Raw genomic sequence first — 54301 nt, 5'->3', positions numbered from 1 at the left:
TTAATTAGCGGAATCATTTTATTGACCAAATCTACCCACGCAGTCTTCCGGGGGGGTAGAGGGGCCATCCAATGCATGATTAGCACTTTTTTAGCATAATATAATAGTGATCTTGTCAAAATTCTGGCATAGTTAGTTGGGACGAGGTCATCCACAAGACCTAATAGGCATATTTCTGGCTGTAGTAGGGGAGGGAGGGCCAATGTATCTATCATATATCTAGTAATTTTCACCCAATACCTGCTGATGATGGGACATGCCCATACCATATGCCAGTATGATCCATCCACTCCTCCGCATCTTTTACAAATAGGGGCTGGTATTTGGCCCATGCGAAATAGTCTATTCGGGGTATAATAAGTTCTGAGTGTGAATTTGTGTTGGATCAATCTATCTCTGGTACAAATCAGAAACTTATATAGATTCTCAGTTATTTCTTCCCACTGGTCTGGCCTTAGGCTTGGTATGTCACCTTGCCATTTAGTATATGCTGATTGGAATGGAGCTGGACCGTTGGATATTATTTGTGTGTAGATATGGGAAATCATTTTGCTGGGATCTTCCCTTCTTAGTAATAAAAGTAGTGGTGGTTCCTTAAGGGTCAGGTCTGCTGCCCCAAATTGGGCTCTGACTGTATGTCTCAGCTGCAAGTATCTATACATAGGCAGTTGCGGCATGCTTATTTTTTCCCTAACTTAGAGTTCGGAAATATGTCTCCTAGGTATTTAACTTTCTTTGGTGCCCAGAACCATATAGCCTCCGATTGGTAAAAGTGTTGTAAATTTGAGTTTTTCCACAGTGGTAGGGAGGGAGATAGAATTGGGAACGTAATTTTTGCGAGCTTTGTTGCTGCTTGCCAGGCGGCAACTGGTGCTTTCATACAGGGAGGTAGGAGTGGATGGTCTTTAGGTTTCCTAAGTAAATAGTTGCCCAGTGCTTCCAAAGAACCTAGGGTGTTGGCCTGGAGTACCACATTACGATTTTCCAGGTCTTGAGAGAACCACCAATTTGTATAGCTGAGCTGGGCCGCTAGATAATAAAAGAAAAGGTTCGGGAGGCTCAGTCCTCCTTTATCATAGGGGGCTGTTAACGTAGCGAATGAGACCCTTGGTACCTTGATTCCCCAGAGAAAGGGGCGCATCTGCGCCTGAATCGCATCACAAATTCGTTTAGGTATTATAGTCGGTGCATTGTGGAAGGTATATAGGTATTTGGGGAGAAAAATCATTTTGATTACATTTATCCTTCCCCACAAGGTGAGGGGGAGAGATGCCCAGTGTGTTAGGGATATAGCCAGTTGTGTATTTATGGGGGTGATATTCAGGGGAATAAATTGTTCTGGGTCCAGGTGAATGTTTATTCCCAGATACTTAAATGTGCTGACCCATTGTAACCGGGGGTCTGCAGCTTGGTTTGGCGTCAATGTGGGTTCTAAGGGAAATATAACTGATTTGGCCCAGTTTATACAAAGACCCGAGAATTCAGTAAAGCGGGAAAAGATTTCCAATATACCTGTTAGAGAGGGCCCTGGATCTGCCAGGTAAAGCAATACATCATCAGCGTATAGGGATATTTTCTCTTCGATCTGGCCGTATCTTAGCCCTACTACCTGTTTAGAGTGCCTGATTTGTATCGCTAGTGGTTCTATTGCCAGTGCGAATAGTAGAGGGGATAGGGGGCACCCCTGCCTAGTCCCTCTCGTCAGAGAGAATCTTGGTGAAATAAAACTGTTTGCTTGTACACTGGCTGTGGGGTTGGTGTATAGTAGTTTGATCCATTTTATAAAGTTCCCCCCGAAACCAAATTTTTCTAAGATTCCCCATAAATATGGCCACTCAACTGAGTCAAAAGCTTTCTCAGAATCCAGGGATACTACTATCCTGGATCCTGAGTTGTCGTGTGGGACTTGCAGATTGTAATATAGTCTCCTTAGGTTCACATCTGTGGATCTATGGGGCATAAAGCCCGTTTGGTCTGGATGTATAACTTGGGTAATCACCGTTTTGAGTCTAGTTGTCAGAACTTTTGCCAATATTTTGGCGTCAACATTAATTAGTGAGATGGGTCTATATGACCCGCATTGTTCTGGCGGTTTCCCCTCTTTGTGTATTAAGACTATGAGGGCATTAGCAAATGAAGGTGGGAGGCTGTTTTGTTCTGCTGATTGTTCAAATGTTTCGCACAAGGTGCCCGCTATTTTGTTACCTAGGGCTCTATACCATTCTATTGGGAATCCGTCCGGCCCCGGGGCCTTGGAGGATGCCATTGCTGTTATTGCGTCTTGGATTTCCCCAGGTGTAATTGGTTTGGATTTTTACTATTTAATGCTATTCTTAAATCTACCACTAGGTGGGAGCATGTTTAGCAATACAGGTGTCAGGGTTCTGTCATCTTGTTTCCTACCTACTGTTCTGCTGATGACAAATCCAACTTACAGTGCAGCAGTAAAGACAGATTTAAGTTTATCAGGGCATATGGCTGAGGGCAGCTAGGATACTAAGGACATGTCAGATTTAAACCGATTTCAGTACAGGATTCTGCTGAAGCAGCTCTATTCATGGATTCATTTTAAAAAAAAAAACCAAAACATGTTTTCCCATGACAATATTCCATAAATAAATATTTGCGACCCAGTGCAAAATCCAGCAGGAGGAGCGGGAGTATAGCATTAGGAGGTGCAGCTGTCCCTAAGACAGGAAGTAATGACAGGGTCCTGATGTGGGCTGTGCTTCCTCACGCTCCCTAACTCCCTAACACCATCAGAACTGTATTCCAAAATATTGTACAGAGACCTGCAGCAATTCTTAAAAAGCACCACGCAGAGTGCAAAAAAATGCTTGATGCTTAATACAGATATAGGACCTGTTATCCGGAATGCTTGGGACATGGGGTTTTCTAGATAAGGAATCTTTCCGGAATTTTGATCTCCATAAAGGAGAAGGAAAGGTACAATCATTGGGGGGATCTTAAGGGGCATATTTATTATGCTATGTAAAAAATGGCGAGTAAATTCACCACACATCGCCAAGCTTCGCCGTGTAAAAATGGCGTAAAATCGGCGTAATTGTTTTACGCGTTTTTTCTTCCACCGGAACTTATGGAAAATAACGGCGTAATATCCGGTGTTCAGATGGCGATCTTTTCCATTTATTTTACACAGCTTTTTACAGTTTTTTCGGCGAATTAGTTTTACACAGCATAATATATACGCCCCTAAATGTTAGGCAGTACCCAGTGGTTGTAATGAGTTATCTGATACCCCCAGGCTGGTGCTTCTGTTAGCAGTAAACTGTAGCATCCTCCTGTAGCGGCAAGCAAGTGATCCTCTTCCTCCTTCCTTTGTGCGCTGTTGGTGCATGTACCTTTTTTTTAGAACAAAATAACATTTTAAATAAATACAACAATGTGATTGTCATTTTTTTCTATGTGCTCTATGGTATCTATGGAATGTCGGGTCCTTAGACTTATACCCAGTGACAGCAATGCATTGGGGAGGGGGAGGGGGGGCTAATATTTCATGCAGTCATCTGAGAATTTAATACCCTGCTATAAATTGAGGCAGGTTTGTTGAAGTGCTTGTGAATTCAAATATTCTCTGGTGAGTCTGAAAAATAAGTCTATTTATTCTTGCTGTAAGAAAAAACAACATGGTCTTCGCATGCAATTTTTTATAGTAAAAATCAAATTAGGGCAAGCATTTACAATAGCTACAAATTATATATATGATATAAATGAATCCGCCACAATGAACACAGTGCAGCAGTTGGTTTTCCTTTAAGGTCTGCCCTGTACCTGCTAAGCATGGGTCGTTTCCATCATTCACATTATGTTGTGGATATCTTTACTTAATCCAATGACAAGTTTTAACTTTTATAGTTGGTGACTATATTTGTCCTTGTAGGTTCTAGGCTTGCGGATGTTTATGGATGAAGTTTTTTTTTTTTTCTTTTTTGGTTCCAGGAGGATGAGAGAATGAGCTGCCTGTTCCTCTTCTCTCCTGGATCCTGTTTCAGTCTCCACGAACAAGGAGATTTTTGTATTTAAAAAAAAAAAAAAAAGGTGAAGTAAGAATTTTATTTATATCACAGTGGCAAATGAGAAGGAGGGAGCAGGAGCCAGGTCACTCCATGCAAAGGTAAGATATGCGGGACAATATATTTCACCATATTTTTAAGTTGTTTATGATGTGCCTGCCAGGTATCTAACTGCCATTTATATTTGGGATGAGTTTACTGAGCACTTAGTACTGCAGCTATAGCAGGGCGCTAGGACCCCTGTGTTAAACCTATATTGCAGAGGGCTTTTGAAATGAGGTAAATGCTGCAGCGTATCATAATGGGTATAACAGTAAGGTTTTAAAGGGTTGTTCACCTTGAAATTAACTTTTAGCATGATGTAGAGGGTGATATTCTGAGAGAATTTGCAGTTGGTCTTCATTTTGTATTATTTCTGGATTTTGAATTATTTAGATTTTAGAGTTTAGAATTTCACAGATGTCTGGTTGCTAGGGCCTAAATTACCGTTGCAACCAGACAGTGGTTTGAATAAGAGACTGGAATAGAAATAGGAAAGGGCCCGAAAAGATAGATAAGTTATTAAAAAAACAATACCAATGTTTTTTAACTGCCGGAATCAATGACCACCATTTGAACGCTGGAAAAAGGCAAACATTTTTTAAAAATACATTGAATAAAAAATGAAGACCAATGAAAAACTGCCCATTTTATAACATACATAAAGTTAACTTAAAGGTGAACTACCCTTTTAAAATCACACCATAAAGATTGATATCTATAGCCACATGCAGATATGTTCAAGGTAATGTTGCATGCTGCCATAAACCAACAGTACTCCTGGGGGTATTATAATAATAATCTTTATCTTTGGATATCTGTCTACTGATGCCAAAGGTTGGATAACACATCCATACAGTATATGACTTCAGAAAATAGAATATTCATGTTATATTTATATTATGAAAAATATATATTTATATTAAAGAAGAAAGAAAGGTAAAAACTAAGTAAGCTTTATCAGAAAGGTCTATGTAAATACAGCTATAAGCACTCACAGAAATGCTGCACTGGGTTCTCTGTCAAAAGATTTGTTGTGTCTAATTCCTGTGCCAGAGACACGCATCGCCAGGCCCGGATTTGTGGCGAGGCCACAAAGGCCCGGGCCTAGGGCGGCAAAAATGTAGGGGCAAGCCGCCCCGCCACAATGAAATTGTGAAATTTTGCTCCCGTACGGAGCAATGGGGATTCCTCCCCACTGCTCCGTATCGGAGTTTAAATGGGCACACATGCGCCCTGCGCGGCGGGGAGGGGGTGGTACGGGGGGAGAGAGAGATTTGCTTGCGCATGCGCATCGCTCTCCCCTCTCCTGCTCCCCCCTCCCACAAAAATGTGAAGAACTCACCCCGCCCCCTTAGGAATGTGGATCTGAGTCAATCAGCAGGAAGCTGACTCATAGGGGCCGATTCATTAAAACACGAGTTTGAATCCAGAATGGGAAAAATTCGGATTGGATACGATAATTTCTGATGATCGCAAATATCACAAAAATGCTTACGAAAAAATCATATTAGTCACGATAATATCGTATTGGTGATACGAAAGTCACAAAATTTTCATACCGAATGATTCGGCAGAACCTTTCCAAATTTTTCGTGCAAGCGTACGAAAAAATCGGCGAGCGTTCATGTCTTAATAAATCTCCCCCATAGTCTTAAAAACTGAGTGTGTACACTGGTCTGGGTCTTGGTACAGGAGTGAGGCATTATGGGAACTTTCTTATGGGAACACAGCTCAGTGTTTTTTCTTCCTGTTTGGCTTCTAATCATCGGAATAGGTGAAATATGGGGAGACTTAAGGGCACTATTGAGAGAACTGAAGGTATGCCTGCAGCTTGAGATTAACTCTTTATTAGCCTTTCCTTCTCCTAATGAAAAAAAAATCTGACAGCGTTTCAGTAGTGTCCTTGGATGTACAAAATCAGCCCTCCATGTCCCATACTCCCCTCTTCTTTCTTCCTTGTCACAGCAATTCACATTTGTGGTGTCACATGAGCACAGAGCACCCACACTGATCTGAAAAAGAGTAAGTCTGTTTCTCAGAACATCTGCATTGGGGAGATTATCTTGGTGTGTACAGAACTGAAGGCCATGTACATCTACCCTTTGCTCTGACAAACTCGTGCACAAAATCATTTATACTGTCATTTACTGTCTCTTTTTGTTAGATGTAATTCTACCCATTCCTTTGTATTGTAGGCGAATAATAAAGTCCACACGTAATGTGGGAAATTGTAATCCAATGTGGGAAAGTAACCAAGCTTTTACAGGTTTTGTTTCCTTCCTGTGAATGACGGTGCTGGGAAATTCAGGAAATCAGCAGAAATTAGACTGTTTTTATTGTGTTTTAATGAGTTCTTGGTTCAGCGATAACATTTTCCCTTCTGCCTGTTTCAGTTTAATGGCATCAACAGGGAAATGACCAAATCTTTGAATACTTCTCATATCGGGCTCTCAAAATTTGTCATTATTGGTCTCTGGGTGCAAGCCAGCATCTGCCCAATCTGCATGCAGAGCAGGCCAGACTTTAAGCACTATTGAGGCTATTGTTGGGCTGTTACCACGGAGCTGTGTGGAAAGTTGCCTTTGTGTCGCAGTGCGTTCCCATCTGCATGCTCCCTTGACATTTAGAAGACTATTGCTGTTAAGTGGCCTGTAATACATATGTTGGCATTCTATTACTTCTATCCTTTGCCAATAATGCAAGAATATCTTGAAAGTTTTTTATATACATAATGACTAGTAATAGACTGATAACAGGGAGACATGCAGGTTTATCAGTGCATAAACTGTATAAATCGGTATATGGCATTTCTACTCTTCCCTTGTCCTTAGATTATGAAGGGGAAACTATAGCTAAAGTATGTCCTGTGTGAGGGGGTTTAGGAGTACTTACAAGTAAATTTTTTGTTGGAAACCTTACGCATAGTGAGGGTTGGACTGGCCTGCCAGAGTATCAGAGGAAATTCTGGTGGCCTCAATTATGATTTTCATCTACATTTAACATTTTTGCAGTGCCTTCCAGTCTGCATACTCCTTTGGCATTTAAAATGGTAACATACACCTTTATGTAGCAAGAGACAGATAAATAGGCCTTGTTAATAACATGTTCTTTATATTATAAGTGAGCTGTAGGGGGGCCCAAGGGGCAGAGGCCCAGTAAGTGGCATATAGAGACCCCAAACTGAAAAAAATGCCTGTATATTTTTTTTTGCTAGTAAAATATTAAGTTGCAGATAAGAGAATGAAAATATATCATACAAAGCCATAAAGTAGGTATGGTGCATGTTTAAGTGAAAGTTTGGAAACTTTAATCACAGGAGCTTTGATATCACAATAGGTATTAGTATCATTAGACAATAGCTGTATCCTCCTTTCCCATGACAGATCTGACCTATATTCTATTTCATAAGCTTTGTAATGATAGGAAATGTGCCACCTGTGCACAGAATCCATTGAGAGTGGGGTTTGGTTTGCCACCTTACCATTATTTTATTGTTCCCTTTCAGTCTGTAGAAATATATGTGGAAGAAAAAAAAATAAAAGTTTAGACACTTGATCATTGAACATGTACCCCCACCCAGGAGGGTTGAGATTTATTATCAATATTTAAGTGATTTTTATTTTTACTTCTAGCCAGGGATATTATGCAGTACACTCTTAAATTATAATTTTTATTTTCCATTTTTTTTTTTTATTGTATTCAGTGATTTTGCTTCCTTAGGGCTCTGTGTATTGTTTCGTGTATTGATAATTTACCTTCTTATCAGTTTATCAGCTATTATTATCCATGTGTACTAGGTATTTGGCGCACAGGGCTAATCTCACAGTTATCATTGTGAATGGTTACAGGGATTGTAGGTATAAATATGGCAGTTACATGTTTTATGTGCTTTATATGGGTGTATGGTTTGTATTAACACTGTGTTAGCACTCATGATCAAGTGTGATGTCTCAATAGCTGCACTATATGGCACTACGTGGAGCTGTAATGGCAAAATAGTTTGCACAGTTTCAGTTGGCAAAGGTGCCAAGTAATATCTCTACTCATATAACCTTTTTACTTTTTGTCAACGTTCTTATTTATATAACTGCACCTGCCCCTCTCTAAAGGGTACAAAATGAACATACACGTTGCATGCTAACAAACTGAAATGATCTGAAATCCCATCTCTTTATATCATATTTCAACATCAAGTAGGTGTGGGGAGTTGTAGTTAAAAACTGAACAGTTCTACATAATATAAATAATGGTTCCATACAAAATTTGTTATGGGGGGCACTATTTGTAACAATTCAGGTAACAATATAACATTTTCTGTTCCCCTGATACAAAGTGAGATTGGGGTGAGGTGGGGGTATGTGGCAAAGTATGGCAGTGCTAGGGAGTATGCCCAGTGTCTAGATGTGGTGGCTGAAATTCACCAGGTTTCAAAGGCTTCCTTTGCTACTCTCTGGGTTAGGATTTCATAGAAAAATAGTTTTATGATCCTGCTACCATCATCAGAAGATACTGCTTGCAAATCTAGAATAACTTTGTCTTATTTACATTATATAGGCCTGTCTAATTGCCCCACCCCCTCTGGTGATCTCAGTAACGGGCTTGTCAGGCACGGCTACATAAATAATAAAAGTCTATAAAGATTCTCATTCATCCAGGTCATACAGTAGCTAGTAGAATTAAGTCTAAAACAACTGGACTTTTCTGATTTCTTTCCTTGAAAATGGTTCACCACTCATCTGAGTGGCTTCTTCAGTTCAAATGACTGGTAGGGAATTCCCCGGCATTTAAACCCTTGAGGGTAGTACAGTCACAAGCATCCAATCAAAGACAGAAGTATAGACGGAGCACTGGGACCATCTCCATTAAAATATCACTTTTATTTATAATGTTAAAAGCATGGCAATTCTTAATGCGTTTCATGGCTTCATGCCACTTCATCAGAAGCTGCTACAGTGTCTCCCACCCACCATTCTTAAATACACACATGTACCCGCGCCCAGGTGTATATTAACTTATTTATTGGGGGTGGGTACATGTGTGTATTTAAGAATGGTGGGTGGGAGACACCAGAGCAGCTTCTGATGAAGTGGCGTGAAGCCATGAAACGCGGTAAGCCTGTTACATAGAATTTCCATGCTTTTAGCGTTATTAATAAAAGTGATATTTTAATGGAGATGGTCCCAGTGCTCCATCTATACTTCTGTCTTTGACCATTGGATTGCGCCTGGATCGGGGGTGCGGAGACATGGTAGCACGGGAACCAGATACAGCTGGAGGCGTCCCGTGAGTGCTTCCCTTGATATATATTACTACAAGCATCCTGTCACAATGGTTCCATTGAACTTATTCAGTAAAGTGTTGGCTGAAACTGACAGGTGTAAGAAAGCATGATCCAGCCACAATGGTACCATGATGCTCATTGATGCAGGGGTTAATCCTTCAAAGTACATGACTGCAAGTGTGAACTGTTGTGAAATTGCCGGGGTAAAATGTCAAAACAAACAAACATCAACATACATTTGAACTGAAGAAGCCACTCGGATGAGTGGTGAAACATTTTCAAGGAAATAACTCAGAAAAGTCCAGTTGTTTTAGACTTAATTCTACTAGATACTGTATAAATAATAAAAGCTTACCAGTTGGGTGAGGGTGCCTTAAGGACAGGTGTGGGTCCACCCCAATCCTGCCATCACATTTCCTTTTTAACCTTACATCCTCCTGAATTTTCAGGGCACTACGTCAAGCCCCACCCAACTCATGACCCTGCCCTGTGATGTCATTGATCCATGCCCACTATTACCTCACCTGTTTAAAACTAAACATCTTATTGGTTGCTATGGGTTACTGCTCCTGGGCAAACTTAGTGCCTTTTGCTACATATGGGGGTCAGTACGTAAAAGAATGTCCTATTCCTAGCAACTTTGGTTTTTATCATTTATTTTTTTAATAGTCTTTGAATTACTTGGCTTCCCCAGCGCCGGATTTTTAATTCGGGTGCCCCAAGGCCACCCCCTTTCAGCACCCCCCTCCGCGCATGCGCAACACAACCACCGCCCACCCCCGCGAGCGCGCATGACCAAACGTTTAAACTCCCATACGGAGCAATGTGGAGAGGTCCCCATTACTCCGTATGGGAGCAAAATCTCGCTGTGGCTGGGTGGCATGCCGCCCCAGGCCTGGACCTTTGTGGCCTCGCCACAAATCTGATCAATGAGGGACATATGCTCATAAGTAAAGTGTTAAATCAGAATCTCACCCGTAGTATAGGTGGGCCCAGGTGCTCATGCCCCAGACCTTCAGCTTAAGGGAGCCATCTTGGGTAAATCAATCACCACAAATCTGGCCTCTTCTACCTCTTTGAAGCTTTCAAAAAAACTATTGCTTTGTGGGGCTACAAAGTTATTGTTACTTTTTATTCCTTATCCTTCTAATTAGTCCCTCTCCTGTTTATATTTCAATCTTATTCAAATCACTGCCTGGTAACGTAGTACCATAGTAAGTACGTCCATCACATTCAACCATAATGCCTATATATAACCTGCCTAACTTCTAGTTAATCCAGAGGAAGGAAAAAATCCCCATCTGAAGCCTCTCATCTTTGCCACAGAGGGGAAAAAATTCCTTCCTGACTCCAAGATGGCAATCGGACCAGTCCCTGGATCAACTTGTACTAAGAGCTATCTCCCATAACCCCGTATTCCCTCACTTGCTAAGAATCCATCCAGCCCCTTCTTACAGTTATATAATGTATCAGCCACCACGACTGATTCGGGGAGGGAATTCCACAACTTCACAGCTCTCACAGTAAAAAATCCTTTCAGAATATTTAAATGGAACCTCCCTTCTTTTAAACGGAGTGGGTGCCCTTGCGTCTGTTGGAAGGACCGACTGGTAAATAAAACATTAGAAAGGTTATTATATGATCCCTTTATATATTTATACATAGTTATAATATCACCTCTTAAGCGCCTCTTCTCCAGTGTAAACAAACCCAACTTGGCCAGTCTTTTTTCATAACTGAGACTTTCCATACCCTTTACCAGCTTAGGCTGATGCCACACGCGGCGTAGGGCTGATTTTTTCGGCAAGCGGAAAAACGCTTGCCGAAAAATCAGCCCTACGCCTGCTACTTGTGCCTGCACCCAAATGAATGGGATACGCTCGGGTGCAGGCACAAGTAGGAGGCGTAGGGCTGAATTTTTGCCAAGCGTTTATCCGCTTGCCGAAAATTTCAGCCCTACGCCTCGTGTGGCATTAGCCTTAGTTGCACTTCTTTGGACCCTCTCTAATTCAATAATGTAAAGATTTCCAGTTCAGTTGATTACAAAAAAAAATTACATACACCCCCTTGACAATAGACTCAATACAGTCACATACTAACGCAGGTCCCATGCAACTTACAGGAAACAAAACTCTAAACTTTTTTGGAAAACATAAACTGATGTACTCCTACACTTAGGGGCTGATTTACTAACCCACGAATCCGACCCGAATTGGAAAAGTTCCGACTTGAAAACGAACATTTTGCGATTACTTTGCGATTTTTTCGTATGTTTTGCGATTTTTTCGGATTCTGTACGAATTTTTCGTTACCAATACGATTTTTGCGTAAAAACGGGAGTTTTTCGTATCCATTACGAAAGTTGCGTAAAAAGTTGCGCATTTTTCGTAGCGTTAAAACTTACGCGAAAAGTTGCGCATTTTTCGTAGCGTTAAAACTTAACGCTACGAAAAATGCGTAACTTTTCGCGTAAGTTTTAACGCTACGCAAAATGCGCAACTTTTTACGCAACTTTCGTAATGGATAGGAAAACTCGCGTTTTTACGCAAAAATCGTATTGGATCCGAAAAATTCGTAAAGAATCCGAAAAAATCGCAAAACATACGAAAAAATCGCAAAGTACCGATCATTACGAAAAAAACGCAATCGGACTCCATTCGACCCGTTCGTGGGTAAGTAAATCAGCCCCTAAATGAAGCTAATCCCAGTAAATGTCTGTGGGAAGAACATCACAACTAGTCTGGCTCCTTGCAGTTAATATCCTGTGCCAGTGGGTATACACTAGTTAAAACATGTTAGTGAGTAAACAACACTAACTGCCCTGGTGTATTCATACATAATACAGAGTTGAAATTGATATATACTTTAAAGAAATAATGTAATAAAAGCTGCAGTAGGCCTTAGCAACCAATCAGACATTTGCTTTCAGACTGGTTTCCAAGAAATCAAGTTTCAAGTCTTATTGTCATATACAGTGGCTTGCAAAAGTATTCGGCCCCCTTGAACTTTTCCACATTTTGTCACATTACAGCCACAAACATGAATCAATTTTATTGGAATTCCACGTGAAAGACCAATACAAAGTGGTGTACAAATAAATAACTGCAAAGTGGGGTGTGCGTAATTATTCAGCCCCCTGAGTCAATACTTTGTAGAACCACCTTTTGCTGCAATTACAGCTGCCAGGCTTTTAGGGTATGTCTTTACCAGCTTTGCACATCTACAGACTGAAATCCTTGCCCATTCTTCTTTGCAAAACAGCTCCAGCTCAGTCAGATTAGATGGACAGCGTTTGTGAACAGCAGTTTTCAGATCTTGCCACAGATTCTCGATTGGATTTAGATCTGGACTTTGACTGGGCCATTCTAACACATGGATATGTTTTGTTTTAAACCATTCCATTGTTGCCATGGCTTTATGTTTAGGGTCGTTGTCCTGCTGGAAGGTGAACCTCCGCCCCAGTCTCAAGTCTTTTTCTTCCAAGATTGCCCTGTATTTGGCTCCATCCATCTTCCCATCAACTCTGACCAGCTTCCCTGTCCCTGCTGAAGAGAAGCACCCCCAGAGCATGATGCTGCCACCACCATATTTGACAGTGGGGATGGTGTGTTCAGAGTGATGTGCAGTGTTAGTTTTCCGCCACACATAGCGTTTTGCATTTTGGCCAAAAAGTTCCATTTTGGTCTCATCTGACCAGAGCACCTTCTTCCACATGTTTGCTGTGTCCCCCACATGGCTTGTGGCAAACTGCAAACGGGACTTCTTATGGTTTTCTGTTAACAATGGCTTTCTTCTTGCCACTCTTCCATAAAGGCCAACTTTGTGCAGTGTACGACTAATAGTTGTCCTATGGACAGATTCCCCCACCTGAGCTGTAGATCTCTGCAGCTCGTCCAGAGTCACCATGGGCCTCTTGGCTGCATTTCTGATCAGCGCTCTCCTTGTTTGGCCTGTGAGTTTAGGTGGACGGCCTTGGCTTGGTAGGTTTACAGTTGTGCCATACTCCTTCCATTTCTGAATGATCGCTTGAACAGTGCTCCGTGGGATGTTCAAGGCTTTGGAAATCTTTTTGTAGCCTAAGCCTGCTTTAAATTTCTCAATAACTTTATCCCTGACCTGTCTGGTGTATTCTTTGGACTTTGTGGTGTTGTTGCTCCCAATATTCTCTTAGACAACCTCTGAGGCCGTCACAAAGCAGCTGTATTTGTACTGACATTAGATTACACACAGGTGCACTCTATTTAGTCATTAGCACTCATCAGGCAATGTCTATGGGCAACTGACTGCACTCAGACCAAAGGGGGCTGAATAATTACGCACACCCCACTTTGCAGTTATTTATTTGTAAAAAATGTTTGGAATCATGTATGATTTTCGTTCCACTTCTCACGTGTACACCACTTTGTATTGGTCTTTCTCATGGAATTCCAATAAAACTGATTCATGTTTGTGGCTGTAATGTGACAAAATGTGGAAAAGTTCAAGTTTGCAAGCCACTGTACAAATAACAATGATGCATCATTACCGTAATGAAATTGTTTTGACCCGTGTTCCTCCTAACTTTACATCCTACCTGCTGGTTGGTTGCTATGGCTGGGTAGAATTGGTGCAAACTTTGTAAAATGTAGAAAAAGTCTGGGATATATACAATATAATAATAGCTGCTACCCATCCCTCTAGTAGGCAATCCACATTTTCTAGGCATTAAATTTTATCTGTTAACAAAACCTTTTAGGGACCCCTAAAATTGGTGGGAAGCCTCCAAGTACATTTAGGGGCGTATTTATTATGCTGTGTAAAACTAATTCGTCGAAAAAACGGAGTAAAAAGCTGTGTAAAATAAATGGAAAAGATCGCCGTCTGAACACTGGATATTACGCCGGATATTACGCCGTTATTTTCCATAAGTTCCAGTGGAAGAAAAAACACGTAAAAAATTACGCAGATTTTATGCTGTTTTTACGCCATTTTTACACAGCGAAGCCTGGCGATGTGTGGCGAATTTTCTTGCCGTTTTTTACACAGCATAATAAATATGCCCCAGAGTGTGCTTCCCTGAACACTTTTGTAATCTTAATTATCTGATTTTAAAGGGGATCCAGAGTCGGACTGGGCGTTGGGGTCACCTTGGGGAGGGTGCGGGTCCCTGTTGCTGCAGCCGCAGTGGGCCCAGCACCCCCCAGTCAGACCCTGAGGGAAATATAACCCTAATTCATGAGTTGATTTACTACTCTAAGCACCTTTTTGCAGGTCACTAGTAATCCTTGTTCCCATCAGTGCCCCTTTTCCCCCAAGCTCCCTTTATTTTGTGGCTTATGAGTTATTACCAATCTTAAGACAGTTTTGCACTATAACAGGATATTAGCTCAAGAGCTGTTTATTAAAAAAAATATTAATGAGTAATGAGAATGACTGTAGAGAAAATAAAGAACACACAGTGACCTGAGATGGCTGCCAACACATCAATATTAAAACTAAAGAAAAAATACATTTATTGGTACAAGAATAAAATTTGGTACAGGTATGGGATCCATTATCCGGAAACCCCTGATTCAGAAAGTTCCGAATTACAGAAAGGCCATCTCCCATAGACTCCATTATAAGCAAATAACTTTATTTTTTGATAATGATTTCCTTTTTCTCTGTAAATATAAAACAGTACCTTGTACTTGCTCCCAACTAAGGTATAATCAATCCTTATTGGAGGCAAACAATCCTACTGGCTTTATTAAATATTTAAATGATTTTTAGCAGACTTAAGGTGAGCGATCCAAATTACAGAAAGATCCCTTATCCGGAAAACCCCAGGTCCCGAGCATTTTGGATAACGGGTCCCATACCTGTACAATAAATGGTAGATGGTAAATGGTAGAATAAATGTTGAGTAATGTACAAGGTGTAATTTAGTAATAAAAACTACACCTTAAAAATCATGACAGAATCCCTTGAACTTTTAGTATGTTATAAAATGTCCCATTCTTTGCATTCCAAATGGTCTGTCTCTTTTGAATTTTTTTTTAACGGGACATTTGCCCCTTTTGTCCGCTTTTTTTCCCATTTTTCAAATCGGTTGCTAAAAAAACCAAACTGCTTTATGAGGTTACATCATACATACTTATTACTTTTTATAACTTATCTCTCAATCATTCGTTCTTGCCTCTCATTTGAACCACTGCCCTAGCAAAAAGATAGGTGCTTAACATCCAACCTAAAGAGCAACTGAACAAAAAACGAAATACATCACACTACAAGTGAATTTAACGGTGAAATATACCTTTAATAGCTCTTGAATAAAGGATTTTCTGTGAGCAGTATAGTAAAGGTTAAAATGTAACATTTAATATTAACTTTAGGAAGTAGATAAATCATTCTCGGTTACATGCCCAGGGGTCAATGGCCTTGTTCCTTTTGACACAGCCGCATTTTGCCAATATAATCATAAAAGCTGCATATTATGAGCCCTAATACACCCAATTGATAACTATCTACTTTCATATTCGCTATGCAGCCGATAAGAGAAACTGTGGAAAGAAAATCAGGTGTAATTGCCTCTGCATGACACCAAATAGCATAAAACGTATTGAGGAAAGGCTTTGATAAAGCTAAGCAAGGCAAAAAGGCTGTCAGTTTTCTAACTGTGGGGGGAGCAGACTCTGAGACTGTGAGTGGGCCCGGGGCGACAGGGGGGTCGCTGGGTGACTCACAAGTGTGGCCACATCAGGGTTGGGGGACCTTAAATTTTTATTGTTGGTAACTGCACTTGTACATTTTAGCATGTATGTTTATAAATTAGCCCTGGTATGCATAAACCTGATTTTCCTTTCTAGCCTGGGGCTTGCAGTTATGGGCTAAGCAGTTATTGCCATTAGTAAATGAACTACAGGATCATTAACCCAAATGCATTGCTGAAATTTCAACCCCAAAGGAAATTTTAGAGCAGTTATCAATACTGCTAGTCAATAGTACATAAACTGTAGCTTGTGTGTGTATGTGTGTGTAGATAGATAGATAGATTGATAATACATAGATATATAATCAGCATGTGATTATACAGGCCCAGATTTGTGGCGAGGCCACAAAGGCCCGGGCCTAGGGCGGCACAAACATAGGGTCGCATCACTGAAATAGGGATAATCCACATTAGCCTGGGGAGGGGAGAAGGAGCTTAGTTCTACATTTGGTTAAGGTTACCTTTAGCTTATAATAGGTTTACGGATATATGGATATAACTGGGTGCACCCTAAAACAGCTTTTTCCTTAACCTAAACAAGCATTTTTTTTAAATGCCCGAAGGTCTATCAACAATATGTAAACATATCTCTTGCAACTGTACCTTGTTTACGCACAGCAGTATTTAATTAGCTTCTTTTAGATGCTGTCAGGCAATGAATCTTCTGACTTAATCTGAGTGTAGTTGGCAAGAAAAAGCTCTTTTGAAATGAGTAGATCTTTGCCTGATCTGGCCAAATTTTAGTGGGCCAAATTGGGCTGATCCAAATATTTTGCCCCCAGGACAATAATCAGATCATAACAGTTGCCTACTCAGACCTACTGTATCAGAAGAGGAGCATGTTAAAGACACTATGCAGTCCTGGTATATTCAGACCTGCCCTGTAGAGATCTGTATGATCCATATATTGATGGTAGTCAGTATGGCATACAAAAGCCAATAAGCTACCAACTTGACAGCTAATAACATCCTGTGCCCAGCTTTAACGGTAGCTTTATTATAAATGAATGAATAATCTTTATTGTCATTGTCAATTAAACAATGAAATTGCAAATGCAATCAACTCAAAGCAAGGCAAAAAGCACAACACAAGAATAAATACAAAGTTACACTAACTATATAAATTACTGTAACGTACAGTTCTTTCTAATTGAATTCAGAGCCATGATTGCTTTAGGATAGAAACTTTTTACTTTTAAAGTGGTTTGTCCTTGTCTTTATTATCCTGAATCTCTTGCCTGATGGCAAAACCTGAAAAAGACCAGGATGCGATGACTCACGTATAATGTCCATAGCTTTTTTCCGGCATCGAGAAATGTAAATTTGCTCAAACCTAGGTAATGGGCAGCCCACAATTTTCTCTCCTGCCCCAACGATCCCATGGAATGCTTTCGTATCTGAGGAAGTACAGCTGCCATACCAAGCACAGAGTCTGTCTGTAAGTACGCTTGCGATGGAACAGTGGTAGAAGGCAAGAAGCAATTTTTAGGGAAACAGTACGCAAAAAATATAGTCTGTGCTGCACCTTCCTTAGCAAGCACCCTGGTATTAGCCCTCCAAGTCAGATCATTCTCCAGCTCAATACCCAGAAACCTGAACACTGACACCCTCTCCACACATGCCCCAGAAAATAGGAGTGGCTGAAAATCAGTTTTATTCCTCCTGAAATCAATAACCAACTCCTTTGTTTTTTGTAGTATTGAGGTGCAGGTTGTTGACTCTACACCATTCAGACAACCAATCTACCTCATCCCTGTATGCCAACTCGCTCTCCCTGCCCAAAATGAGTCCGATCACCGTTGTATCATCTGCAAACTTGATGATCTTATTACTGAGATGAGTAGGAACACAGTCATATGCGTAGAGTGTATAGAGGAGCAGGCTTAACACAAAGCCCTGTGGTGACCCAATGTTAAGCCTAAGAGCAGTGGAGGTATAAGAACCCAGGGTGACCCTTTGAGAGCGACCAGACAAAAAGTCCAATATCCAGCTACAGGTGGCTGATGGAAGTCCCAAAACTGCCAATTTGGACACCAGTCGTTGTGGGAGGATGGTATTGAATGCCGAACTGAAGTCCCAGAAAAGCAGTCAGGCATAACTCCCTCGCTGCTCCAGGTGGGTCAGGGCAGCGTGAAGAGCCATAGCCACAGCATCCTCTGTAGCTCTCTTTGCCTTGTAAGCAAATTGCAAATCATAGTAAGGACTCCAGCCAGTTGTTCCACACAGTGCAGTGTAAAAAACAAAGGCAAAATCTGCCACACATCACCAGGATTCATTGTATAAAAAAACAGCATATTTGTTTTTATGCACATTGTCTACTAATATCACTAAGTTATTTTCCACAATAGAAAGAACTTAACTAAAGTAAAAGTAGGGCAGAAATGTTGTTCTTTTATGTTTTGGGCTGAAGATCTGTGCCTCCAAAGATGCCCCAGTAGCTCCTCACCTCTTTTTCTATCTATTCCCTGCACACGCTCTGTGCTGTTGTCACTTACCTGAGCTTAGGGACCAACACACAATAGAAAATAGAAAATGACATATGAACCTCATTTTCTGACACTCCTCGAAGTCCGAGATGGAGCACATGTGACAACTTGGAGGCCTTGATCATTAATAATATAGAGATACTGAACCTTTTGGCTGGTTCAATAAGCTTAGTATACTGTATAAAATATTGCATTTTCAACCTTTTGTTTTTTAATTCAATTTGTAACCAGTGGTTTCCCTACTAGAATGCAAACAGGGCTCAAAACTAATATTGGAGTTTATATAAAAACACTGGTTGCTATAGGTTACTGCACTTAGGCAGTTTTGCACAATCAGAATTTACCTTTGATTCATCTGCTGCTGGCAGAGTACCGAAAGCAAATATCTGATTAGGTGCTTTGGATTGCTATGTATGGCACCCAATGCCAGGCCAGATGTGGGAAGCACTGGTGTAACTATTACTTTTTTTCACAATGTGGAAAAGCCCCGAGATATGTATGGATGTGGGTGGTGAGAGAAATCTAAAGTACATCTTTTCGCAACTGAGGTAAATGAGCTTTCAGGAAGTGCCTTGTTTCTTTCTTTCACAAGAAATTAATTGTTTTAAAATCTCAGCAGGCTTAGTGCTGGTGCTTTTGCCAGCAGGTTAGTAAAGAAAGAGATAGCACCCCAGTTTATTTCAACATGTTGATGCTAAAAGACACAATCATATTGTCATATCATGAACACGTAACTGCTCTTATTTTCTAATGCTTCAGGAGGATGTCAAATTGGAAACTCTGGCAAATGCAGAAGATGCTGCAGCTATAGGTTGCCATACACAAGGTGCCTTACATTGGGCCTGAGGGCAATTTGGGCTATAGTGTACTTGAAATACTAGAACCTGTTTTGAATCTAAGGTTGGCCATACACATAAAGATCCGCTTATTTGGCAAGGTCGCGAAATTAGTAAATCTTTTACTAACATGCCCACCTTGGGGCAAGATCAGGATGATCTGTTCATTTGTCCCAAGGGCCAAACAGTCATATCACAATGCAGTACAAGCAAACCGTCAGGACAAGGACCATATCAACAAGCCAATGTGTTCCTAGCCCAGATAAACCTGCCCAATTGTCATCTGCCCGATTTTCACCCAGATATCAATCAGGGAGGGCCCCACACACAGGCCAACAATGCCAGATTTCTAATTAAGGCACCCAGAGGCCATCCCCAGCCCCCTCCCCTAGCTTATGATTGTGCGCATGCACATCTATTTAGTTTACTTATGGGGCACTGGGGACAATAAACGCTGAAGTTTTATGCGCGTCCTGTCCCCAGTGCTCCGTATATGAGCAAAGTTCACGTGCGGCTGGGTGACATGCAGTCCCAGGCCCTGGCATATTTATTCTTGGATCACTGACAGTGTTATATCTGGAAATCATGTGACTGTACAGTACTTCCTGCAGATCAATAAATGGATAAATATAATAAATATAATAAAACAAACCAACATTATTTCCAAGGTTTCAGTGTAGTTTCGTGGAGGAGCTTATGGGCTGCATGTCTGCATCTCTTATGCATCTGCATCTCTATTGAAGAGGAAGAGAAAGTTTATAAAACCAGGCTACAGGATAAAGATGCTTGAACTCAAACACCTTGCTGAAGGCTCAGCTCCCTTTGTGCTCACCCACAGTGGATTTATTTTAAGCTAGATTTATATTATTTTTAACAGTATAATTAACTGAATTGTTCTTTGCCAAGAATAGACCAAACAGAAACTATGGCCCCTTTTAATAATATGTTCTGAATTTGTATACAGAATACATTTCAGTCATAACTATTAGCATCTTAAGGTGGCCATACACGGTAGATTTAAGCTTCCAATTTGGGCCCTTCAGGCCAATCGGTAGCTTAACTGCTTGTGTATGTGGCCCTCCGACAGATATCTAAGCGGAAATCAAGCAGATGTTGATTGGGTAGGTTTGATTTTCCCCAGCTGTATCCCCATCATTGTGATCTGAGGGCTAGAGCCAAACCATCAGATCAGCCCCATATCGCCCACATTATGTGGCCATTTGGGAAAGATCAACTCGTTTGGCAACATCACCAAATGAGTGGATCTTACCGTATATGGCCAACTTGATTGCAATGTCTTTTTAACCATCCTTTTTGTGATGTTCTCTTGAGCACAAAATGGATCCAGCAATTAGTTGGGCAGGGTTTAATAACCAAGTATATTTTGTGGGGTGCAATAAAAAGAAACACGGTGTAGGTTATGAGATACTTGACACCTCCTATTGTGTTCAGAGGAGTCGTGAAATCACCACCACTTTTTAGGCAACTTTTTCCTGAATATGCACACATGTACTTCTATTGGACACAATAGGAAACAACAGGAGATATCATTTGGGATATTATTAGACATGCCAAAACATGGCAAAATACCAGTGTGCTGTGTGGCATAGGCATAAATATCAAGGAACTTATCTCATTCAGCAGGGATTAATGGAAAACAGACCCCTTCCAAGATGCCATAAACCCAAAACAGACATTGCGGGGCTCCATTATTTATAGCAGTGATCCCCAACCAGTGGCTCCTGAGCAACATGTTGCTTCCATCCCCTTGGATGTTGCTCTCACTGCCCCCAAACCAGGTAGTTATTTTTGAATTTCTGACTTGGTGGCAAGTTTTGGTTGAATAAAAACAAGATTTACTACCAAATAAATGACAAGTATCCCCTTTGTCTTTTCTGGTACAGAAAGCAAAAATACCTCTGTAAACTAGATATACAGATTATTATGGTCTGAGAATTGAACACCCTGCACCCCTTGATGACTCAGTTATCAAACATTAGTATTTTATAGCCCTTTGTATGGGTGCACTAATTATAGGATTTTTGGGGAATCCTTTTAGCTCCAGAAGTTTAATGCAATAATTCTGCACCACAAGACTCAACAAGGGACTCCTGCAATTTACCAGCCATATAAAGCAATAGCTAATCACTTGGGTGTGGCTTTTGCCATGAGTTTGTAGCTGGGGCATAAGAAGCAGCATGGCACCCAGCAGGTCTGTGGAGGATGAGTGAGGATTCCCTGAGAGCCCAACCTGTGCAGACCCCAGCCCACAGGGGCAGCAGCATGAGGGAGGAGACTGCACATAAGGTGGGGTGAGTGCAGAAGATGGGGGAATGGGAGGTCTCGGCAAAATGGGGGTGTGGGTAAGGAGGAAAGTTGGAGGTTAGGAAGACAGAGGAGGAAGGGGGAGCTAGGTAAGGGGAGATAAAGGTGACGGATAGGGAACAGGAGGAGGAGAGGCTGCAGCAAGGCACAAGGTGAGGGGACAAAGAGAGAGAAGATGTGAGAAGGCGCCTGGTGCTCGAAGGAAAATCAGTAGAGGACAGAAGCCACCAAACGGTGAGGGCACCTTAGCGACACAGGGGCTGTTATGTGCTCCTTGAAGAGATATTAGTGCCCAGCATGCAAGTTGGACATTACCCTTGCTCCAGGCATGTTCGCGTTGCGCTTTCATTCTACCTCCATTTGCCCAGTAGCACTCACTCCTGCAAGCCCTGCGCTGTGACCCCTGTGCTGCGTCTCTGCAGTGAGTGTCGTGCCGGCAGCAGATGCTGCAGATGCGCCTGCGAGAAGCGATACTCCCGGCTCCTGCGATCTGCAGCATCAGCAGTATATAGGGCAGCAAGTTAGCCATCGTGTTCCGCCAGGCTCCCCGGTCGCACCCCCTCTTGTCTTCTCCTTAGGTTACATTTACACGTACTTTGGGGTTAGTAAATGTGCCCGCTAAAGGCGGGTGTATGGTCACTGGCAGAGGCTGACTGGTGTCAGCTTGGATAACTGTGTATATTTCTTGCTGCTGGGTTATTCTGAATCTAAAGAGCTCAGATAGGCATGGGACTCATTTATTAACACTGGGCGGATGTGCTCTTTGCTGCTATGGTTACTGCCCAGGTGTTAGTGAATGAGCCCCAGTCTGTCTCATCTATAGCAGAGTAAAGTGAGGGGCATCATCATTTTCCTGTCCTATAACATCCATGGGCATAAATAACATTCTACAATTCCTGTTACTCTACAATCAAAGCTGAAAAGAATAAGGTGAATAAAGAGGTCCCCTGTGTTTGAAAAGAAAGATCTTGTTTTCTGAGGAATGAAGGCGTATAAGTGTATCTTAACCTGATTATTTTAATTATTATCTGGGCTGCCAAACTTATGATATGGTGGATAATCAGCCAACTGTAGGAGACTGTCCGAAAACAATGCATTAGATTCTGTACAATGTGCTCTTTTTCCTTACTTTTTGGGGAAATACTGTTAAATATTTTACCTCATTTCAGAGGTACAAAGATTTGCCCTGGAAAGTGAATATCATAAGGGTGAGCACAGGTTATTACATGTGGGTATTGTCATGTATGCCCTTTACAATCATTAGGGACAGGGTGCAGCAGAAGCCCTCTACTTAATGCCTGCTCAAGAAGGGTGGTAAGAACAGGGCACTCTTGTGGTTGGGCATGCTGTGCCATGTACAGGAAGTCCTAATGTACGGTAAGTGCATTAAGTATGAAGGACATATGCTGAGGTGCAGGTATATACAGACTTTGCAAACATGCCTGAATTCAGAGGCAATGGTCAGAGAACACCTTGTATTAAAAGTTTTGTGTTTTACCCAAACAGGTTCCTAATGCTCCCTTTGATATAATGGAATTTATTCCCACAATACAAAATAGTAATCTAGATAACGTGAAAGACTATTTTAGGCCACAAACTGATTTCCACACATAATTTGAGTCTCCTGAGGGAACGTTTTTTTCTATTGCTGTTTGGGTGAAAATGTCTCCCCTATGATGCTTTTCAATAGTTCTAGCTTTGTATACCTATTAAATATAGAAGGAAAGTCCTGCATCACCAAGTGGCAGAGCAGCAAGACCTGAACTTGATTCAGTTTGTCTGTACTAGCATGGCCCATTGCGTGATTCACCCTAATATAAAGAGATTCATACAGGGAAAGGGAAATCTTAAGTGGGAGGAAAGGAGCAGTGAGGTGAGGCACTTCAATTAATACTGACATATATTTATGAAAATCCATAGGAATCTATAGTACTGCTGGCTTCAGTAGCATTCTGTTAGTGAACACTAAGCAACTGATGGCATGCAGGGGTTACTCAGGTCCAGAAGTGGAAGTCACTTTAAGAACACATGTTGCCTACCCCAAGACATCTGATCATATGTTTTACATACGTTCATTTGTTATAAGGAAACTTTACAGTTACAGACAAGTTTAACATTCATTTTATAATTGGTCACCAGCTTTTATGTCACACTAGAAATTAGTAGCTAATACTCATTCTTCCTTATGGGGAGCATTCTGGGGCTCATTTATAAACACTGGGCAAATTTGCACCTGGGCAGTAACTGATGGTAACCAATTACTTTTAATGGTTGCCATAGGTTACTGCCCAGGTGCATATTCACCTACTGTTTATTAATGAGCCCCATTGTCAGCAACAAGTAAAACCTATTTAACTCCTAGGCCAAAACATTATTCTGCATAGAGAGCATTATTTATCTGCATATTGGTGGGGTTGTTCACCTTTGAGTTAACTTTTAGTATGATTTAGAGAGTAATATTCTGAGACAATTTGCAATAGGACGTCATTTCAGTTCAGAAGCTCTGGTGTTTCCGCAGCTACCTGGTTGCAAGGGTCCAAATTACCTTAGCAACCATGGAGTGGTTTGAATAAGAAACTGTTATATAAATAGGAGAGGACCTGAATAGGAAAATAAGGTAATAAAAAGTAATAACTATAAAATTGTAGCCTCACAGAGGAATAATTTTGTGGCTGCTGTGGTCAGTGACCCCCATTTGAAAGATGGAAAGAGTTAGAAGATGGCAAATGATTTAAAAACTATTTTAAATAAATAATGATCACCAATTGAAAAGTTGCTTATAATTGGCCATTCAATAACATACTCAAAGCTAACTTAAAGGCTAGCCACCCCTTTAATGTGAGTGGGAGCAGCCATGACGGCTCTGTCAACATAGGCACATCCCAAACGTTAATGAAGCCATACTGACCAAAGTTTTATGAAAATGGTACAATGCTTGTTTTGTTTTACATGGGAACTCATTTAGTACTAAGCTTCTCTCAGACACAGGAGCACCATTGTTTTACTCCGGAAGAAAGTTCTTGCAGAACGTTTGGTTTCTAAATTGATAACTGGTCAGTACTGCTTTAATTTAAGGCAACACAATCAAACAAGACATTTGTTCGTTCCATAGATAGGCAAGTGAGTCACAGAAGTGCCACTTGGTAATGGATGCTACATAGCGCACACATAATAAGGAATCTTTCCATGCTGTCGCACTTTTAAACAGATGGCACTTAAAGTACACTGTGCTGCCATTTGTTCTGATTGTATCAGCCACAGGTACAGTGAGCTGGAATTCCTTGCATCTAACCTCTTATTAAAGCTCTTTGTTTCATTACCTTTTGATGGTTTTTCCTGGCTTTTTTTTTTTTTTAAAGGGCCAGTAACACAAAAATGTTTAAACACCATTGTAGATAAATAGAAATTATAGTTCACTGCTGTTTATCACTGTTTAATTACTGTTGTGTTCCAAATAGCTGCTCAGTTATCTGCTGTGCATAGGTAATCTCTGCAGCCCTGCTAAACAATGAATGGCAGCTCCCACAGCTAGTATCTTGTGTATAAAAACTCAAATACAGAAGTAATATCATCAAATTGCAGTACATTATACTTAAATACATACAAAATCTTTTCAGTTTATTTGTGTGTGTTACTGGTCCTTTGCACAGCACTTACACTTTCAGATTGTAGCATATAAATATAAAGTGTAAGATAATTGCAGAAGTGGGCCCAGAAACTAGATTTTTGCCTGATTACCAAATCTTTATTTGTTTGTTTTCTTTACTCTTTTTTCCTTCTAAAATCAGCACATAAAAAGAATAATCTGGATTTCTAAAGTTAATTTGACCTAATCGCTTGATAATAGCAGTAAATTGAAGGGATGCCTGCAGAATGACAGGCCTGTGCCTGACTGCTAATGTTAGGTTTGAGCGAGAGGCTGGCTCAGTGTCTGCAGTGCTGAGCTCTGTGAAAAGTTGCCTTTCTTTGTCTCATTCGCTTATGGCTTTTAGGTTTCGGGTCTGTGACTTCTAGTTCCGATTCACTGCATTCCGTAACTCCATCTCTACAAGTAGCTCTGTGTTTGTATGACAAGGTGAGCGAGTATAGATTGGCCTATTTAAAGGACATGAGGTTATTGCAGAAGAATGGAAGTGCATTCAGTATAAACACAAAATGTGATTATGACGCAGTGAGTAAAGTGCAACTTTTTGTCTTTTATTCCAATGGCCCTTACTTTGCTCTTAGCACTACTAACAAGTACAATTTACTTATGCCATTTTTACTTGAACTTACACAAGTTTCTCTTTATTTCAGATGCCTGGGAAGTTTCAGACTGGTCTGAGGGTGCTAGGCACTAGCCTCTTTGCTTTGCTGGTGTTGGGGGGCATCTTGGCTGCATATGTGACAGGGTATCAGTTTATACATACTGATCGACACCATCTCTCATTTGGGCTGTACGGAGCCATCCTGGGTCTCCATTTACTCTCTCAGAGCCTCTTTGCCTTTTTGGAGCACAGGAAGATGCGGGGAGGTGGACGGCGTCCTACAGGAAAGTCCACAGTGGCACTTTGCATTGCAGCATATCAAGAGGACCCAGAATATTTACGAAAATGTCTGCGGTCAGTACGCCGCCTCTCATATCCTCACCTTCGTGTGCTGATGGTGGTGGATGGGAACACAGAAGAGGACAGATATATGATGGACATATTCCGAGAGGTCATGGGGTCAGAGGGAACCTGCTGCTACATTTGGGACAAAAATTACCATGAATCAGAGGAGGGAGGACAAGAGGGTGAGAGGGGAGTAGAGGAGATGGTGAAGAACTTCCAGTATGTCTGTATCATGCAGAAGTGGGGTGGAAAAAGGGAGGTCATGTATACAGCATTTCGTGCACTTGGCGACAGTGTGGACTATGTCCAGGTCAGTGTATTTTACAGGAAGGTCCTCCTAAACGCTTGTCTTATCCTATAGCACCTGTTATGTACACTTATACTGCAATTGTGACCTGTTCAGTGGGAAAGTCATGAATGAAGTATTACCTGGTGGATAGATATTGGGAGGGGGTGAAGGAGATATAGCCAGATGGAAAGAGAGGGAGAAGTCATGTGAAAGACAGAAAAGTGACATAGAGAACATATGGGCAGACAAAAAGAGAGGAGCAGATAAGAAGGGTATCTACAGCTGACTGTAGTGAATACTGTCCCGGTGCAGGGTTAATCAAATCACTACAAGCTAATAATTTGTATAAAGTTTATTTTTTACATGGGTAATTAAAACTTTTATGTTTATTATGTTCTAGAAAGGCAAATTCTCAAAAAATGTAAAATGATCTATTTATTAAACAAAAAGGCAAATACATTTTTTTAAAAAAAGCTAATAGAAAATGAAGGCCAGAGTTATGCCTACAGTTTGCAACTCTCCCTTGGTAACATACCAGGGGTGACATGCAGCCACGGCACAGCTTCTAAAGAAGTTTGTGGGTGAAGGTATTAATGACACTAGGGAAAGTTTATATGTGGAGATAAGGAAAGTGGTACAGTATAATAAGTATAATAGAGGGATGCAGGCCATCTGGACAAGGGCCCCATCAATATGCTTCTCCCCTGTCCTGATGTGATTTTTTTTTTTTTTTGTTTTACATTTTTTAAACCTGCCGGACAATTTTTGGCCAGATATTAGTCAGGCGGGTGCAACTGAGGGCCCCATACATGGGCCGATAAGCTGCAGATGGTGTGTGAATATCCATCTAAAGAGTGAACAGTATCCTTACATATTAAGCACAAAATGGTCAGTTCAAGGCTCAGGACACATCTTTGTATGGTATAGGGCTGCTCTACTAAGAGATCATCGCAGCAGCCTTATTCCATACAAAGATGTGTCCTGCTTGTCTTTGGTTTTTGGATAATTACTGCTTGTGTATGAGTTACAGAAATTGCCCTGGACTCCTATAGGGGCAAGGAAGCAAAAATAATCTGGGAAATCACTGGGAAAATTTGTACCCTGGCAGTAGCACCGATCAGTGACTAGCTTTTTTTTTTTAGCTAGATGCAAAAACAAAGAAAGCAACAATTGATTGGTTGCCATGGGTTACTGCCCAGGTGCAGATACACCCTGTATTTATAAATTACCTCTCACATATAGATTAAATGTGAAAAAATAAATCCTTATTAACTGAATGTTTGTTATCACTTCCAGGTCTGTGACTCGGACACCGTGTTAGACCCAGCTTGCACTGCTGAGATGCTGCGCATTTTGGAGGAAGATCCTGACGTGGGGGGTGTAGGCGGAGATGTGCAGGTAATCCCTATCATAGCATAGCTCTGCATTCAAATCATTTGGATTATTTTGGAATATGTTGGAATAGGTACTCTTGACACATTATATCCCTTAGATAAAGTAAATAGATGGTGCTAAAATGAAAACACAAGATAAACTTATATTGCAATATTTTCACTATAAGAAGTACTTGCAGTCTATAGAGAACATTTTAAAAATTATGCATCCATTATAAAGTTTGCTGCATCAAAGCTGACAGTGCCTCTTTCTTGAAGACAAAAAAATTATAGCAACACTTCTTATAAAGATTGTAAAATGTATTTTCTTTCCAAGTCTCCACCTTTTCCCTGAATTTGAACACTAATTTTTTGGTGCCTACCTCCATTCTTCTCATGCTTTTACATTTCATCCTTTCTCTTAGATCCTCAATAAGTACGAGTCCTGGATCTCATTTCTGAGCAGTGTCCGCTACTGGATGGCATTTAATGTGGAACGTGCCTGCCAGTCATACTTTGGCTGCGTTCAGTGCATCAGTGGCCCACTGGGAATGTATAGGAACAGCCTTCTGCAGTATTTTTTAGAAGACTGGTACCATCAAACATTTTTGGGACAGAAGTGTAGCTTTGGAGATGACAGACATCTAACCAATCGTGTACTAAGTATGGGATACCGAACTAAGTATACAGCTCGGTCTCGATGCCTGACAGAGACACCGACACGGTATTTGCGCTGGTTGAACCAACAAACCCGCTGGAGCAAATCGTACTTCCGTGAGTGGCTGTACAATGCACTGTGGTTCCACAAACACCACCTCTGGATGACCTATGAATCTGTGGTTACTGGATTCTTTCCCTTCTTCTTGGTGGCCACAGTGGTTCAATTATTTTACCGTGGTCGTGTTTGGAACATTCTTCTTTTTCTGCTGACAGTACAGCTCGTTGGTATTGTGAAGGCAACCTATGCCTGCTTACTTCGAGGTAATGCTGAAATGATTTTTATGTCACTTTATTCACTTCTCTACATGACTAGCCTTCTGCCTGCAAAAATATTTGCAGTGATCACCATCAACAAGTCTGGCTGGGGCACTTCAGGGCGCAGGAAGCTGGTGGTGAATTTTATCGGTATGGTGCCTGTGTCTGTTTGGTTTTGCATTCTGCTGGGAGGATTAGTATACACAGCATATTGTCAGAGTCAAGATCCATTTACTGAAACAGAACTGTTATTCCTGGTGACAGGTGCCATCTTATATGGATGTTATTGGGTGGCACTTCTCAGTTTATATCTTGCATTGATTGCCCGGCGGTGTGGGAAGAGACAAGAGCTGTACAACTTAGCATTGGCTGAGGTCTGAAGGACAGAAAAAAAGCAGGCTTTATTTTGTTTACAACGAAAACCTAGGATGACTACTTGTTTTGAAATACTATAAAAGCATCACAAGTTCATAAGTTTCCAAAATATTACAACTGCAACACACTGAACATTTTTCATGCAGCTGAGCACAGCAAAGGCAGACCTGCATTTTCAAAACTATTGATGGAGCTTTTCTCACCAGCAATGTCTTAAGCAGCTAAGACCATTCTATGCAAATGTATACCTCAGGCAGAACCAGAGCCAGCTGCCAAAGCAATAAAGCCCTCAGTGGCGCAGCCTTAACTCAGAACCTGTTCCTGTGAATAAAAAATGTAAAAGTAAAGCATCAACAGAATACATAGCACCAAACAAACTATAAAAGGGAAGAAACAATGCAAAATTTGAAACAGGGCGCAACTTTGATATCTGTTTACTGTGATCAGCTGCTATAAAGCATTTTACACCAAAAAGTTTAGACTTACCTGATGGGGATGTAGTATCATACTTCTGCAGGAAAAAATAAGCCAAATGATCAAAATCCTATTAAAAATGTTTGATAACAAGGCTGGTGGGTGTGTAAATGGGAAATATACAAACAATGTAGGTCAAGGGCATCCTGCACACACACACAAATAGTTGTGCTGGGCCTTCTTTATCTACTTGAACTACATTGATTGATGTAGTCATACGTCAGGGAGCTGCACCAACAGAAGTAAAGCTATTTACATGCACAGGGAGTGTTCCCAATTCTAAAATTTAGTGGAAGAATATAATGTGTGCTATGTCACATGGTTGCGAATATGGTGGATTCCTGGAACAGCAATACAGTAAGATAAGACTGAAAAAAAAACTTTCTGCTTTTTGGAAAATATGCATGAAAATAGTGGCCCAGTGACCTTTGCTAGCTGAAGCATCATAGTCGTTATGAGATTGATCTTTTCAACAATAACAATTTATATTAACCCATGGGATTTTATTGTTTGGTGAATGCTGCACTTTTGAAATTCCATGCAGGCCTTATAAAGAAACAAACATCAGTCCTACTTACCTCTGGATGCAGCTTTACATTTTTTTCCATAACTGAACTTTTATGGCTGTTTTATTATTGTTATGCATGATTTTTTAAAACCCTATGCTCATGCTGCTAGATAGCCTGTAGATCAGCACCGTCCAGCTTATTACATGTAGTGGGACGATTATTTCTCGTATAAGTTCGAGGGCAGGATTAAATTGGAATGAAGATGTCATACAGTGAGGTGTATGGAGTCTTTGAGCAGTATGGGAGCCATAAAAAGTCTTTGGAGGGTGACATCTGGCCTGAGGGCCTCCAGCTGAACAGCTTTGATAAAGATATAATATAAAAAGTAATGTATGTATAAATTACTTTCTAGTTATCTTTAGAACAGTGAGCTAGGCCATGAATCCTGACTCCTTGATTATAACTGTAGGATTTACAGCCTTTAGTGTAATACCTGGTGCTCTTAAGTGACAGCGCAAAAATGCAGCACTGCGCGTTTGTGAATGATAAATATTTTTCAGTTGACATCACAAGTAGTTTGCAGGCGATTCCAAAGCAGAGTGAACAGTAGGGTCAGTATAAAGCATATCAGCTATGTGCGTTACCCTTAGGCTATGATTAGATGCCCTCCTTTCTGAAATTGTTAAAATGTTAAAGGAAATTTACTTTAAGTGCTGTACATGGACCCTATTGCTGCCTACCACCTACCTATCACTCATCTTTCCAACCTCATATTTGTTGTAGCTATCCTGTGGCTTGCTATGTTTTCCATGCTCAAAATATATTAAAATTCCCAAATTACCCCCATCACTTCATGTGAATCCCATGAAAACACCAGCAAAGATGACTTTCATGAAAGAACTGTGTAAAATTGCCCAAACTAAGATTATGGATTGCCAACACAGTTGCTAGGTGTGTCTGCCAGGCAACCTCTTTTCTATTTAATATGACTTTTATGTACCTGAAAATGCAAACATCAGAAAACGATTTAGCTAAAAGATGTATGGATACATTAGTACCCCTACAGCAATACTAAAATGATGTACAATTATTATTTCATAAATTATTTATTTCAACATTTAAACATTTTCTGGTAAGTAAACATGGCTTTGCATGGTGACATGGGAACTTTTGCCAGCAGAGAATGGTGGATAAACTTATACAATGTGTAAAAAACATTTGCTGCTTGAGTAGAGGCATGGTACGAGAACCAATCTAAGGTTAACCTTGGCTCAAGAGATGCATTATTATACACCCCTGCCTGCTTTATGTCTTTCCCTAGCTATAGTACAGCAGTGCAATACAGTGCTATTTAAGCTTCTCTGGCATGCTCAGGGGCTATAAATGGTGTTTGCATCACTCTTTGATGTGCTTTTATTATCAGGTCAGACTCACTTTGGCTAAAATTGCAGAATACACTATTTACTGTATACAAAATTATACAAAGCAACATTGTAAAGCACTGGAAAATTATATGAATTTCAGCTTTCAAACATCCCTAGAAACGCTCACAGGGCTAAGTACAGGGATTTGTGGGCAATCATTTCTACAGATCTAGAAGCATTCCTTGCTTATACAGGGCCCATTCGCAGCACCACTGGTGCCCCTATTAAACAGCTTTAGTCAGAAAAAGGTTGAAACATTAATGCAGCTTAGACACTTCAGTAAAAACAGTTTACCTTGTCTTTACAGCACACTTGTTACCCAGAAACAGAACTGGCCTTTTGGAAAGGCTAATCTATAGGATATATTTGCCTTAGATCAGGGAATGGCAAGCTTTTGTGCTTTTGCTGAACTACAATTCCCTGTATTCATTCAGAAGCTCAAGGGAGGCCTAGTTAGTTGTATCAAGCAAAAAAACTTGAAAAACTGCAGCATCTGACTGAATTTTGATGAATATGCCTCAAAGTTTTAAACAGTGAAAAGCAGTGACCTGGCTGCACTTGTGCAAGTTAGCACCTTTGCGTAAAAGGAGCCCTATAAACTAGTTTTTAGTGTGCTTTCCTATTGCAAACAACCCAACCATGCTGAATGTCAGTAGTACAAGTTGCTTGCTCATGCTGGAATCAGCCAATTAGTGCAGGTGAATTCTGTCAGTGACTCACAGCATGAATCGTGTTGGTTGCAGACAGGAAAAAAAAAAAAAAAGATAGGTTAAGGAATCACAAAATATATAAATTGAAATAAAAAAAAATAGAAAAATGAATAAATACAGTATAAAGACAATATAATTACCAACTACAACATAGTGAATTCTCTATAATAGCCATAGTTTACCCTTTAAACATAACTACCGAAAACCAAATACTTAGTGGTGTAGTTATAATTTACTTACAATACAAGAAAAAGTAAATACACTGGGGGGTACCAATGTGTTAGACACCCCCAGTGAACATTGCAAACCTTAGACCCCAGGCCGACGCCGCTGTCTGCTGAAAAGTGCACCGGTCCATGGTGCTTGTCTGGTATGTTGCTCCTCCATTTTACATGTGCAAATGCGCAGTAGAGTAAAGATCACAACTTTAAAGTTGAAGTCCACTTTTTACTCTACTGCAAATGTGTGGTGTCCAAGACACCTGAGGACTATCGCTGGGGAAACCGTAGGTTACAAAGGCAGGAACACCACCATGGGCAAACTAAGGTTAGCAATGATGTTCAATGTATCCAACACATTGGCACCCCCAAGTGAATTTGCCTTTACTTGTCCTTTAAGTTCTACATCATCACAGTGAGGCTCTGTGGTGTAGTTCATTCCTGAAGCTGTTACTTATAAATATGCAGTATGTCCTCACAAGATATGATCTCTTTATGCTTCATGGAACTCAGTTAGGAGGACTGACTGTTACAATGCTTGCTGTACAGCTTTTTCTGTACAGTTTTAATATTTATTTATTTTGTAATATGAATTTAACAACTTTATATATGATTTTTTGTGCATTAAAAAGAAATTTGTAATAAATAAATGAAATGGGCTGTCAGTGCTAATCTCTTGTGAATTATTTGCTGTGCAAGACTTGGAATAAATAGACCCATACTTTCACTCCCAGTACAAACTCCCTTTACACAGCACATGTGACATGGATAAATTGTCATTAGAAAGTCTTTACATTGTTCTTCCGTCAGTCATATCCATATGAAAGTTTTCTTTGTTGGCTAGAGCTCTCTTTTTCATTTAAATGCTATACTGTACTTAATCTATAAGGACGCCCATGGCACTTTTTCAGTTAGCTGCCCAAATGCCAGATATCGCTGGGTTCTCTGCACTACAAATGTAAGCATCCTGGTCACACCTTCTTGGGGACATTAGTAATGATGGGCTTGGGTCGTGTTTTGAAGATGATTTTCTTCTTGATCAATGCTGTCACCTTATACTTAGTGTTTGACTCAGTCATTGTAGGATCTACTTCCTGCAAAGAGTCACCACTGCTCTTTACCAAAACAGCAAATGGCTTGTCCAGGCGCACCATCTTGCCATACAGGATGTGATGTCCAACAAGCAGCAGAGGGACACCCTAAAGAAACAGGCATAATACTGTAGATTAAAGAACAACTATAGATAGATGGGGCGAGATCAGATACTCAATTCATTTGGAGAATAAAAACTATGAAGCATTTGAAGTTTCTACATATAAAGTATACCAAAGAAAGCCACTGCATAAGGACTGGGCTAGATTATACACGTATGTCATTATATGATCTGTATTTAAAGAATTATAACTGTGACTAAATTAATAAGCAGCTTCTAAATATAAAGCAAGTCAAAGAAAGTGGCCTTTTGTGTTTTTTTGATGTTAAAGCCCCACGTTGTTACAATTTAATATCATAGCTTCAATATTAAAAGTGACTAGAGCGACATCCAGTGGTCACAATTAATATGACAGTGATAGCGAGTGTAAGCAGCCAATCAAAGTGAGCATGCTGGAATTCCAATATCAATGTCTCAGGGCCTGCCTGCTTGCTCTCTGGCATAATGATGCCCCTCCCATATTGATCTACATTTATATGGCGAAAGGGGCTGTTTCTGTGCTGCTTATTTTAACAATGACAATAAATAGGCCACTATCTCTCTCTTTTATGGATCATGAAACTTTTGAAAATCAGTCAGATATGTAAAAGTATTTGAAATATTGCCATGTCTAGCAGCTGGTAATTAAGCAGAAATAGAACTTCTGTGACACCACACCCTCCTCAAGCACAGCCTGAAACAAGTTAACACCTAGCTGTTGTTCACAAAATGAGAAAGCTTAAAGATGAAGTACTGCAAACTCATCCTGTACAGCAACACCCATAGAAATTAGCTTTAGTAGGGATGCACCAAATCCACTATTTTGGGATTCAGCCAAACCCCAAATCCTTTGTGAAAGATTTGGCCCAATACCGAACCAAAGCTGTATTCTAATTTGCATATGCAAATAAGGCTATAGAAGGGTAAATGAGAACTGTGTTCACACTGCGATGTTAAGGATTTTGCCAGGCACATGGATTCAGCACAATCCGAATTCTGCTGAAAAAGGTGAATCTTGTCTGAATCCCAAAACCAAATCCTGGATTCGGTACAGACTGTGTGTCAAAAGAAAGCAGGACTGGAAAAGTATACTATAAAATGTGCAAATACTAAACAGAATAAACTAAACAATAAAAGCAGCTACCTTAGAGAAGTACTAGCCATATACTTTTATTTTTCTATCCTGTATGTTTCTTATAAAACACCATTGTGCAGAGTGATTGCCTTAAGGCAGTGCTGTCCAACTGGTGGCCTGCATGTGGCCCCTCATCTGTCTGGCTGCTGTGACTGCTTACCTTTGTGCAAGTTTTAAATAGTATCAGTACTGAGATTAAGTGCCCCCTCTGCATTGTTCACACCTCAAATTGAGGCAGTAAGCCCCTGTATTGTTCACACCTATACGGCCCTGCATTTACACCTTAGATCTATGTTGCCTATGTGTGCGCCATACTCTGTCTGCTCTACCCTGCCTGTGTGTGCTATAATCTGCCTTCCCTGCTCTACCCTGCCTGCCTGTGTGTGTGTGCCAAACTCTGCCTGCCCTACGCTGTGTGTGCCATACTCTGCCTGCCCTATGCTGCCTGTGGGAGGTGAACCTGGCAGGGGTTTGTCCCAGGATTTTGTTAACTCTTGAAAATAGTTTTTAGGGGGTCCCTAAGGTGTATAATTATGTGTTGGGGGTTGTTGTGGTGGAGGAGGAGCCATATGGATTTAAGGGTATGGTTTAATATGACTTAATAAACTTTTTTCACATGAGTGATGCGGTGAGCATTAACCATTTGTTTTTTGCTGCGCTGCCACCATTAATGCAGACATGGTCTTAAATTTGTTTGTGTTAATATGGGAGTGCCCAAAACTGACTTCCATTATTGGCCCTCCACCACGTAGGCCAAAAAAATGCAAGCCCTTGGTACCACAGAAGTTGGACTGCACTGTCTTAAGGTAAAGGGAGACATGGCACTTCAGGGTGTTTTGTTGTCGAGTGATTTCCAGGTTGGATGGTGAGAGACAAAATTGCTCTAAATCACCACCCATTCAAATGGCAGGTCAGGCAAATGCTGCTCAAAAAATGCAGTGGTCAGCGTGTGCACCTGTAAGTCCAGGCATCTGTCCTGGAAATTAATTAGGGGGGTTTAAAAGTGTGGTTGCCTAAATGCAGAGCTGGAAATCAGTTTGGAAACAAAAGCCCTGAATCACCTTGTCTACCACTGCCCTAAGACCACCTGAATTATCCCATTTCACAGGAGACCCAGTCATGCTTGACATCACCTTTGCAACCCAATTGTTGGTTTGGAGTAAGATATGCAACTCATTTTATTTACTATTATGTGCTTTAGAAAGAAATGTCACTTTACTAAAGAGGGGTACCAAAGACCCATTATAAACAGCAGATGAGATCAATGCTAAGGGTAAAACAGAATATCAGAGTGTTGTATCACTCACTACAGACTTTACCTCTTTGGTATAGTGCAGATCTCCCATCATCTTGCCAGCAAGGCCATCTTGTTTCCGAGCTTCTATCTCCCCCTGTAGCTCCATCAAAATCCAGTCTTCTGGTTGTCCATGCGCATCCCTGGAATTGCAGAGTTTGTCCATATGAGGCTGCCAACCACTATAAATTCTATTCTTGTTTAACACTTGCTAGATCATCGCTACCATCATAAATCCAGTGTTAAAGGAGAATGCAAGTCAAAATTTAAAAAGCATACTGCCCAATAGTCCCCCTATTGTTTAGTAAAAACGCCACACTTTTGGCTCACCTAATCAAATATTTACTCAGTCACACTTACTTCACATTTCTAGAACAGGCAGCCATCTCTAAAAAGGTATTCTCCCTTCCTTTCCCTCCTTGCTTCATACTGCACATGTGTTTCATTCCCTCCCCCCCCCCCCCCCCCCCCCCCTCTGCCAGATCCGCTTCTGACTGGCTGGTGGGCATGTGTAGCTCAGAACAGGAGACAGGATTAAGTTACACACATGCTCAGAGAACAGGAAGGCTGCCGCTGGCACCTACAGGAAGCGGAGAGATTTCAGTGATGTCACTGTAGTCTTCACACTGCTGTAGGCTGCCAGCACCATATCTCAGAGAAGCAAGCAGGGATCTGGGAATTTAGATATGCAGTAAGTACTTCAAAAGAATGCCTTTAGACTTACTTTTAATTTATATTAACCTTTCATTGTCCTTTAAACTTAAAAGGGTTTTTCACCTTAAATCAACTTTTAGTATAATGTAGAGAGTGATATTCTAAGACAATTAGCAATTAATCTTCATTTTTTATTATCTGTGGTTTTTGCATTATTTCACTTTTTCACAGCTACTGTATCTGGTTGCTAGGGTCCTAATTTTCATAGCATCAGGAAGCAGTTTGAATAAGAAACTGGAATATGAATAGGAGAAGGATAAATAGCATGTTAATTAATGTATGTATGTATATCTTTATTTATAAAGTGCTACTTATGTACGCAGCGCTGTACAAATTAATATAAACAGGGGGTTATTAGATAAATAGAAAGTATAACGATAAATACAAATAGATACAAGTTACAGTTGCAATAAGTTAAGAGTCAAAGACAAAAGAGGATGGAGGTCCCTGCCCTATAGAGCTTACAATCTAGATCAGTGCTGTCCAACTTCTGAGGTACGGAGGGCCGGAATTTTTCCGACCTGCGTGATTGAGGGCCGATAATGGAAGCCAGTTTTGACCACTCCCCTTTTTGAAACTGCACCCACTTGAAACCACACCCGTGTTATCACATGACCATACCCATATTAATGGTTGTAGTACAGCAAAAACCTGCCATACTCTGCCTTCCCTACCCTGCCTGCGTGTGCCATACTTGGCCTGTGTCTGCCATACTCTGCCTGCCCTATTCTGCCTGTGTGTGCCATACTCGGCCTGTTCTACCCTGCCTGTGTGTGCCATACTCTGCCTGCCCTACCCTGCCTGTGTGTGCCATACTCTGCCTGCCCTACCCTGCCTGTGTGTGCCATACTCTGCCTGCCCTACCCTGCCTGTGTGTGCCATACTCTGCCTGCCCTACCCTGCCTGTGTGTGCCATACTCTGCCTGCCCTACCCTGCCTATGTGTGCCATACTCTGCCTGCCCTACCCTGCCTGTGTGTGCCATACTCTGCCTGCCCTACCCTGCCTATGTGTGCCATACTCTGCCGGTCCTACCCTGCCTGTGTGTGCCATACTCTGCCTGCCCTACCCTGCCTATGTGTGCCATACTCTGCCGGTCCTACCCTGCCTGTGTGTGCCATACTCTGCTTGCCCTATGCTGTATGGCACACGCAGGCAGCATAGTGACACAATGCTGGCACTGCTTATTATTATTAAATATTAATTATTATTATTATCTGAGGTGTGAACAGGGGAACAATATGGGTACTTACAGTCTGAGCCTGAGGTGTGAACAACACAGGGGATTATATTTTTACACAATACAGGGGGGTTGCAGCCTGAATCTGAGGTGTGAACCATGCAGGGGGGGCAGTTAATCTCAGTACTGATACTATTTAAAGTTTACAAAGAGTAAGCCATGGAAGCAGTCAGACAGGTGGGAGGCCACACAGAGGGGGGTCATGGACCGCCAGTTGGACAGCACTGATCTAGATAATTAATAAAAAAAAAACATTTTAGAAGTACAGAGCAACAGTTTTTTGCCTACTGGGGACCTGCATCTGAAGGCTGAGAAGAGCCAGAAGAAGTTAAATAATTCAAAAACTAAAATAAAAAAAATAATGACTAATTGAAAAGTTGCTAAGAACCGGCCATTCCATATAATACTACAAGATAAACTTAAAAGCGAACTACCCCTTTAATGTTACAAGGGAAACAGCTGGACAATTGATAAAGTCAAATCTTTGTGGCTAATTTACACTGCAGAGAATTGGAATAATATGCTACTGTGTATGGCCAATTTCTAGTTCAGCATTATAGGTACAGTCTGCTCCCATGAATCTGTGGGGCATTTAACATGAAGTTGTGTCACTTATAGGAAACAGAGGAAATGTAATGAAACCGGGGTAAATGTTATTGTGGCACCAAGAGACTTACCGGGATACCAGAATCTGCACCATGGCACTGAATCTATTTGCACTAGCGATTCCACGCTCCGGCCGGGATACAGAATTCTGAATGTGGCGGCAGCTCGCACGGGGCGGAGTTAGCGGTGCTACGCAATTCCGGTTCCGGGTGTCTATGGAATCCACGTGAAGGAAGAGAAAACGCGTGAGGGGAGTTTAGCCCGGTTAGAATCAGGTATTCGGAGTTAAGCCACTTGTTTCTACTTTCTCTGTGTAGCTGACCCGGAGGGGGAAGCGTTCATATGTTCAACATTTTATGTCATGTTTTGTGCCAGTTCTGCTCAGTCTTACAGCAAAAGTTTACAGAGCACTGAACATTAGGCTTACAGTCCTGTCCCCCATTAACCTGAGAGCTTTCCTTCTTATTTGAGCAGGCAGGGCATATAATGCAGGACACATATCATATCATACAATGTAGCACTTTACTGTGGTCCTAATGGGACATCTCCCAGTCCTAACATTCAGAGAGTATATATAATACACAATACATATTCTGTAAATTTTATCCTTATAAACAGCTTAGTGGTGTCATCAGTTTAAACAGTGCTTCTTAGTGATGGAATTTCTGTCAGGAGTCACTGAAACTTGTGTATTAAAATAAAGTCCCCCCTGTTGTACAATATGAGGTACCTTGGACTTCCATGACCTTTGTAAAAGGCCCCAGCTTCAGATTTGTGTTTTTAAATGGTCCTGGAACTCCGCAGTGACTTATAATATCCTTATATTTTCAACAGGGGGTACTTTATTCACTAAATATACTGCTGACATATTCCATAGCACTGTATGAACAGTATGCATCATTCACAGCAGATCTTGCCCCGTGGTTTTTACAGGACAAATTTGTACACCAAATTATGTACACTGTATGGGATTTTCTGTCAGACATTGCTTGGAATGCTTTCTCTATCTTCTGGTGCCATCTCTTGGCCAGAGCAGATGTTGATTCCCCCAACTTACGTTTATCTTCGTTTGTAAATAGCTGCTATATGGATTAAGAGAAAGCACTGTTTATCAAATGTCCCTTGTTTTGTTACTTCAGACATGGGGGAGTTCAAGGTCCACCGTGTCCGGTTCTTTGATTATGTCCCATCTGGTGTGCGCTGTATGGCCTATGCAGAAGAGACCAGCAAGCTCGCCCTTGCTCGAAATGATGGTTCTGTGGAAGTGTTAAATTTTTCCTCTTTTTACTACCAGGAAAAGGTACGTTGCCTTCACAGACGTGGACTTTGAAATTTAGTTGCCTTTTTATTGACTTTTTCATTGTATTCTATGTAGGTGATTCCTGGAGATGAGAGTAGATCCATAGAGTCAATATGCTGGGCAGCTGGTAATAGACTCTTCACTGCTGGTCTGAATGGAGAGATTACTGAGTATGACCTTGAGAAACTTTGTGTCAAATACACACTGGATGCATATGGTGGTCCCATATGGAATATTGCAGCTAATGCTTGCAATACGCACCTTGCAGTAAGTAAAGTGCACATCTTGTAACAGCTTTTTCTTTACAAACGTACTAAAAATGCTATTTTTAGTGCTGGATATTTGTAATCTTTCATGGAAAGATCTTTGATAGGTCTGCATTTACCTAATAAAAGGCAGTAAAGGAGAAAAGAAGGAAAGGAAAGTTTTTAGATCCTGTCATTTGGTCTATTATGACTTTATGTATATATTTTTTTTCTTTTTTTGTAACTTGCAGGTGAGCTGTGAGGATGGCTCTGTTAAGTTGTTTATCATTACATCTGACCACATTAGGTTTGAAAAGAACTTGGACCGCCAGAAAGGTGAGGTATCAATGCAAATTGCATACTGATAGGTTTTGAAGTTTTAGTTTATATTTACAAGTATAATCTTTGTCTTTTTAGGTCGTTTACTCTGTCTTGCTTGGCACCCCCTTGGTACTCACATTGTCACTGGCTCTGTCAACAAGATTCAAGTTTTTAATGCTTCATCTGGTAGGTGTGAGTGGGCAGTCTGTGTTTCTAATTTCCTTGACTTCAAGTAAAATGTGAAGATCATTATTTTAATTTTGATCAGTGTGACTTGTTTTATCACTGCTACTTTATTTAGTGTTTTAGTATTTTTTGTTTTTACAATTATTTATTTTAAGATATTGAATTTGTCTATTATGCAAACACAATCTATGCATTCCACAAATATACTGGCCTGTTTGGAAGATAAACTATCATTATATATATTCTAGTAGGCGTCTTCTGATTACAACCTAATTGATTAGCAGGGCCTACCAAGTCAATGCCTGGATACCTTAAAGGAGAAGGAAAGGCTAAGTCACTTGGGGGTTCCAAAATGTTAGGCACACTAAAGTGGCTTTAATCGCTTACCTTTTACCCTGAGCTGGTGCCCCTGTTCTGAGAAAACCGCACCAGGGGTAGCTGCAGTGAGCGCTTCCTCTTCCTGCCTCATGCTTGCGCATGTGCAGTAGAGTGAAAAGCCGAACTTTAACAAAGAAGTTGAGTATTCACTCTACTGCACGTTCGCTGGCCCAGGGATTTTGCCGGCAGAAGAAACACGGAAGAAGGAAGAGCTCGCTATAGGTACCCCGGTCTGGTGCGGTTTTCTCCTAACAGGGACACCAGCCCTGGGTAAAAGGTAAGCAATTAAAGTCACGTGGGGGTGCCTAACATTTTGGCACCTCCAAGTAAGTTAGCCTTAACTTCTCCTTTAAAATTAAAATATCTGCTTTTGTAGTGAAAATAAGACACATTTGCTACCGCTGTACAGCTCCGGATTGGCAAATGCCAGAGAGGCTGCTGTAAGATGCCGTTGACAATCACTTTTTAGGGGCTGGAGGGGGCTGTTTGGGCTTCTGTGTACATTTATCTATAATATTGTGTCCATGTGGCATCTGTTGTTTTTTTTTCTATTTATTCAAGGTCATCTACAGCATGTCCTTAAGCTAGACAGTCGACCATTAGCTGGGCGGAAACGTGAATGTGTGGTGTGGAGTGTGGCGGTATTATCCAGTGGACATGTTATCAGTGTGGATTCTTCAGGGAAACTCCTGTTGTGGGATTTAGAGAAAGGGACACTAATTCACACACATTCAGTGGCCAACTGTGACATCTTGTCACTTGCAGTGTCAAAGGTAAGTAAAATGTGAATATTGCACACAATATTGTCTAATATATTAGATGCTGTTCCCGCTGATACATTTATTGCACCTTTTGTGTAACAGGCAGAAGACAGCTTGGTGGTGGGCACTGCCGAAGGAGTTGTCTTCCAGTTTGAGCATATATCTTTGAAGACAGGTGAATCAGAGAGACAGTGGGTGCGCACCAAGCCATTCCGCTTTCATACACATGATGTAAGAGCAGTGGCACACAGCAGCACTGCAATCATATCTGGAGGTACGTACACTCACATTTTTAAACTCTCTCGAGTCTGTTCTTATTCAGTAGTTAATCCCCTTTTCTCTTAGGTGTAGATGGTCATCTTGTTATACGTCCCCTTATGGAGAAGATAGAAGTAAAATCATATGAAGCTGCGTTAAGAAAAATCACGTTCCCTCATGTAAGCAATGTTAAATTACAATGTATTGTTTAAATCTGCTTATATTTGCACCTATTTTAAAAACAGACAACCTTTACCTCCAGCAGATATTTAACTGATTTGGTTAAACTTGTTGGCCCATGGACCAACAATAGATCACATGAATAGGGCTTTGCAAACCTGCCAGTAGAATGGTCTACAGCCCAATAAAGATTGATTCATGCTATCTGGGGGCCAAACAGTTGGACCAGCCCACTGTGCCCAAAAGATGCACTCATTTGTCCAGTTGGTCAGACAAATATGTCTTTTGTTTCAAAGGCCAACTTAAGCAAGGCCTATTACTTAAACCACAGCCACCCGGAAAGCCCTAGTAGTAGACATATAAGTATTATTATAATACAATAGTTAATCAGGAGTAAGGGAACCATAACCATAGAGTTTTTAAAATATGTATCTTTATGGAAAGTGAATATCTAAACAGAAAATGAATAGCACATTAAGTAAAAATAGCAAGGAGAAAAAAATAGGAATATTTGAGAATTATAAAATGATGTAACAGTACCTATTTCAGGTTAATGCAAAATATATGCCAAAACAAAAATTTTTAGGTCTATATTAGTAAGACCTTTTACATAAGCGCAAACAGATTTACATATATTAAGCTTTACTCCACCCCCCTAGCATTTATTTACAATTATGCATAAGCTTTTATTTTAGTAACATTTTTACAAAACTGCTGCTGTAACCTATTAATGATTACTAAAAATTAAAAGTGTAAGTCCCAGTATTTAAACTTTTAAATTAAGACATGAAGTCAGTCCATTTTTGGGTATGGTTTCAAGTAAGTTTTTATTTACCGTTTTAGTAAGGAGGTATATCCATATTTTACAGCATCATCTGGTATCGTGTGCACAAAAATCTGGACGATTGCTGTTTCAGTTCCCAGAACATCTTGAGCTCTGGCAGCTGGGGAAAACTGATATTTCAGGTATGGCAGTCTAAAGTTTAAGTTCTGTAGTAATTTGCTGTGTTGAAAGGAAATTTAAGCAGGCAAACACTGTATGTTCTACATGATTTATATTGGCATTTTTCTTCAAGGAAGGGATGGGGACGTCCTCCCTGTAAAAAAGAAGCAAGAACTCCTTTTGAAGCTTAAAAGAAAGGTGAGGAATATGAGGAAGGGGTGATCTTTAGTTTAACTAATAGGAAAAGGGACCTAGTAAGTTATGATTAATATAGTTTGGAAAATGTTAAAATTGCATATTTCTGCTTTGGGAAAATAGGATTGTTTTGAATTTACTACTCTGTCTATGTCTCTGTTTAGGGTACTGAGAGCATCCGTTGCAGTTGTGTCTCTCACTGTGGGTCCTGGATTAGCTATACCACCTCCTCACAGCTTTACTTGCATCAACTGCACTGTGAAAAGGATAATCTAAGCCTACGTCGGGTGAGAACTTGCAATATTTTAACCTAGTGGAACAGAATTTTGAAAATATTGGTGTCAATTCTTACAAAATAACCTAAACCAGAATTAAGCGTTATGATAACTATATTACTAGTATTTCAATGGTCTTAAGCTCATGAACACTATGACTTGTATCGAGAAGATTTATTTTGGTACACTGATTCACTTTTTCATTCCACAGGTACCCCGACTCCCTCAACTACCATCTGCACCTTTAAAACTGTTATTCAGCCCAGACTCCAAGAGACTGTATGTGGGATCAGAAGGAGGTTGTGTGCATGTTCTGGAGCTCTCAGATGGAGCTTGTAAACTTGGCCCAACCCTGCAGCCTCTATCAGAAACCGCAAACCGTAAGCTAAATAAGGGCTTGTAGAACTATGTGGAAACTACAGATACTGTCCCAAACAATGATAAAATATGGTCTTTTGGAATAGGTACAGTTATACTAATGATTTTTTGCTCCCCTAAATAGAAGAAAACTCCACAACCATTATGTCACATGCGGGTTTTTTTTTCCTCTTTTACATATAATAAAATGTCACAATACACACAGGTACATACAGAATGGTAGTGCAATAAGGAACTTTGTTTATCAAGCATAGTACAGGTGTGGGATCTGTTATCTGGAAACCCGTTATCCAGAAAGTTCCGAATTACGGGAAGGCCATCTGTCATAGACTACATTATAAGCAAATGATGTATAATTAATCCTTATTTGGTATATTTAATGTTTAAATAATCGTTTAGTAGACTTAAGGTACGAAAATCCAAATTACAGAAAGATCCCTTAGCTGGAAAACCCCAGGTCCAGAGCATTCTGGATAATGGGTCACATACCTGTAGTTAGCTTTTTACAAGTTTTTCCATGTGTTACTGCGGAAGTCAAATTACATTCCAGTGTAAGTGGAATTCGTAAAAGGGTATGAAACCCTCTATAAAACTGCCCTTCTGTACTCCTATATTACCCTAAAGTTGATAAATAAAACAAAAAATACAGGTACAAGAGAATTCATCAGTAAGAATGCTGTTTACCAGCACTAAATGTCAGTTATCTTGGGTTACCTTAGATAGGAAGATTACGGAGTAATATTGGCTTCATGATTTAACACTGTAATGCGGTATGGGAAGTTAAGATATAATGCTGCTCTGTAATCTAATGTATATAGCGTTACAGCTCCAACTGCAGGAACAAAAAACAAGAAAGCAGGTTCACATATATCAGCTTGAGGATTATTTTGCATTTTAGTGGGTCTGCTTGCCCTGGAGATTTAGGAAAAATTTGAATCAAGCAATTTTGCTTTAAGACAACAACCCTGATGTAGCTGGTCTTTAGCTCCCAGCCCTTAACATTATGTTGAAATATGTTGGGATTTACATTCTTGCAGTAATTGAGTAAACTGAGATAAAATCCTGTTGGTGATTAGACTGGAGTCAAAATTGACAGCTGTTGTATGTGTTTGCTACATGCTTTTAGTAGACTCTAGAACACAACTAACTGCAATATGAGAAAAATACTTTTTGTGCTTCCGTTGAAGCCTGTTAGATAGTTCAGGGCTGTCTAGCTAGAGCTATCTAATCATATGAGTGCACTGTTAGAAACATTTGGAGGAAGAAACATGGGTCATAAACAAACCATTGCTGTCCCTTTTTATAATCCTGCATTTGTGTCCCCAGGTTCTTTAAGTTCTGTACATCTTATGGCTGTTAGTATCAATGGAACCTACTTGGCAGTGGCTACCCCCAGCTCTCAGATTGATATCTACAATACACATATAATGAAGGTGGGAACTGAAGAATGGTTGACCATATTAACATATACTTCCATGTTTGTTTATATCGAACAAAAGTTCAGTAATTACTCAAAATTGTGACTGATTTTCCTTACACCTATGCCTTGCTTTTGCAGCATGAGTGTTCTGTTCCTCGGTACAGCTGTCCACCTAGTGCACTTAGTATTCACCCGACTACGGAGAACCTTGTGATTGCTTATGCAGACCAGCAGGTTGGTATCTTGTCTTATCTTTGTGTTTTTATTTGCAAAAAATGTGCAAGTGTTTTTCCTCACCTGCCGTTTTTTCTCCCAACACTTAGCTGATGGAGTTCAATATTAATCAACGCCAATACACAGAGTGGGGTCGTCGAGTTCTCAAAAATGGTCTTCATCGTGATTGGCTTGAACGGGACACACCAATTCTTGGCATCCGTTTCAATCCATCCAGGCCTGAGGATATACTGATGCATGACAACTACATGTTCTGTGTCCTGGACAAGTCACTGGTAGCTATCCATATAATTTCAGTGTTGAGCAGCACATCATTACATTGTAATATATAATTATTATTTGTACATATAGATAGACCAGCAGCATATATTTATCAGTAATATATGATCATTACAATTCAGAAATATGTACAACCTGAGAGTACCTCCCCATACAGCTTGTAAGTATTAGGAATAGACTAAGCATGCTCAGTCATTTCTTTACTCTCTGAAGATAATGGGGCTGTTATAGTATTTGCAGATATTGGACATTAGAACATTGAAGACACACCCTGTGACAGTTTATATAGTAACCTCCAAGTACATAGCATTATGTGTTTGTTTATTTTTTAGACTAATATTGTTCTTTTTCTGCCCAGCCACTTCCAGATGACAAAACACCACTCTTCAACCAGATTACACTAAAGCATCTTTCTGAGAGAGCACAAAAGAGCCAAGCTCATGCCTTTAAGATTACAAAGAAGTTTCAGGTATGATGTCTGCCTGGCTTGACTTAACTTTTTTTATTTTACTGGCAGCTATATATTTTGACATTATGTACTAATAACGTTCTAACTTTATCCACACTTACTAATCCTCCACTGATTCCATTCCAATCCTATTTTATGCTTAACATGGCACACTTTCTTTTCCACAGCCACTTATGTTTATGGACTTGCTCAGTGATGGAGATCTGGTGCTGGTAGAGAGGCCAATCAGTGACATTGTAGCTAATCTGCCACCTCCAATGAAACAGAAGAAGTTTGGAACTTAAACTTTTACACAGTTTTCCAAATCGCTTTCACCTCAGTGAGACTATGCAAATGTTTTGCTCAGCCAATTTTACCTCCATGTTGGAGCTGTATTCTACTCCCTATTCCACCTGAGGAACTGTGTTGTCAAAAGAAAATATTCTTGTGCATTCGACAGGACAAGAAAAACAAGAATGAGATGGGATGGAGACATTTATAAGACTCAGAGCATCCAGAGCCTTAATTTGTTCTACAATTTTTATGGGACCTTGTGGAAAACTGCTTTTTGTGTTCTGTACAGTTTCCAGCAGTGTCAGTAAATATCTCATATTTATATCTTTTTATCTCGAACCATCACTAAATGTTTTACTGCTTCCTGTTCATGAAAAAAATGTGAATGATCTGTTATAGCGGCCTGAAATTTGTATCAAAGTGGAAGTCGAAATCCAAACGTTTCATACCTAATTTCTGCTTTCATTAAGATGGTCTTTGATTTTTATTTTAATGGAGTTGAGGCATTAGGAGACCAAAAGGCAAAATATACTATTTTGGCTTTTAGACAAAAATAAATGCAGAATTACTATTTGTACAAGTACAAACATTGTATTCTTTAAGCCCTAGTATGCAATATAGTCCATTAACATGACAAATTATACTCAATTAGTACCACTGCTATACAACGTGAAAAGGAGGCAAAATGAAAATTCTAAAATTAAAAGTGGCGATACTTATAAAGGTGTGGGTTTTAATTTACTCTAGAAATGTACACCATTATTTTATGCCATCTCAGATCTAAATGAGGATTATAAGAAGAAATTCTTCAGAAACTGACACCATAATTTTATTTCACCTCTGATTAAAGTCAGTGGGGCAGGCTTAGGGAAGAGCAGATATTCTAAAGTATAAAGTGAAACTTTACACTAGAACATTCAGTAGCCAGCTTTATAAATACTCATTATGTTACATGTATTATGCATTAAAAGTGGTGAGGTGTAGTGTAATCTAACTCTGAACAGTTTAGGGAGATTAGTCACCTGCAGTAACAAAGATTTATTGCAGCGACTAACCTCTCCGTAATGCCATCCCACTAGCAAGAATTTAAGTCACCAGTGGCATACGTGTCACTGCGGTTTCCCAAAATTGCCTCGCAAGGAAACTTCAGGAGACTTCAGAAAACCAAAGCTACGCGTATGCCATCCTACTGGCGATTTACATTCTTGCCGGTGGGGAGGCAATTAAAGGAGATTAGTCGCCCTTAATAAATCTTCACTGTTGTGGACTGTGTGCCACTGCCCTAATGCCCCTCCGAGAACATTCATGCTTCTGAACTTTTTATAAACTTACCTTGCTAGGCAGGATAGTTTTGATAACTAAAATAAAGTATATTTGGGCCCTGATCTCTTTGGATTGAGCTTCATATAAAGACCCAGCCCCTCAGTTCAGGCCCAAATTCAAACTCTTTGTTCAAAACATATATACCACCACATGTGGTGCCACTGCTCCAGATCCAGCATGTCCAAATATTGATAAGTCAACATATATGTTAAAGGGGTTGTTCATGTTTGAGTTAAGGTTTTGTATGATGTAGAGAGTAAAATTATTATTATTAACATTTATATATAAAGGTCCAACATATTCTGCACAGCTGTACTATAAGTGGGTTTCATATAATGGACATACAGAGTAACAAATAAGGCAGCTGCCCAAAAGAGCTTGCAGTCTACAAGAAGAGCATACAATCTAAGATGATTTGCAATTGGTCTTCCTTTTTTTATTTGTAGATTTTTTTTTTATTTTTGTTCAGCAGCTCTCCAGTTTGGAGCTATCTGGTTGCTAGGGTCCAAATTACCTTAGCAACCAGGGATTGGTTTGAATCAGAGACTGATATATTTATAGGTGAGGACCTGAATAAAAAAAATTAGCCTCAAGGAGCAATAATTTTTGGTGACCACCATTTTAAAGCTGCAGAAAGTTAGAAGAAAGAAGACAAATCAAAAACAATAAATAAATAAGAGTTGTTAGAATTGACCATTCAAGAGTTAACTTAAATGTGAACCACCCCCTTAGGGATTCCAACTGTTTTTAAGGTGGTGAGGAGATGAACACCTATTTCTAACTTTGGCCTCAACCTCTTTGGTATTGTGATGTTTTCTGGACAAGATAGATGCTTGATATTATGCCTTATTATTGCATACAGCATTCAGCTGTGAAACATATAGGGGGGAATTCACAAAAGTGGTGATATTGACACAAAATAAAAGTGGAGATAGATTTGTCAAATTTTCCACTGTATTCACAAACCTCTATCTCGACTTTTATGAATTTGTCTTTTATACGGACAGTTTTCAGATTTTGTCATTTTCCCGACAGCTCTAATCTGTCGGTGCCATCAAACCCAGTCCCACAGCTACAGGAGCCTTGGAATAAGCATTTAACCAGCAGGATTTGGCATTTTATATGCCATTTGTCATTTCACTTTGGGGGTATTTCCTGAGGGGTAATTTTAGTTTGCCCAGGGAAACTATACATCATTTTTTTCAGGACAATCTGGGCTTTCTAATGGTTTCTATATTTCTGTGTAATTCCACTTCTGTAACGAGATTTAAGGGTCTAAATACCTTCTTCTCTAGCCCCTACTCATTACTGGTCAGCAGCAATCTGGCCCACTCACCAACATGCCCGGTGAATAGAGGTCCAACATGACTAGGGCCCCCCAGGTTTTTATCCAATGCCCTGTTGGGCCAGTCCAACCCTGTACCCCAATATCCCAGTTTGGGTGCCAGTGTGTATGTGCTGTTTGCTGATCACCAAGATGGTGGATGGGAACAAGTGGGGGACCAATGCTGTCAAGCAGCTCTGTAGTTCTGGACATGCTATGGGGGCACAGATAAGTTGGGGCAAATGTCAGTGAAGTGATTAAAGAGGGGGCACTGCTGCTTAAACTAAAAATGTTAATAAAAATGTTTACAATATATTCACACAAAATGTTATTATTGCCTCATTGATTAAGCTAAAACTAGTATACTCATGCAAATGTGAGGTAAAAACTTTTTATATATAAGATATAAATTAAACTTTTTTTAATCAGTGTTTTACTTGTTTATACAATGTTAATGAGGCTTTTTGCACCTATTGTTCTAGGGTTAGATAGAAACTTGTCCCCTAACAATAGGCTGCTAATCCCCATTAATATGTTAATGATCCCCCAATGAGGCCCCTACCTTAGGTGTGAAATGGAGACTGGGTGAAACAAAACAAAACAGAAGAGCTTAGAATTGATCTAACAGAGTTACACTGAGCTTTACTCCATTTTAAAAATGTCGGGGAAAAATGTCGTTTAAACAACAAATTCACAAAAGTGTCTGTAAACTGTCTTTCTTTCCCCAGAAACGGAAAAGTGGTGGTTGAGTCGGAATTTAGGGGGATTTCTGTTTGTGAATCTGGAGAAAGTGTTTTCCACCACTTTTTCCACCACTTTTACTCCAAAAAAGGGCTACCTCCACTTTTGTGAATTCCCCCCATAGTCTTCTAATAAAATCATTCACTTAGTACAGCTGTCTAATCCACACTCATCTGCCTTTAACAGTACACAAAAAAAGTGCTGACTTCTTGCGAATAACCCATAGTCCAGCAGGGTATGAGAAAGGCCAAGACCGGGCTTGGGCACAGATCCCTATCTTCATACACAGATGATCACTTTGAGATCGGCAGCAGGAGCAGGATGTGAACTGAACTCTCTATTTGTGCGCTGTTGGAGGCCTCAGGCTACCAAACGAGGTTTTTGGAGGCCCGAGAACAATACACAATGTGATTAATCTATTATAACTTGTTGAAGATGGAGGGCAGAGAAATAAAAGAAGACTCTATTACGAAAAATAGCGGGCCACGGTACCTTTCAAAAAAATTGGAGCTGCAGTTAAGTCAATAGAAAATATATTAGAGAATCAAATCTGTATAACCAAAACTCACTGGCATCCATGTCAGGTTCATAAATTAAACATGTACTGCCAGATAGGCACTGGTGTCAGGGAATGCTAACTTTGATAATGATGATGAGATGGACCATATTACTGCCCCAAGGTTTCCACAATTTTAACAGCAGAAAAGGAAGCCATCTTTGGGACAGAGTGAGTGACTTTTGCAAAAATTCACACTGGACATTAAAACAGGATGTTCTTATTCACAGCTGTACCCTTTATATTATGATTGCCAACAAAACTCTCTGCTTGAATGTAGTGAACAGTGGACAGGATACAATCTGAAATAGCACCACTCATAAGATGGCCATACACAGGCCAATTCTAGCTGCTGATGTAGGTCCAGTGCAGGGGCACCAACGACGGGCCTGCCCGACCGACATCTGGCCTGAAATCGGGCAGATATCATTCCGGCAAGTTAGAAAATCTAGTCAGATCGGGGACTGCATGGGCTCGTTGAAGCAGTCCCCGAACCAACTGCGCCCATTACCGTTGTTTTAATTTGGCCCCAGGGCCAAACAACCGAATTAGCCTAAATGCACCCGATATTGCCCACCCGTAGGTGGGGATATCGGGAGAAGATCCGCTCGCTTGGTGACCTCGCCAAGCGAGCGGATCTTAGCGTGTATGGCCACCTTTATTCTTTTAAAATAAAATGCATTTATTGCACACATTCAGTGGATTACAACAACATTTCAGGCTTTGTATGGCCCTTTATCAAGCTTGATCAAGAGTAGTGCTGTTCCAGTTTGTATCCAGTTCTATGTACCAGAGAGGAGTGGCCATTGGCCACACACATTGTTATGCCGACTACTGGCTGCTAAATCATTTTATAAGTTTACATCCTGATTTTAGGCAAATATATTTAATAACAAAAACAAGCAGCTAAATTACTAGAACACCAATATCAATATTTTCTTGCTAGTGAGTATTAATAATTAACCTGTTAATTTTCAAGATTATTGCAAGACAATCACGGTTAAGGTGTGCTGGAGGTTCAGCTGTATACACAGTTCAATTCACACTAGAGGACGGCTTTCTTTGACATTTAGGGTAGGGGCAGAAAGGCACTTGTGGGGCTGGGGAGTTTATTGGGTAGGGACAGAATGGCATTTGTGGGGTTGTGGGATATGTAGGTAAGGAGAATCCCTATGCTGCCATAGTTTTATGGTATCTCTCTGTACAGGCTATGAGCAAACTTAGGGGGCTGTTCCTGCTAAATTGTGCTTAGTACAGGGGAATCCCTATGTGCCATAGTTTTATGGTATCTCTCTGTACAGGCTATGAGCAAACTTAGGGGGCTGTTCCTGCTGAATTGTGCTTAGTACAGGGGAATCCTTATGCTGCCATAGTTTTATGGTATCTCTCTGTACAGGCTATGAGCAAACTTAGGGGGCTGTTCCTGCTGAATTGTGCTTAGTACAGGGGAATCCCTATTCTGCCATAGTTTTATGGGATCTCTCTGTACAGACTATGAGAAAATATGCATCTGTGACTGCTGTTGAACCAAATGGTACTTGCTCTGCCTGTAAGCGGCAACATTAGGGGATGGGTCAGTGACCAGTGGGCCAGTGTCTGTTCAGGGGCCCCAAGCTGTATCCAAGCCTGTCCTTTATATTAGCAGATATGGCTCTACACTACATTGCTCACATAAGGCTCATACCATGGAAATCCTTCCAGATAGTGGGGGGGCAGGGTTGGGCACAGGCGGCTTAGGGCCCCTGCACAGAAATACTGTAGGGGCCCACTGGTCACTGGCGCCACTATAGGAGCAAATATCAGGCAAAGGGTTGGGGGGGGGATGGGGGAGGGGCATCATGGAAAGGAACAAATAGGTTTCTTCCAATCTATTTCAGTTTTCAGTTCAGTACAGTCTCTCACTCACTCTCTCTTTGTCTCTCACACTCTCACTCTCTCACTTTCTCTTTGTCTCTCACTCTCTCTTTGTCTCTCACTCACTCTTTGTCTCTCACTCACTCTATCACTCACTCACTTTCTCTTTGTCTCTCACACTCACTCACTTTTTATGCCAAAGAGGGCTGAGTGACTGGGATAGGGGGGAGTAACCAACTAAGGGTTCCCTGTGCTATGGGGGTTTGTGTAACATGCAGGGCATATTGTGTTACTGGCATCAGTCTGGGTGCGGTGCCACTTCCTGTTTCCCAAGATGCAACAGGTTCTACTTAGAGAATAGTTTAAGGCCCAACAGTCAAGCAGCCCGGTCACTGCCAGAGTAATGAATGATTTGTGCCCCACCCATCTGCCAACCTGCCCCCCCTACATACCTGTATTTACCATTTCCCCTACTAAGGACAAAGCCCGGCCTATTGTTGAGGCTGAGAGTAACCCCTATCTCTCCCCACTATTCAGGCTAAGCAGGGGACACCCTACAAGCTAAGGGCCCCCCGGTTACACACACTTAGCAACAGCAGCAGTGCGTGAAACCATGGATGACAAATGAGTGGATCTTTCCAGCAGATATGGCAGCACAGTAACTGGGCTGACTCAATAGGCCACACGTACAAGGCAATGCTCTGGGTACACAATAAGCTATGTATGTACTACCCATCTAAGGGCAAACAAAGCCCATATAAACCTCACTCATCAACAGGGTACACTTCCCCTTTAACAGCAGCGCCTGTCATGTGATGACATTGTGATGAGAGCTGCCTTCACCCTAGGAAAGTGACAGATGGTACAGTCCGTTGGTTGCCATTGTGGTGAGAGGTAAGTGTACATCTCCTCTGATAGATGTTTTGCCTAAAAACCCTTATTTTAGCTAAAAAATAGAGGGAAAAATGTCGGGGAAAAATGTCGTTTAAACAACAAATTCACAAAAGTGTCTGTAAACTGTCTTTCTTTCCCCAGAAACGGAAAAGTGGTGGTTGAGTCGGAATTTAGGGGGATTTCTGTTTGTGAATCTGGAGAAAGTGTTTTCCACCACTTTTTCCACCACTTTTACTCCAAAAAAGGGCTACCTCCACTTTTGTGAATTCCCCCCATAGTCTTCTAATAAAATCATTCACTTAGTACAGCTGTCTAATCCACACTCATCTGCCTTTAACAGTACACAAAAAAAGTGCTGACTTCTTGCGAATAACCCATAGTCCAGCAGGGTATGAGAAAGGCCAAGACCGGGCTTGGGCACAGATCCCTATCTTCATACACAGATGATCACTTTGAGATCGGCAGCAGGAGCAGGATGTGAACTGAACTCTCTATTTGTGCGCTGTTGGAGGCCTCAGGCTACCAAACGAGGTTTTTGGAGGCCCGAGAACAATACACAATGTGATTAATCTATTATAACTTGTTGAAGATGGAGGGCAGAGAAATAAAAGAAGACTCTATTACGAAAAATAGCGGGCCACGGTACCTTTCAAAAAAATTG

The 54301-nt window shown here is 40.7% G+C and overlaps 3 protein-coding genes across 3 annotated transcripts; 2 read left to right on the top strand and 1 right to left on the bottom strand.

Moving 5' to 3' along the window:
- The first annotated feature begins 21828 nt into the window (after positions 1 to 21828).
- Positions 21829 to 31418, top strand: has3 (hyaluronan synthase 3). Its single transcript, XM_002936011.5, has 4 exons — positions 21829 to 21968; positions 26031 to 26636; positions 27912 to 28013; positions 28414 to 31418. Exons 2-4 carry the CDS (start codon positions 26031 to 26033, stop codon positions 29341 to 29343), a joined length of 1638 nt encoding a protein of 545 aa, XP_002936057.2. The 5' UTR covers positions 21829 to 21968; the 3' UTR covers positions 29344 to 31418.
- chtf8 (chromosome transmission fidelity factor 8) lies at positions 31412 to 38975 on the bottom strand. Its single transcript, NM_001044414.2, has 3 exons — positions 38925 to 38975; positions 36320 to 36437; positions 31412 to 33872 (listed from the first exon to the last, which is right to left on the bottom strand). Exons 1-3 carry the CDS (start codon positions 38945 to 38947, stop codon positions 33645 to 33647), a joined length of 369 nt encoding a protein of 122 aa, NP_001037879.1. The 5' UTR covers positions 38948 to 38975; the 3' UTR covers positions 31412 to 33644.
- A 122-nt stretch (positions 38976 to 39097) lies between these two features.
- utp4 (UTP4 small subunit processome component) lies at positions 39098 to 47387 on the top strand. Its single transcript, NM_001045698.2, is given in 17 exon segments — positions 39098 to 39128; positions 39993 to 40153; positions 40229 to 40420; positions 40650 to 40734; positions 40816 to 40905; positions 41845 to 42056; positions 42147 to 42318; positions 42390 to 42481; positions 43352 to 43448; positions 43559 to 43623; positions 43785 to 43907; positions 44107 to 44275; positions 45600 to 45706; positions 45832 to 45927; positions 46017 to 46202; positions 46565 to 46675; positions 46843 to 47387. Coding segments are annotated over 16 exon segments (2073 nt in total). The 5' UTR covers positions 39098 to 39128; positions 39993 to 39994; the 3' UTR covers positions 46960 to 47387.
- Positions 47388 to 54301: the final 6914 nt, after the last annotated feature.

The sequence above is a fragment of the Xenopus tropicalis genome, chromosome 4 (genome assembly GCF_000004195.4).
Source record: "Xenopus tropicalis strain Nigerian chromosome 4, UCB_Xtro_10.0, whole genome shotgun sequence".
Classification (NCBI taxonomy): Eukaryota; Metazoa; Chordata; class Amphibia; order Anura; family Pipidae; genus Xenopus; species Xenopus tropicalis.
Note: the sequence above shows the minus strand (reverse complement) of the source record. Positions and strands in the feature narration are given on the sequence as shown.

Coding starts and splice junctions, on each gene's coding strand:
- chtf8 (NM_001044414.2), bottom strand. CDS start 38,947: ATGGTGCAGATTCTGGTATCCCG. Junction 36,438..38,924: donor GTGCAGATTCTGGTATCCCG/GTAAGTCTCTTG, acceptor CTGCAATTCCAG/GGATGCGCATGGACAACCAG. Junction 33,873..36,319: donor ATCTGCACTATACCAAAGAG/GTAAAGTCTGTA, acceptor CTGTTTCTTTAG/GGTGTCCCTCTGCTGCTTGT.
- has3 (XM_002936011.5), top strand. CDS start 26,031: ATGCCTGGGAAGTTTCAGACTGGTCTGAGGGTGCTAGGCACTAGCCTC. Junction 26,637..27,911: donor ACAGTGTGGACTATGTCCAG/GTCAGTGTATTT, acceptor TATCACTTCCAG/GTCTGTGACTCGGACACCGT. Junction 28,014..28,413: donor GTGTAGGCGGAGATGTGCAG/GTAATCCCTATC, acceptor CCTTTCTCTTAG/ATCCTCAATAAGTACGAGTC.